This window comes from Strigops habroptila, chromosome 2 (assembly GCF_004027225.2).
Source record: "Strigops habroptila isolate Jane chromosome 2, bStrHab1.2.pri, whole genome shotgun sequence".
NCBI lineage: Eukaryota > Metazoa > Chordata > Aves > Psittaciformes > Psittacidae > Strigops > Strigops habroptila.
The window spans coordinates 35,071,953-35,133,605 of record NC_044278.2 but is presented as its reverse complement, the minus strand read 5'-3'; the positions used below and the strand labels follow the sequence as shown (position 1 = coordinate 35,133,605).

General features: G+C 40.1%; 1 protein-coding gene across 2 annotated transcripts; it reads right to left on the bottom strand.

The window, feature by feature from the left end:
- Positions 1 to 5,360: 5,360 nt before the first annotated feature.
- Positions 5,361 to 59,789, bottom strand: LOC115604123 (amine oxidase [flavin-containing] B-like). Of its 2 annotated transcripts, none has more exons than XM_030476884.1 (16): positions 59,640 to 59,789; positions 41,389 to 41,483; positions 40,251 to 40,388; positions 27,773 to 27,877; positions 26,930 to 27,021; positions 23,940 to 24,081; positions 22,514 to 22,663; positions 21,677 to 21,836; positions 19,706 to 19,802; positions 18,805 to 18,858; positions 14,494 to 14,551; positions 13,323 to 13,420; positions 12,129 to 12,240; positions 10,302 to 10,364; positions 9,724 to 9,884; positions 5,361 to 6,900 (listed from the first exon to the last, which is right to left on the bottom strand). In XM_030476884.1, exons 1-15 carry the CDS (start codon positions 59,683 to 59,685, stop codon positions 9,729 to 9,731), a joined length of 1,566 nt encoding a protein of 521 aa, XP_030332744.1. In that variant the 5' UTR covers positions 59,686 to 59,789; the 3' UTR covers positions 5,361 to 6,900; positions 9,724 to 9,728. The 2 variants fall into 2 exon arrangements, with proteins under 2 accessions (XP_030332744.1, XP_030332745.1); XM_030476885.1 differs by having other exon boundaries at positions 5,361 to 6,861; positions 59,640 to 59,756.
- Between the last annotated feature and the right edge of the window lie 1,864 nt (positions 59,790 to 61,653).

Sequence of the window (61,653 nt, the reverse complement as noted above, 5' to 3'; positions counted from 1 at the left end):
TCTTTGTTATTGAACAGTAACTTTTTCTTTTCCCACTTAGCTCCTGGACTTGGCAAACAATGCTTCAGGCTCCAGTTGCAATTCCTGTTCCGCTTTTTTTTTTTTTTTTTTTGGTAGCGCTTGGCTTCCCAGTTTCTGTTCCTTGCTTCTTCCTCTCTTTGAGTTTTTTTAGCCTCATCTTACATAGTAGAGACAGAACAACCCAGGGCACATAGAAAGAGCAGGGAAAAAAGTTTCCTAAGCAACGGTGCATTACTTATGACAGGAAAGGAAGCTTTAGCAGAGCAGTGCTGGCAGCTTGCTGGGTGCCCAAGGAGGTCAGCGGTGCCTCTCAACTGTCCATCTCCTCTTCCAGGTGTCCCAGGAGATGTGATGTGCCCCAGCCCGTAACTATGAATGAGTCAGAGAGGTGGATGAGTTTTCACTGCCTATGACCTAATGAAGCACAAGACAAGACAGATGTCCTTTGCCACCTCTATCTTCCTGCTGTTACTCTATGAAATGTAACTGTGAGCTCTGCTGCTACTCATGGTACAAGAAGACAGCTTCCACTTGAGATGGGGTTGAAAATGAAGCAAAGGACATAATTACTGCTTGTGTTGGCATTTGGACTTCCATGGTGTCCTAGTTTCAGCTGGGATAGAGTTAATTTTCTTCCTAGTAGCTGGTGCAGTGCTGTGTTTTGGCTTTAGTCTGAGAACAATGCTGATAAAAGACTAATGTTTTAGTTGTTGCTAAGTAATGCTACCCTGACCAAAGACTTTTCAGTCTCTCATGCTCTGCCAGTGAGGAGGGGCACAAGAAGCCAGGAGGGAGCAGAGACAGGACACCTGACCCAAACTAGCCAAAGGAGTTTTCCATACTACAGCACGTCATGCCCAGTATATAAACTGCAGTGAGTTATCTGGAAGGGACCAGTCGGTGCTTGGGTTGGGCTGGGTATTGGCCAGTGGGTGGTGAGCATTGTATTGTGCATCGCTTGTCCTTTTTGGGTTTTATCCCTCCCTCTCTTTTTCCTGTTAGTATTAGTATTATCCTCCCCATCCCACCAGGGGGGAGTAAGCAAGTGGCTGTGTGGTACTTAATTGCCAGCTGGGGTTAAATCACAACACATGGCCAGACGATCCACTTGAAAATTCTTTAAATTATAGCCTGAGCACCATCATTTTCATCAAAAGTTTGGTTAAATTCAGGATGTCCTGCTGAATTACGAAAGGCAGAGCCTAGCATTAAGGGGAGGCTACTGTTAGTAGATGCCAGCTGCAGACAGCTGTGCTGAAGTATGGCCAGCGCAGATCTGCTGCAAAGCAGCATGGCACAGGCTGAAATAAAGGCTGCCATCTTCTGGCTACGTAATAGCAGTATTTTGTCATCCAGCAAACAAAAATGTGACATAAGCTTAACAGTGATTTGCAGAAAGGTCTCAGTGGGTATTGCTGCGCTGGTGCTTACCATTCCCTTCTGGTACCCAAAATATCAAACTCTGGAATGGAAACACGCTAAACGAAAGAGATGCAAGTCCCCAGCTTCAAGCCCCATTTTCACCCATCTCTAAGCTCCAATATGCCACACTGGGGGAAGCAGAGAAAGGCACCCCTGCAGTCTCTGATTTGCGACACCAGCCAGTCCCTGGCAGAAATCAGGACAATGAACTGGCTGCTGCAGTACCCCTCTGTCAATACTGCAAGACTTCCTCTGAAGGGCAGCTGAAGGCTTTTCTGCTGCTTGGCAGCATGAAGGAGCTGGAAGAAAAGTGTGAGCACAGATCCTAAACGCACCTGAACTCTCCTTTTCTCTGAGAAGGGGGTTTCTTTGGGAGCAGTTTGCTTTACAAAGCTAGATAAAGGTATTGGCTCAAATACATAACCTCTGAAAAAGCACTTTTGCTGAACTCCAGTTCATAGAGAAATTACTGGGAAATAACAAAGTTTCTAATTTATACTCTTGTCCCACTTTGGGCTGAATTGGCAAGTGGAGGCTGGAGTAACTTCTTTGCTTGATTTTGACTAAGTGTGAGCATGCATTTCAATTGTTGAAGATAATGACTGCACAGCCTGATGGGACATCTCACAGCCTCAGACCTGAACTAGAAGTTTCCACATCTGAAATTATAATGTAATTTCTGCTAAATGCAACGCTGCTGTGCAAAGTGTTTTCTTACAACTTGGAGCATATGCAAATTGGGAGTGAACAGCCTGAGAGCTGACAAGAATGCCTCAGTGCATTATTAATACGCTTCCTTTTCTCCCCTTCTTCCCATCCAAGCATCAAGTACACTGCTGATTCCCATTAGACAGTGGTGCAGGAATGAATCGAGCCATCTGACAAACCCAATCAGCTAAAGGCTGGTGTTTCTGTTGGATACAGCTTCCTCAAGTGCTTCTTCAATAAGTCTCTGCTGCTGCAGGAAAATAACACTCAAGAAGACTCCCCGCCAAAAGTTACTGCTGGCCTTCAATGACATTACACCCCTGGGCAGGTGAAACTAGTTTGTATTTACTCGACCCTTTCTGGTGCAGGTCAGATGAACAGATCACTTGGATTTGGATGAGACTTTCATCCATCTCCAGGGTTGTGGGGTAGAGGGAGAGAGTCTACAGAGCCTGTAGATGCCAGAGTAAATAGAGCTGGATGGATATTGATTATTTTGTTAGGGCCATTCTGCTAAGGAGGGATTGTAAAAATTGCTAACGGATAATTCCCTGCGCATAAAGCAAAAACCAACCCCGGGTGAAAGCTAATAAACTTTTACTTATAAATTAGAAAAGGTATCTATCTCTCACATTCTGCTGAAACACAGAATGAGACTGTCTTTTACCTACAATGGATGTAAAAACTTAAACCAACTTTGTTTGCTTTTTCAGCAAAGCCAGGAAGAATGGAAAACTGCAGTGAGCCAGCATGGCACTGGGTAAAGACCCAGTGGACAAGACCCTGAGTGTGTGTTTCACAGCTTATCACAGCTATTTATGATTCATTTTTGAGCCTATTCTAGCCTACTTTCAAAATAGCTTATTGCTACTGACTTTACAAATAATGCAAACTAAAATCGAGTTATAAATCCTATTACTGTATTTTTTACAGCTTAACTTGGCACTCAGCTGCTAAATGAAGGCTTTTCTAACAAACACTGCTAATATTCTGATTAGAATATCACATCTTTTTCTTTCCAATGACCAACAAAATCATTGTATATCCTGCTTGCAGAAAGAACAGCTACCTATTAACATGCAATTTATTAACTTGCATCACTTTAGATTCACAGGGCCTGCATTATCTGTGTTTGTATTTCTCCAAAGCTGAATACCCCAAGGAAACATTTAAGTTCCTAATTGCCATCAGCTGTTGGTGGGAGGTAGCAACTGCCTAATTCAGTATCCAAAAAGCATCTGTGCCACCTGCACAGGGCTAATTTAGGACAAATCACCTCTGTACATGTTGCTACCCTTCAGAGCAGCAGCTGGAGGCTGGACAAGGGGCCCTCAGATGTCCAAAAGGCAAAAAGCAACTGTGTTTTGGACCTGAATTGCTCTCTAGGCAGGTATCACATGCTCTTTGAAAACATCTAACCTTGCTATCAATGTCTTTGCAGGACAAGTTGAACACATGCATTAAAGTTCAGTTAATCCCATGTACCTGAAACACATAACTGACATGCTGAAGTTAGAAACCCCATCAATTTAGGTATCCTCCTACACGGAGACCGAGAGTGTCTGTAGGACCGGATGTGTCTGTAGGACTCCTCCAGTCCTGCATGGGCTGAACCATGAGGCTAGGAGATCCTCTCTCCCTGCTCACCAACAGAGGAGGAACAGCCAGACAAGAACTGTCTCAACAATCCTGCTGACAGAAGCACCTCAAACGAGGAAGCAAAAACTTGGGCCTTAATGCATTGGTCTAAATTAATTAAACAGAAAGCCTCCCCTTGTTTCCAGAAGATACCAAACTGTATCTTGGTTCTGTACAATTTGAGACCAGTTTTGCTTTTCAGTCTTGGATGCTTTTTATCTGAGGCAGCTCTACAGGCCCAAGGGGAATTTATCCTGCCTTAAGCCACAAGGCAAAACTCATTAGTCCCTCAAATGTTTCAGGATTTGCTTCAGATCAGTAGATTGGTATAATTATACAAGGTGAGAGGAAAAAATAATCCTCAATTCTCATACTAGAAGTGAGTTTTGTATGGTTTAGCCAAATAATTTGCAAACACATCCAATCCTCTCCTAAACGACGAGTGGGATTTCTAATTGGTTTCTCAGGAAATCATACAACTGTCTTCTATAGATGTTCTACAAAATGCATTTCTGCTGTATTAATCTGTCCAAATTAATTTTCTGTACACTGGACTGCTGGAAAAAATGAAGTGCCCCCTGGCTGACGTAGTATCTGCACACTGAAAGCTTTGTACATAAATAAATACTACTACTATTTCAGTACCTCCTCTGGGATGCCAAAGGATATGTCTGAACAAAGGGTTAAAGAGGTAGTTCAAATCTGACCTAAGGCAGCAATGTTTAAGAGTCATAACCATTTGTGAGCTGCTTTGAGGGCCTGTGAAATGTGTTGCTGGTTCAGATGTTTCTTAGGAAACGGATGCTCTATAGAGCATGCAAAGGATTAGCTGAGGATATTTGCTTTCATGGTATTTGTGCTCCTTTATAATTTGTAAGTAATACTGAAAGTTAAGCCTATACAAAGAGCTTCGCATGCTTTTGACGCGTTTTTCACATGGATGGTTATGCTTTTTCCGGTATTCATAGACTATATTTTTGTGAAACACAGGTCCATTCCCAAGGCTGAATTTGTTCTTGTTACATTCTCTCTCTAGCACTGACACTGAGCTGCTGGATGAAATTAAGCCAGTAATTTTTGTCTGTTTTGTTTTTCATTTTATTTTATGTTTACACCACACAGTATTTGGTACAAGATCTGTTTCTTCCCATTTTCAGCTACAGCCAAATACCACCTGCCCTTGACTCTTATGAGCAGCTATAAAACGTGTCCCTGCCCACACATGTTCTGGTAAACAAGGTGCTGTGAGAGGTATGTTTATGATGGGGACACTTTAAATCCATCTAGAGCAATAAAACGTAATTTTAAGTGTAAGTAAGTCGCTTGTCTACACATTAGGAAGAATTATTATGGGGGAGTTTGTTTGGTTTTGGTGGTTTTGGGTTTTTTTTATTTTGGGGGGTTTGTTTGGTTTGTTTTATCCTTCTCTCCTTCTTTAAAGTGCTGTCTTACATGAGAAAAGCTGAAGATACCTCATGGCTTCAGTATGAAATGCAAAATGTTGTGTTACTAAGTAATAACCATCACAACCAAGTCAAAAGGGGCTTGCACAAAAGAAAAGCCTCAAACAGTAAGTGTGACATGACAATATTTATTGATTCTAATTAAGGTTAAAAAAAGTTCACAGCTGTCAGATAAAAATATCTGCAGTCTATTGAAAAGGGAGCTTAAGAAGGAAACCAAGGGAGACAGTCACCACAGAGGCACTTGAGAAAATGCTACAGTTATAAAAGGCACAAATTCATCACACACACAGCATATATATTCCTGCACAGTGAAGTCACTCTTTTTTTTCCCAAAACACAGAGGCAGGCATCACTGAACACTGACCTGTACATGACCACAGGAGACACGCTACAAGCGGCAGCCTATGACGCCTAAACAACTTGACTGTAGAGATACTTTGAAAGCAAGACTGCTTTGGCCATCACATTTTTATCTCTATTGAACAACAGATTATAAGATCAAGGTGACCATAAAGTCGTGGAGATGGGAGAGATAATGTTAGTTCATTTAAACACAGGTCAGGTTTATTTGTGAGCATTCGCAATCTGCAATTTAAGTGGCTTTGATTCTTGCCTGAAAGCAGAGGCAGATCTGTGGTTATTTCATCCTGGCTTCCTTTTGCATCCAAGTACTTTTGGAGGACATGCAATTTCTTCTTCCTCACAAATATTTTTCTTTCATGTCTCCAAAAAAAAAAAAAAAAAACACCACGCAAAAAAACCGCAGCTTAAAATTTCTGCGCTTTCATAAAGTTTACCTCAGTGAAACAACAGTCCCACCGAAGGGACTCCAGGCCTTGGCTTTCAGTGATGGACAATGCTCAGGCATATACTTAATTGTGATTAATGTCTTTTACAAACATTTACTGTTGTATTTATAGTAGATGTGCTATTTGGAGTCAAAATCGGCATTGAGAAAAAAAACGCAGTAATTAGAGGAAAGACAAGGGGCTGTCTCAGCTCTCTCACCTCCTTGTTATTTTAATTTATACAGTTAGCTTTCAAGCACTTTGGTTAACACAGATTTTCATGCCTCTACCCAACATTCTTTGCAATATACAGTTGCTATCAGAACAGTGTACAAGCAAGTAAACCTCTTTTTTTTTTTCTTTTGTGCAAGCTCTTAGGAGCCTTACAAAATACTAATGATAACACAAATCAGTTCATAAGAGACAATACAATTATTTCCATGGTTGTTCTATAACACATTTTATGAAGCTGGTAAACTGCTGAAATTTTCATGATAGCAGATTTCTCATCAAATATATTAAGAAATTAATAATATATCATGGCTGGTTACCCATTAAACCAGACTTCATTCCTCTCTTCGAAGGGTTGACACAAAGGAATTTTAAAAATGTAAGCCAGTGCTAACACTTCCCTCCACCCATGGGGAAGCATCTTGATTCTCTACCTACATTTGTCAATTTTCTCATCACACTGGCATCCACATACACAAAGTGCCACATATTCCTTTTATGTGGAAGATGTCGAGAAAAAGCAGCATGCCTTCTTTTTAATCCCATGGTGGCAATAAGCTCCACAGCATCATCACAGCAAGACACAGCTGTAAAGACAAAGAGAGCATTCCCAAGGCTTTGGCAATCTGGAAGGAAGAAGACAAAGACTTTTGAGTGTTAATACAGATGCTGCGATTCAGAACTCCCAGCTCCATCAAATTTGGCCAGAAATCTCAGAGAATCCAAATCTGAGATTTTAAGCTGCACCTACTTTTAGTTGCAGCAGAATAACACAAGAAATGTTTTGTGGTTTGGTTTTTTTTTCTATTTTTGTTTCACTTTGAAACTAAGATTAAGAAAGATTTATATAGATTTTATTTCTCATTAAAAGCTTTGGTTACGATTCAGTTCAGTTCTAACTATACTTAACTTCTTTTTTTCCTTGGATTTTCTGCCCTTATGACGCACAACATTGTTTTGTTAGACTGGGAAAAACCTCTGCCAGATTCAGGAGCAAAGAAAAGAAATACACATATCAGATGTGAATAAAACCAATTTATTCTCAATAGTCTCATGGATTTGCTCCCCTTTAGAGCCCTGCAGACTATCTCTAGGGCAGAAGCAGGACTCGAATTCCGAACAGTTTTAGCAGAAAAATCATCTGCAAATGCAGCAGTTCTTTATATGTTAAGTATGTATTCACCGTCTAGCACTTACTTAAGAATATTGGGTCAACACTTTAAAACTATCTTCCCAAATTTAGGTTACTATGTTTATTTCTGGCCCGAGGATTGTCTGAGTTACAAAGGCTCTGAACTTACCCATTCAGCTTTCAGTTCCTAATTCATTTAGTAAATAAATCACAGAGAGAAAGCCATGTAGAAGCACTCTGTGGTAGGCAAATGTCCCAGCCAATTACTGCTCTATGTGATACAATGAGAAAAGCCATATGTACACTGCTGCACTGTTCTTCTGACTCAAAGATCTTTATGTCTAAAAAGTTCCCCTATGCATTTTAAAAGGCTGTTATGTGGATATTCATTTGTGATAAAATCCAAGCTGCTGCTACAAGAAGATTTTTAACTGGCACATCAAGTTAAAAAGAATGAAACCTAAGGACCAGAAACCGATGTGCTGCTAACAAATATTACAGCTTTATAAGTGGTCAGTGGATTTCCATGGGACTATTTGGAGAATGAAGTATCACTCTGCTCAAGCAAGATCAGATGGAGCCCAAGAAGTCTGCCTGAGACTGGCGATACATTTCCTCTACCTTCTGCTCACACTAGTTGCTGAATATATTACTGTACTTCCCTCCATGGCTTTCTACTACAATGTAATATTTTACATATAAATCAGCACTGATTGAAGGGAGAAGTGCAGCAAACAGGCTCAGGAAAATTCCAGACATCTCAGATTTCATGTGCACCCAATCCTGTTCTCAGCTATACTTGTGCACCTGTAAACCGGCAGAAATACCTAGAACAAGGTACTGTCATGTTGACAGGTAGGCGTGTAATGTTTTGGTGGTTGGGGTCCCCCCTTTTCTTTTTTCTATTCTCTTTTTACACTGCTTGAGAGGTACCAAGCTAGGAAGGGCAGAAGCACTTGCATGTGACTATCCTATTCATGGTTCTCTGGTCTCTCTGTCATTTAGATTTTTCATTAGTTACCAAAAGTACAGTCAGTACAACACAGCACAGCAGGCAGAAGTGGAAGTGTTAATCCCATCAATATGGTTGTTAGGAGAGACTGAAGCTCTGAATCAGCTAAGCAGTGTTCGGCATGAAGCAAGTGTTGAGCAACAGCTAAGCTGAAGTTTTTGTCGGACTTTTTTAATACTTACACTGTATTTTCAAGTCCATTGTGCCCTACCAGGCAAGAGACAGCCTCAAGGTGTTCAAAGGGTAAATTTAAGTAGAAAGAAAGGAAGGTGGTAAGAAAAAGATATGTAAAAGAGGGTTTTAATGGAGGTCTTTACAACCTCTTGGGGTAGGCAGAGGTTAATTTGTTCTCTTGCTATCTTGCAGCAACTTAGGGAGCTAAAAAGAGGACCTTGGTGGCAAAGAGATGTCAGACAGGGCAAAAAAGGTTTGAAAGATTGCATGTGTACATTGGCACACTCAGGTCCAACAGCCTGATCTGCCATACTCTTGTACACATCAGCTATTGTCTGGAGCCTGCCAATTTTCTAGGCAGAGGAGATTTAATCCCACACAGGAGTGGACAAGCTCTGATGTTCCAGGCAGTGTGAACAAAGCTGTGGAGCCTGAAATTCAACCACATTACCACAGGCAGTAAAAACATTGTCCTTGAACTCACTGTAGGACAAATATGCTGCCGGAAATGCCAACAATCTATGGCTACACTTCCACAGTTTGGATGGATAAATTTAGCCTCTCTTGTCTGGGTGCTGCCTGGGCTCTGGACATCAGGGTGAAAAACAAAAACACTAAAAAGATCCTTAGCAGCAATTTGCATGAACAAGTTAATTATTCTTTAAGCTCTGGATTTCTTTTCTCACTCTACCACATAGGAAGATAGAAATCCTTTGTTTACAACTAGAAATGGAAGGGCCTGTGAAGAGTTGGAGTTCAGGGTCTGGTTCAAGTATAAGTGTAAAAACAACTGGACGTCTCATCAGAACAGACTTTAGAGAGGTATTTTGTCACTTCTGTTCTGAGATCTGGATAAAAACCTCAAGGTGATAACGCTTGACATGGTGTCCTACAAATTCAACAACCAAAAAGGTATTGCTAGAAGTAGGCCTGAATTCAAGGGATTCTTTTTCAATATGGATCCCTTTCCTTTATCCCTTCCCTTCCCTAGAGAGCCTCTTCTCTCTACTGCCTTCTCCTTTTCCCCAGTTCTGATCTGATTTTGGAGATAGGGAAGTACCTGCCAAAAAAAAAAAAAAAAACCTCTGAAAAAAACCAAAACTGCTCAAGTGTGAGGCTCTGCATTGGCACCTTTTTCAGTTTCGAACTAGAAGTCCCTTTTTATAGGCAAATAACCCAGCTGCAGCCACAGAGGCGAAGGAAGTGGAAAGTCCAATCAGCTTTAGCAGTCCTGGCACAGACGGCAAGTTCCTCTCCCAGAAGGTTGTAGTGATGGGCAAAGCTGGAACATCCTGCAAGGAAAGCATCCATTACCAACATAACATTATTTCCATTGTGAGAGGCAGGGTGTAAATAGAGATTCTTGTGGCAGAAACAGAACTGGATTAAAGCAGTTCGTGTTGTCAAGAAGTACACTCTATCAAAATTTTCTGCTCAGTTAAAAGGAAGAAGAGGAGACACATGGAAAGGTTTCATAGTCTGGTTAAAAAGTGTAGTTCTTTCTAATCTTCTGTTACAGAGTTGTCAAATGGGCGCCCTCTCTGAGTTTCTAGCATGTTCCTGTTTAGGGAAGGGCAGTTTTGCTGAGTAAGGAAAAGTTTATGGTGGCTTTGATACAGTGAAATTAAATAAAAATGGCCAACAAAATTTTACCTCATCAGCAAAAACTGCAGGAAAAAATAATCCATTTCATCTACAGTAAGACTTACAATTGATTCAGGTTCTGGCTTCCAAATTTCACTCTCTGGGATTTTCCTCATAGCAAACAGTATCTGCAAACACATAATATTCTCTAGTAAGTACCATTCATCCTTTGAAAGGGGAAAAGAGCTGGCTTCATTTTTTCTTTTAAAATAGCATAACGAAGAGAACAATTGAGCACATACATCACTGTGTATTCAGATTTTACAAGAAGACTCAATCCTTGTACTACTAATTTCTGGGGAGCCCTGGTATTTAATAAGACACTCCTCCTAGTGGAAATAGAAACAGTAACAGAAAAATCTTACTATGCTTAGTTAGTCCATGCAAGATACTGGAACTCAACTAGTCCCACGGGGAACTAGTATCTAAGAGTTAAGTATACACTCATGGCAAAGTGAGGCATAGAACACAGAATCATAGAATGGCTTGGGTTGGAAGGGACTTTAAAGATCATCTCCAACCTCCCTGCCATGGGCAGGGACACCTTCCACTAGACCAGGTTGCTCAAAGCCCCATCCACCTTGGCCATGCATAAACCAGCTACAGCATGGGCAAGCTATATAACCAGGATTAGCTTGTTTTACAAATTTTACCACGATGTAAGAAGAGGAACAGAATCCTATGAGTGATGACAGACCACCATTTTCATCCAGAGAAGAACAAGACTAAAAAGAAAACCTTCACAGTGGAAAATTAATCATTCAAAGCATCAAAGATACCAGAGATCAGTAGGATAGCAAGGATTATCTGAATGGTAGTTATGGAAGACAGCAAGATTAACTTCTGCAGCAGCAAAATAGAATGGAGGTTTATGAAATACTGATTTTCCTATTCCAGGCACTTGCAGATTTAAGATTTGCCATCTTTTATGATGTGCTTTTATTCCAGACAAGATTCATGGACCTCATCAACTTTTCAATACAGGAGAGCGAGAAACACCTTTGCACCAGATTTTAAACATATTTTCCTTTCACAAGTAACTGAGGAAAGGAAAACATTTTTACTGATCAAGCTCACTTGCCAACTTCTCTGTTGAGGCCTATGGAGGTTCTGCTGTAATGTCCTTACATTAGAGAGGTCTAGAAGCACTACCTTTGGAGGTTTTAAGGGACAGGTTAGGTACCTTCACACCTGGGACAATTGATCCCTGTCTTTTGGGGCAGGGGTATGGGCTAGACAAACTCTCCAGTTCCCTTTCACACTAATTTCTGTTCCAATATTGTAGTTTTTTAGTCACAAGATTCCCTTCACCTCACAAAACAAAGATGAAATTTATTTTGCTGTTCCATAAACTGTAATATTCCTGAGAATACTTGAGGAATTGGCATTTTCTCAGAAGAAAAATATTTAAGTCCTTGTTTAATGACTTTATGTAAGGCTGTCTCAATGGTACGTCACTGTCAACGGTATTGTTGGAAACAATTGAGGAAGGGACTGTCTTGGTGTGCAGAGCTGCACACCAAGAGCTGTTCCTAATGAGGCTAACAGCCATGATATCTCAGCACAGTGACTAACAAAGCGACCATTTTTGGGAAAAAAATGTCTCGGTGAGAATTTGGGAGTGTTCTATTAAAGAAAAGATTTAATCCCTAGAAACAGGAAGGAGTTTGATGAAACAACCAGAACCCTTCTTAAGCATTCCAAATCACTGATTTGCACTCAGGAAAACCTTCATCCTTTTTGAAGTCTGTGCCCTTCGCAAGGATTTGTATCAAGATTTCAGAACACCTGAATATGTCAACATTCAGCTCCCATTTCACCTCCAACCAGAAGATCTTTCATTTTCCATAGGATATTTGACAGTTCCCCATGGTTGATGCTTGCATTTGTACCTCTCTGGCTGCTCTTTCTCCAGCCTGCACAGCCCCCTCCATGTATCCACTCCACTCTGTGGCTGTCTCTGTGCCAGCAAAATAGATCCTGCCAACTGGCTGCCGAATAATCCTGGAGGGGGACAAGCAGTAAGTCATATCAGCCATCATCAGGAAAGATAACTGAAATCCTTGGCTTAATATTAGAATAAAAGCGTTTTAAGTAACAGCAAGTAACTTTGGGTGAGTTGAGCTGGAGGAGGAGTCTGCGTTGCATTTCATTTCTTACAGTAAACACACCAGTGTTCATATTTTCTAAACATTTACACTGCTCATATGTGTAAAGGACATCTAGTTTGAGACTTATTCTATCTCACAATTTTAGCCAGCATCATAACTACCAATGCTAAGCATTAGCGGCACAGTGTAGCATTCTGAAGTACATCCTCACAATATCTAAAGCAACAAGCACATAAAATTTAAAGAATTAATTAAATAAGGTGTTTGTTGGTGGTGGTGGGTTTTTTTACTCTATTTTTGCCAGAATTTGCAATTACTTTAAATACTAAGGCCTCCATATGTTCTTCATTACAACTGCTTTATTACTTTCAGTTCTCTTTAAATTATGCAAACTTATACCTCAAAAGTAGGGCTATATCATCACATTAAAAGCTACGTATCTGAACCCTATAACCAGTCTGACCAGTAAGCCTTTTTCTTTTTGGTAAATCTTATTTTCATGTAAAAACTTATGTCAGAGAGGACTGAATACAATGGCGCACAGATTACTATATTAAGCCTTGACTACTAACGGGAAAGGAACAGTCCAAAGAAGTCACTCATTACTGTGAATGTTGGCAAGAATTAACTGTCAGTATTTACAAAATACCAACTAAAGGTATGCCAGAAATGGTAACACCAATCTCTCATATCCAAAACTAGTTTTGTAAACAGATTGTGAAAGCTTTCTAGCTCTCTTGCTACTCAGCTGTATTCACCAAATAACAGAAGTGAATAAAACCCCTAATGATATTGTACTCATCCATCATAAAGCCCAACTGAGACAAGTGATTATAATACCTATTTAAAATATTCCCCAGTGATCTTAAAGGTATAAAGCAAACAGTGACAGAGGATTTATGATCCTTTCTGAGGATATTTATTAACTTGGTCTTATCTTACTACTCCAAAGCCCACTATAAATAGACACTATACCTTCCATACTGAGTCATTATGCCTGGTGGGAAGTAGGCTGTGTAGCAGCCCCCAGAATACTGCTCTTCACACCAGTTCTTCTCTTCATAATGCACTGGCTGTAAAACAGAGATTAATTCACTCAAGGAAAAGACAAAGTCCTGACGAAGCTAATAAAAGAATTGAGGAGACAGCAGAGAAGAATAGCTTATGATTTGTTGCATGTCAATATCTGACAAGTGGAGCACATGTAACAAATCTTTTAATGCAACATGGATTTGACACAATAAGCCTTAATTTTAGACACTGCTAGCTATTTAAAAAGAAAAAAAGAGCTAATCTGGGCACTATATAACGTAATCCTCTTACTCTGTCAATGTAAATGTATGCTTTGAGCACAAATTTATGCTTTTTACCAAAATTAACCTCTGGTGTACACAGGTATAATACTTGTAATATGTACACTGGATATAAATATATACTGTTAAAAATTACAAGTATGGCATTTGTATGGTTCTACATACAATACCTTTGTGTTTTAAATAATGTAAGCTTGAGATTGGTGCCTACAACATTTAACTTGTGTAAAATTGCCCTTAAAGGATAAATGCCATTGATCACATAAACCAAGCATTCACACAAATCCTATCAGTTATTTATTTTTACCATTACACAGAAGAGAAGGCAAGGGAAAAAAAACCAAAACAAAACAAAATGAAAAAACCCCAAACAAAACCCAACAAAACGAACAAAACCAACTACCCAACTGAAAAAAAAGCCAACACAAAAAGCAAACAACACATGCAGCAATGGATCTTAGCAAGTAGGAAGAGAGAAGAAACACTATGCTCAATACAGACTGAGGGAAAGGCAAGCCTGTCACATCTGAAAACAGTTGAGATGTATGGTGGTAAGCACTGTGAATGCCACCTGTGAAGCTGGACAAGAACATATCTGCCTTTTTTAACTGTTTCATAAGCTCATTCTTATTCTCACCATCAAATACAACCCAAGACACCATAACCTTCTCTCCATTCCTCTACATGGTGCAGCAAGTGCTCCCATAGCAGATACCTTTTCCAAAACACCACGCAGGACTGTTCCAGAGCACTGCTGCATTTGGTTTGATTCTGCCCTTCCCTACCTCAAGGAGTCTGACAACAGACACCATGGTTTAGAGTTTTGTACTTACATGTAAAGCTTCCTCTGATCCCAGAACCTTTGCATAGAGCTCACAAAGCCTTGTCTTCCTGCAAGAGAAAAGCAGCAGAAGACTTCTGTGTGAGGAATGACAAAACAAACCATTTCTAACATGTCCTAGTTTCAAGAGGACAAATATTAATATTGGTTGATCTTGAGTTTTCAGCTTTTTGGGATCTATCCTAATTGACCAGTCTTTGGATGACTAGAAATAACAAACTCAAACTCCTGCGCTGCTTACCAGCTGTAATGCAAGCTGTTCCCTTAAGATACTTCCAAATCCAATCATTATCCAAAGGTCCCCCAGGCTGTCAGGAAAATGAAGTAGTAAGGCATTGCACTTTTCCGTGTTCGCACATAGCCTAACGTATGGTCTGTTCCCACAAAGATGCAGGTATTGATAGACTGATACTCTCAGGGAAGCAGTACTTTTTTTCTGTATCTAGAAAATTTCCTCCTGTTTTAGTTTATGAGTCTACAAACCTATGAATATACTTCATTCTATAGCAAATTCCAAATGCAATTAAGTTTTTCCTACAAGCTTTTGGGTCTTACTGTCTTACTGCACTGCACCAAACACCAAACACAAGAAGATCGAGATGAAATAATAGTTAACAATTATGAGAATCAAACATGCAAACACAATGCTGTAAAGAAGTTTACTTCTGGAAGCAAATCCTGTGCTCCACAGATAGCCATGCTGAGCAGAGAAGTAGAGCAGTCCCAGCTCTGCAACTGTATGGGCTATACTTGCAGCTATGTCAGTATGTGAGGAACCCAGGACACTGCTGGATGAAACAACCTAGCTATACAGGAGGCCAGTTATACTTATGAGCAGCTGAACTCAAAGAATGCTATAGAAAGGGGACGAGGGTCAAAAAAAAAACCAAAACAAAACCCAACCAAACCAGGAAGACCTGAAGGTCCTCCTGTGCAGGTGGGGGCTTGAGCAAGAAGGTAAAGGCTGCTACAGTTCGGGAAGAGCCATGGCCCTGGGATGATTTTACTGCTGGCATGTGTCAAGCCCAGCAGCAGCAGAGTGGAAGGAAGCAGCTCCTTCCTTCTGCCCAGAGGCAGAGGACAAGGGTCAGCCTGCTCCAGAAGCAGAAATGCATGGTGACACAGTGACTGGCTAGGTGGGCTCCGAGAGTTGCAGGATCATATGAACATCCCTCTGCAGTCAGGGGTGACATGAATCCAGCAAAAGCCATAATAAAAGGGAACATTTCCTCCATCTCTCTTAATCTCTGGATAATGACCACCACACCCTGCAGATCACCAGCACTGACCATGCAGTGTCTGAGCAGACTAAAGCCATTTTAACAGCACGAGTTAGCAAAGCCTCTGCTGTGGTCTGCCTACCACCTTTCCCATGTGCCCACCAGCTCCTGCTTTCAAGGCAGGTCAATAACACCACAGGGCTCCACAGGAAACCAGGTTATCACCTTGGGACCCATCTGCTTCTGCTCCTCCCAGCACCACAACAGGGGTGAGATGGATCCCTCTAAGATCTGCCTGTGCCCTGCCCTTTTTCCACACGTGACTTGCAGACCCTCCAGGGAGCCTGGAAATGGCATACCAGAGGCTGGTAGGGATTCTCATGTACAGCCAACTGCAGGACTCCAAGAAGGTGCAAGTGCACCACTGATTGATAAGTACATTGCTAATATAGGTAAAGTTAAAGATAGCCGTGCACAAGAAAAGGTTAAGTTTCAGGTCAAGGGCATCTTCAGACTTTTAAGAAATATCAACCTTGAAAGAAATTATTCATCAGTAAGGTATTACTTAACAGAAAAAAAAGAAAAAGAAAAAACATAAGAAAAGCAAAAAAGAAAAGAAGGAAGAGAAAAAGGAGAAAAGGAAAACAAGAAAAAAAAAAGAAAAGAAGAGAACCCTCCCCAACATCACAGAAAAGCAGTTTCTAAAGGATTGAAGTGTGCCAACAGTAATCTATCACTGAGGACATTCCCCCTAATAAGAACAATCCTTGCAGATGATCTGGTGTCTCTGCAACATCACTGTTTTTTGTCCTAGAACAGTTTAAATAAATACTTATTTATGTATTTATGGTTAATGCTAGCACAGAACACACAGAATACACACTGAGTAAAATCCTTATTTCTTGGCTCCAGGCTCAACTGTGAAATTGACACCAGCACTAGTAAGAAGAATGTTATGCCTGGAGCTACCTAGGTAGGTCCTGTTGAGAGTTACACTGTGCCTGGTGCAGATGCCTGGTGCAGAAGAAATGCACATTCAGACAGACACTCAGCTCTTCTCTAAGTTCTTCTCCTGTTCTCTTATTCCATGGCAGTGTGTGATGCCACCACCTTCATTGCACAGCTGTGAAAGGTAGGGCACAATCTAACCACTGTACTCATTGGCACCTGGCCTGGGAAGACCAGCTGGAAGGCAGCAGTGAGGTTTACTCCTTTCAGTCTGGTTTAGGCTCTAACACATCTTTCATCCCCTCCCAGAACAGCCATGCCCAGCCATGATTCAGGATAGTTGACATGGACTCTACATCCTATTCTTCATATCGAAGGATTACCAAACCCTGTCATCAATGTGATAAAAGGACGGCCCAACTTGTGTTGATAGGTGAGCACAGCATCTCAGCGAGATGCATCCTCTGTAGCATGCCACAAGAAGCCTGTCCTCAGAAGAAATCCCTCCTTTATGAACACCATAGTCCCCATATAAACAACACAAACTGGTTGCACCCTGAGTATATGCTGGGAGCAGGTCCAGGTTGAAGTTCTGCCTTCTCCTGGACCCTGATTTCCACTGAAGGAGAATTGTGCTCACGTGAAGGAGAGGAGCTGCAGTGCAGCCCAGAAGGTTCCTGCTTTGGTTGGCTGTGGCCAAGATTGCATGAGTCAGAGGGGTACCCCTACACCAGGGTACCATCTATCAGGTACTAAACCAAGCATATTTTATAACCATCCTTTACCAAAGCAAAGTCCTTGCTAGTCTGAGGTTTATTCCTCCAAACACAAGAATTTAAAATCCTTTTGTTTAAAACTTGGCTGTAGGCAGCAGCAGAGTCAGATAATTGTGCTAATACTTTTAATGCCTAGGGAAAGCAACCTTTCCTTCATGGTGCCTTACAGTCAGGATAGCACTTAATTTCACAGAAAGAGAAGCCATTCGCAAATACTGCAAATGCTCAGTTGTAACTAGTGCATTGACACACAGAGTAAGACACTATTTGGTGTTTATGATGTGGCTTAAAATGCCAGGCACACTGAATTTCAGAATACTACACTATTTTTATCACTGGTCACTTGTTGGGGGTCTGTCTCAAAACCTGAGTGCTGAAGAAAAGGCTGCCTTGTCCGTTCCTGCCAAAATTAAAAGTGCTCTGTGGTACCAGGCTGCCATTTGAAAACATCAACAGCGATATTAACAGCCCCATTTAGACTCATTATCCACAGGCTGCCAGACTACCTGCAAAGCTAATCTGAGAAGACTACATCTTCTCTAGTTAGACTAGTTATTACTGTAATAATGTTTACTTGGACATGGTATTCCTTGTGGCTTTAAAAATAAATTTCTTTTCTCCATGTCCAAATAAGGCTCTCCTCATATCCACACTCTCTACTTGCAGCTTTAATTTGATCAGATACTGTGAATCAGTGTGATGGAAAAATCTCATTACTTTGTAAATTCCATTTCAGTAATAAACCAAAAAGCACTAGTGTGTGCAGAGATTTGTTTCAAGAAGACAGTAAAAAAGACCTTCATCTGTGTCTGAAGGGCACTTTTTTCCCAAACCGAGGGTGGAGAAATGGAAGCGGCTTTTTGACCCCTTCACAATGCTGAGATCTCATTCATCGCAGCTATAGCAGCCTCAAGGTTGCACTAAGTTACAGATGCTGAAAGGACCCTCTAGGGTGATTAGAAAAGAAATGAAGCACCATGGCCAAACGTGTCCCTTCTGACAAGCTTTCGAAGAATTCAGTGCACTTGCAGGAAGCCAGAGAGGTAGCACTGGAGTGGAAAGAGGCTGGCCCTGGACACTTTCCCACGAGGACAGCAGAGTATCTACACTACTTTCAAATTCAGCAGCTTAGAACAGTTCTTTTGCTAGAGTCACATAAGCAGAGAACACCTGCTGAAAAGTGAGAATCAGAACTTAACCCAAATCCAAGTTAGGTATCTTCTTGCTTAAAGTGATGTCTGCCTACTGTCGCAAGGTTACAGACAACTTCCTTCAAACTGGGGCATTTTATTCCTGCTCTGGTCATTCATAACAAAATTTTGACTCATGTCCACACAGATCTCCAGCGTTTGTACTTACCTTTCTTCTTTTGTGAGACCTGTCAGTCTTCTACACTTCCGAGCAAGAATGAAGCTATAGGAAGACCACAAACAATTTACTTCCATTATGTTACATTTCCTGCATTATTTAAAATGCCAATACCTTATGATGGGATGCTGTGATTCATAGTATTAGCTTTTGGGTCTCTATGCAGATAGGTGGAATGGGTATTTTGGAAAATGTTATATTCTCTGCCTGCTGCTTGCAGGACTCAGTGCGGAAAGAACCACTCTGAGATTCAGGTTAGAATATTTGTATGAGCTGTTTCCCAATGACCTTAATTTTATACAGCAGTGGGAGCAGGCATATAGCAACAAGAGGTGACGCCTGGGCTTGAATTGGAAATTAATGTTTAATAAACTTTCTAAAATTGCTCATACTCTCTGGTTGTTATAAAACATAGAACAAAACAAAATATAATTCTAGAAAACAAATTTTCATTTAAAGAACTGGAAGACTTGGGGAAGGCAAACTATTTGGAAAAAACTTTGCATTTCTGCAATCACCCCTTTTTTTCCTCCTTTCTTTCCTTTTCTCTGACTTTTTACTTTGCCACATAAAAAGACAAAAGACAGTGAGAAAAGGAAGAACAACAGAATTTCTTTTTTTTTTTAATTAGCAATTAAATCAGAGATAACTTTATTTGAAAGAAAAAAAAAATCATAGAACATATTCAACTCACTTCAGAAACTCAACCCTTCAACTATTTTGAAGTATTTCCCTTCAAAAGCAGCAGGTTTCCCCATTTCAATTGTTGCTTCTAAGACAAAATTTAAAAAAAAAATGAACCAAGAACAAACAAACCCTCCACCCACCCCCCCCAAAAAAAAAACAACTCACAAAACAAACAAAAAATCTTGACACTTTCTTTGTCTCTTACCCTATTATGGCAGGAAAGCTGCCATCAGGCTTAGTATCATCAAGTGTTAAACCAATTGCAGCATCCTCATCTTCAATGATCATGGTACCACAATACCCTGTTAAACACAAGGTGGAAAAGAAGTTAGGATCCATGTATCCAAACACAGGAATGAGCTTCCAAGAAGTTGTGAAATACTCAGAACTGGACTAGAAAAAGCCCTAAACAACCTGATCTAATTCACTGTGCTTTGAGCAAGGCATGAGACTAGATGACATCCAGAGGTTCCTCCCAATCTCTATCTGATTCTCTGATTCTAGTACAGGGAGATATGAAGATGAAGGAAAGGAGAACAGAAACAATTTAAAATAGAAGTAATATGACTCCCATCAAATGACAAAGATTAGCACACATCTCAGATCTAAACCTTGTCTTCTAGAGAGGGTCTAGCGCTTGAGTGAGACAGGTGCTTGTTCCTCTCTAGAAGAGAAAGTTTAGGTCTGAGATGTCCTGACAATTAACAAACTCCTTTCAAGCATCTTTAAAACAGAAAGTCAATAAAGGAATCTCCTATTGTTGAATTCGTGATAAAAAATCAAGTTATTCTGCAACCTGGCTAGCAAGGTTGGATAGTCACGCTCAAAGACTTGTGGTCAATGACTCAATATCCAAGTGGACATCAGTGACGAGTGGCGTTCCTCAGGGGTCAGTACTCGGACTAGTGCTGTTTAACATCTTTGTCAGTGACATGGACAGTGGGATTAAGTGCACCATCAGCAAGTTTGCCAATGACATCAAACTGTGAGGTATGGTCGACACTTTGGAGGGTCTGAATGCCATCCAGAGGGACCTTGACAGGCTCCAAAGTCTTGCACCTGGGTCAAGGCAATCCCAAGCACAACTACAGGCCAGGTGGAGAATGGACTGAGAGCAGCCCTGAGAAGGACTTGGGAGTGTTAGTTGATGAGAAGCTTGACACGAGTCAGCAGTGTGCACTTGCAGTGTAATGCAGCCAGTCACTGGGCTGCATTAAAAGGAGCATGGCCAAGTATGTCAAAGGAGGTGATTCTCCCCCTCTACTATGCTCTCATGAGACCCCACCTGGAGTATCACATTCAGCTCATTCAGGCCCCTAACACAAGAAGGATGTGGACCTGCACGAGCGAGTCCAGAGGAGGTCATGAAGATGATCAGAGGGCTGGAGCACCTCTCCTATGAAGACAGGCTGAGAGAGCTGGGCTTGTTCAGCCTGGAGAAGAGAAAGTTCTGGGGAGACCTTAGAGCAGCCTTCCAGTACCTGAAAGGGGCCTACAAGAAATCTGAGAGGGAGTTTTTATAAGAGCAGGTGGTAATAGGACAAGGAGGAATGGCTTTAAACTGCAAGAGGGCAGATTTAGATTAGATATTAGGAAGAAGTTCTTTACTGAGGGTGGTGAGGCACTGGAACAGGTTGCCCAGGGAAGTTGTGGATGCCTCATCCCTGGAAGTGTTCAAGGCCAGGTTGGATGGAGCTTTGAGCAACCTGGTCTAGTGGAAGGTGTCCCTGCCCATGGCAGATGTGAAGACACCTTCAATTAATCTTGCTCAGTGCACCCAGAGGGCAGAATTTTTGCAGGCTGACAACTGATGGGATAAAACCTCTTTCCATCATACATCACTTGTACCTTTATGTTATTGTACAAGTGGGAGAGGCTCATGTCTTAGCCAGGTGGCACTAATGGAAAAGGAAAGGACAACAAAGAACAATGAAGGCAACAAACGACATGCATGAGTTATCCCTTCATGCCTACCTCCTTCTTTTTATTCCCCTATCCCCCTCTTTTCCCAAACAATCTCTCAAGTTTCTCAAACAGGGGAAGGCAAAAATGGCATAGAAGTGTACGAAGTCTCCTTCTAAGGTCCAGCATCCTCTAAACACAAAATCTACCCCTTTACCATATACCCTCTTCCTTCTCTCTGTCACTACTACTCTTTTCAATTAAAATGTAATACCCTTCTTCCTCCAGAAAGTTTCCTTATAGTACACAATGCACTTGATGACTGAGCCCATAGGGATTCGGTTGATGAGCTGGTTTCTCATTGGGGGCAAAGGTGGGTTGAAATGAATCTTCAAACCAAGAGCAGGGGGAATGGCACTGATCACATACTTGCCCTGGAAAAGAAATTATATATAAGCCAAATATATTCTCCACTACTTCATTCTAAGTATATTGCTCTAATGAGATTGGCAGACATCTGGGAAGGCTGCAGGGTGTGTCTTTTGAAGAGAGACCTTGGTGTTTAGGATAAGAATTGCAAAACTGAACCCTCACAAAAACCTGCTTGTTAAATAACAAGCATTATATAGGCATCCATCTGTTTGAATGATGGGCAGGTGCTCTTTCCCCAGCACTTAAAAAAAGCTCACTCTGTTATAAGCATCCACTGGTCTCCCTTCCATCTGGACTCCTCTGTTACAACTTGAAAGCAACACCTGTAATGTCTTTAAGAGAAGACACTGTGTTGATAGACAAGCACAGAAAGTTTATTACTAAGCTACACTTTTGTGTTCACTTTACAATTATCATTTATTTTGGAAGGTGACTGAACACAAAGAAGGGATGCTAGCAAAGGATGAGTTTGAATATACACTTTGCTTTTCAGGCATCACTTTAAAGCTTTATCACTGCTCTTTCTTTGGGATAATCAGAAAGTGCAACTTTCTGTCACAGTCACTTACATCTCTGCTACATTTTTGTGCAGGATTTTGGAGAAGTCAGAAAGGAAAAGCTAAAGGTTTTCCAGCCATCCCAGCATGAACAGTTGCTTAAACGTTAGAGGTTTCATTACCTCATACAATTCATGATCTAAGGTTTCCACTACAACAGTTTCACCCGACTGGTCAATGCGGATGACTGGCTTCCTCAGCTTCACCCGGCCTCCCAGGCGCTCCATTATTTTCTCACTGATTTGGCTAGTCCCTCCAACAAACTTCCTCTCCTGAAACACAGAAAATAACTTGGCAAAGTGGACTCAGCAGAGCAGTGCTTGTGAAGTGTATCAATACAAACATTTTGCTTGGTGTTCAAAACAAACCCTGTTCTGTTGTTATGAGAACGTTTCTGGGAAATTTGGCAGTCTCATCTGGAAAACTTATCAACATCAGTGGATATCTCAGTGAGCTCCTCAAATCCTTCCCATATTTGACCGCCAGCCAAAACTAAATGTATTAGTAACCTCATGAGAAAATCTCTTTTCATGTGGTCTCCAAATGGATTTCACAGACCTGTGTGAATCAGCAAGACTACTCAAAAGCTCTTAAACTTTTAAACCTTTCTCTGAGTTCAGTCTTATCCCTGTAGAGGTCTGTGTACCAGAAATAGGAACCCCAATCGTCATAATAAATAACAAGGTATAAGAAGTGACGTAGCTCACATTAAAATGTCTCCTGCAGTATATAATCTAACCTAATTTAAACCCAAATCACCTTCAACTTCATACAAATACTATTTTATTCAATGTATTTACATTTAAATTATCTATAATTCTTGCTTATCTATGCATATTTATGTATTTTATCATGTTTTAACGTATTTGTATTTTATTATGATTAAATAATTTGCATTTCGAAAAATATGATTTGTCATACAATTAGCAAAATTTGCATTTCTCAAGAAGATCATCAATAGCATCTTTACTTTCTTGACATGTAAAAGCAGCACTAATATACTGGATTTCAAAAAATTTCAGAGCAATATCATATTTAAGCTGGGGTGTTCATTTTTCTCAAACTAATTTTAAAATCTTAACAGTTTGAATCCTTGGAAGCTTGCATCTTTAGGAACCCAGCTCTGGGCTACATTTTCAGTATTAATTTGGAGTGCTCTCCACACTCGTGCAGCTAGCATTGCCATCTCCTTTAAGTGCTTCTGAAGTGGTAAGGCTTGCTTCAGCCTCATGACAGACACAAGCACGAGTAAAACTTCCGTTTTTCAATATGGGTAAGCAAAGTGTGTGTTGTAACCAGAGCTCAAAAGGAAGCCAGAGTCAGGAACAGATATAAACCTACTGATCCTTGGGCCAATGCCATTAGCACAGGAACAGCCTTCAACACTAGCTTCGCAAGATCCAGATTAAAGTGTTAATTAATACAACTAGTTATCAGTGTGTTACTGGCTCGCAATCATGGATATCTCAGTTGGCCCTCTGAATTAAAATATTCAAGCAGAAGAATGAAGTTAAATCAGGGCCTGCAGAAGGTGATGGGTGGCAATACCTGTCCGCCATTGGTCGTTGAGAATATCCTTGTTGTCCCCCCACACTGCTTCACGTACCACAAAAACCAAAGGGCAGAGACCTCATGGGGCTCAGAAGTAACATCCACGTTCACAAATAGAGTTGCAAAACTCTTGGCAGCACTGCAGCAAAGATAATAAAGTATGTTAATTTAAAAACCCAAGAAGAGTAGCAAGATTGCTCTTGAGTAGGGTAGAGACTGTCTTTGGCAACCTCTTTCACTGTAAGTAAAGGACTCCTTAATTTCAGTCAAAGTAGGAAACTATCAATTCCTTTTATGCAATATTTTTCAAGTAACCCTGCAAGAAAAAGAAGTTCATCAAGCATTGCTGTAATCCAGCCAAATTAGGGCTCCAGGAGACATAAGAGCCCATGAAATCTTATGTCAGTTTATGCCACTAATGCAAAGTTAGATTGTCATTCTAGATTCAGGATTAAGGGAAGCAAGCCCTCCTGCCTTCACTGGACTCTAAAACCAGCATGTCTTCCCATTGTTCCTGGCTTACATACAGGATCTGCAGCTGCTTGCACCTGCTGCATGCCTGTCCCTCAAACACACAGCATGGAGATTATCCAACACTTGTCATAAAAAAATTCGGGATATTGTCTAAGCTAATTATCTAAACTCTCTGCATTAGTCAGCATCCCCTTACTGCCTGCTCCTCTGGTGTGCTCAGGGAGGGTGATGCAGCTGGAACATGACAAGGAAAGAAATGTAAATAGGAAGCCATAGTGAAGAAACAGTATATACACATTCATGCAAAAGTCTTGGCAACAAAAAGGGAAGGGATACTTTTGGTTCCTCAACTTAGTATTTTAAATAGCGGTCTGGTAGCCAGTGGTAATGAACACGGAAAGAGAAAACTGGCCTGTCTCTCAAAAACATAGTCCTCTAGTTGGTGCTTTCATAACAGCTCTTCTGAAAAATACTGTATAAACCTACAAAAGATTTTGGGGTGCACCAAGACAGGAGTTAATTAAGTCTTAGGGAAACATTCATCCTGTTAGAAGTAAGTATTTCCTCTGCCTCACTCTCAGGAGGAGTTTAAAGGGACATGGAGAGGACCAAGAAATGCTCGGCTTAACTGCATTGTGATTGACAGGTACTGAGATTCTATAGTTATTTCATATGCAAGGCATCAGGCAATCAGTAACTTCCCAAATAATACAGAATCCACTTTCAGTTGCTGCTTTCTCTTTTCAGTCTTTGAACCTTGACCAAAAAAAAGTGAAAAGCATAGCTCAAATATACTATTTCAAACAGCTGTAGATCTACATAGAAAAAAGGCATATTCTGTTCTTTCTAAAAATATAAAGTCCCACTGAAGTAAAAGGCTGATCCATTTTCTGAAATACGGGTGCATTTTGGTTTCATTCTTTACAGCCAAAAATAATACAGAAAATATTTATCAACTTTTGCCTGTATAAATATACTGTAAAATATGATCAACTTTGAAAGATATTTTGTCTAATGGAAGAATTAGCATATGTATGTATTAATATTACATAAGCAGAAGCTATGAGACGGTGGTTAAATTCTCCTAGTTTCTGCCACCTTCCCCCACTGCTTTTCAACATTGCAGTTCCCCAGTTTCTCCTGGTATTCGACCTAGAAATGGCAGTATGATTTCAACCAAGAGCACGCGGGGTATTTCCAGCATGCAACTGTAGCTAAGAGCAAATCTGTATGGTCTGTTAGATGACAGACAGTAAGTAGCAGAAGATTACTCTTCTGGAACATTACCTTCCAGGGTGGGAAGTTTCTATGGCATGCTACCTAAATCTTGAACACACTGGGCAAATCAAGCTAAGATGCACATATAAAATCTGAAAAGCATCTTGGAATTGAGGGATCCTGACAGTTATGCCAATATTCAGGTAAAATGTCAAGCCATATTCCATCAAAGTTTGAAAAAAATATGATCGCAGTCATGTGAGTTATTGGATATTGAATGACTACCAATGTGTGGCAGTTTGCTAACTTCTATAGTTCCTTACCAAATAAGAGGGTCAGATGGCCAGCAGACGTTTCTATTTGGTTTTACTGAACATGAACTGTGATACAAACAAGAAAGGCTTTCTATATCCTTTCGTGCAATTGTCACCCAAAGCAAAACAACCAGAAGATTAAAAGTTTTTCGATAAGAGCCTTCTGTCCATTAACAATAGTCTTGTTGCTCTCTAGAGGCTAGCTGAGGCCATAAAAAAAAGCCCCTGTCAATGACAGTGTCAGCTTGAATGGGTGCTAGCAGGCTTCTGCACCAAGCTCATGCAGGCTCGGGGCAGCCTTGTGTTGGGTGCTTAGCAATTCTGAAGAGGTGGCTGTAGAAATCAATCTGCCTAACAGCAAGGCAGAATCAATGGATTTTTTTCTTCGGTGTGAAGAAAACCAATCAAACTGTTGTTGAGTGGCAAGTAAAGAAAAACTGCTTTGATGTATACATAAAAACAGGAAGCATTTTCAGTTTCCCTGGGTGGTATATAGTGCAGCAGTTAAATAATAGAATGATGGGTGTTAGAGTGATTTAGTGCTATTTCAAGACAAGTGTCATTTTTTGTAGTACTTTGGTAAAATCAGGTGGTCCAGCACAAAATAAACATGTGTCGTTCCATCAGAAGTTTGATTCAAAACCTGCTGTAGCCAGGGCATTTTTTTCTCTTAAAGGTTAAACACACAGTAAGGAGAGAGAAAGTGCACATAACAGATGAAGGTACTACCCATCTCTTCAGAAGTAACCCTCCCCGAATACATTGTCCTTTTATCTTTATTTTAGTCTAAAATATTGAAATATAACAGAATCGACTGTGTGTGCTGACAGGTAGTGTGGTCCATTATTACAAGATTTTCTCACCTGATTTCTTTAAAATAGCAGTATTCTAGTGGTAGTTATATTGGTTTGCAAAGCAGTAATGTTTATTTGGAGCTGTAAGGTATATAAATATAAGCTATTATATTTCATAGTTTCTTACTTTGTCCAGCAAATTTTATCTATGAAATCTTGCATAGTCATTTTGTCCCATTCTTCTGCACGTGGAGCCTTCCATGGGGCTTCACTGGGAATCTAAGGAGACAGAAAAGAGCATTCATCAGCAAATGAATGAGTGGCGTAAGAAAGACAACAAACATGAAGAATCTCATCTTTACATGGTAATTCACCCTGTAAATTCCTGTTGGGTAGTAGAGCAAACAACAGAGGATTCTTTTAGGTTTTCTGTTGTTTGTTTGCTTAAGATTTTCCTTTTTTTTTTTTTTTTTTTTTTTTTTTTTTTGAGATTGAAGAATAGAAAATAATTTTAAGAGTTAAGACCTTTGCCTAGAAAGGCAAAGTACAGTGCTGGGGAACATCTCACATCTCTCTCAGTCACCTATGCAAGTAACAGCAACCTCTTCCCAAGTCCTGTAGCTCAATGGAAAAAATACACTACTGGTAACAAATTAAAAAGGCCAAGTTGAATTTAAATGTGGAGAAGGGCATACATCTGAGTTGTACAAGCCTCTTAAAATACTACTTAAGCAATCATCAGGCAAAGTGCTAAAAATCACATGCATAAACCCTAATGTTCATATATTGAGTAATATGAAGGTAAGACTGCATCACCATGACCTTCAGAAGAGCTTGCCAGGATGCCATTATACACATGCTCTCAACATCAGTGGGTACCAAAATACATGGGTGATGCTGCTCTTGCCAGCACCAGGTTTGTTCAGGCTAGAGCAGCTTTGCCTGTCTGCATCACAGTCCCATCTTCAATCTGCCCCTCCTGGAGGCAAAGCTGAGCTGAGACAGTCAGCTGCAATTCTTCATACCATACCTCCTTTCCCATTTCATCCATGGTCCTCCACAGGTTGTTGTAGTCCAGGTAGGCCAATGGATTCCACATAGGAGGGAATGGACCTTTAAAGGGGTAAGACTTACCCTACAAAATGAAAACCAAACAAAAACATCATAAAAACTAAATACAAGCATAATCATTGCTTCTGTGTGCGGGAAGCTGCACCAAATGGTTAAGTGTTCACTGGGAAAAAAGCACAAATTTAATCAATACATATAACGCCTTCTGACAGACTGTACAAGAGGAACTGAAACACAGGAGGTTCCTTCTGAATATCAGGAATTGCTTTTTCACTGTGAGGCGACCAAGCACTGGCACAGCTTGCCCAGGAGGTTGTGGAGTCTTCATCCTCGGAGATATTCAAAGAAAGCCTGAACGTGGTCCTGGGCCACCTGCTAGCTCTAGGTAGCCCTGCTTGAGCAGGGTGGGTAGACAAGGTGACCTCCAGAGGTCCTGTCCAACCTCAAACATTTGGTTATCCTGTTATTCTGCATGTGCAACTTAAGTGTGAGAGAAAATTGAATTTAGTCAGTTGTGTGAAGAACTGATACTGCCTTGTATCCTCAAAGCTTTATATCAGGTGCTTCTGGGAAACAAATCTAATACCCTTCAGTGGAATCACTAAGATCAGACAAAAAAAAAAAAAAAAAAAAATAAAATGAGATGGAACAACACTGCTCAACTGAGATGAAAAATTGGCCATTTGTTAATGAAAAAGAGAAAGGTTACATTTTTTTTTCTTTTAAATGTTCACAAAAAGACTGCTGTTAATTGTATTTAGTGTTTTGTTTTGTTTTTATCCCTTTCGAAATCAGACAAAAGCAGCTATGACAAGATTTATTATACACTAAAATCTTAGCTTAGAGACCTCCTGGAAAAAAATAGTTTTGGTTAACCTAAAAATCCCCAGCCCTAGAGAAAATGTAGCACTTACTACGAAAGAGTCATTCTTCCAATCCAACACCCCTGGCCATAAATTCCTGAGACTGATAATGTGGCCAATACAAACATCCTATATCTCCACTACTAGATATTCAGATAGTCTAGCTTAACCAAGAGGTGAAGACAACAGGTAATTTATACAGATATTTTATTTACATAGGATTTCCTTGGCTGACTATATGGATGGTAGCATAACAGCTTTAAAAATTCAGAAAGAAATGCTCATTAGCATTACATGGTTACTCATTTTTTCACAATTCATTCTGGACTCCATAAAGTAGAGAAATAATAAAGGCCATACCGTTTGCTGCAGCTGATTTTCAAAACTTACATATTTAAGGGACTGCATCAGCATGAGTGTCGATTGGTAGAAACACTAAATTTTAATAAACATTTCATGCAGTGCCACATCAACCCATCACTAAAAAAATATTTACACTGGCTTCAAAAGAAATACTACATCAAGATTTAATATTTAGAACCAGGTAAGAACAACATTGTGTCTAGTTGAGAACTATTCAAAGACCACTTACACAAAGAAGCAACAGGCTTGATTTGATTTAGCCTCTTTATTAATAATGGGAAATAAGGGTCATTATTAAAATCTGCAGCTGTTCGCAAGCACCAGGAGAGACAGTAAAAGGGGAACAAAGGGATCTTGAAAGACTTAAAACTTGGTCCAGAAATAACAAAATGAGATATAACCTTGAAAAATGCTGGCTAATAACTAATTCAAAGAGAGAGATACATAAAAGGCAGTAATGCCAAAAATCAAACCTAAGTACAGGAGAAAATTAATTTACAAAATAAAAAACCAAGTCCAACAGGTTAGAGAAAGTGAAGAAGAAACTGTTTTTCACCTAGTCTTTGTATGGACTCAGGACTCTAATGGAATCCTTGTCAGAAACACCAAGGTAATAAATGTTGGGAAGAAAGCAAAGTGTGGGAGGAAAGGATTTAATTTTTTGGTACATACGAAGAATCAGCTGCAAAATAACAATTTCATTTTACAGTGCTTTTGAGGAGATTATGGTTTGTAAGATGCCAAAACATCAAATTTTAAAAAGTTTTCAATCCAAAGTTTTGTCACAGACAGAGTAGATCTCCAGTCACTTCATGAGCCAGAGGCAACAAGATTTAAAACCTAATATTTAGAATGCTGTCATGTCCATTTAGAATGGATATTACAGCACATGTTCACATATACTCCTGAAAAGGGATGGTTGTTTTGTTTTGTTTTTTTCTTTTAGCACGGAACAAAAGTACATTACTACAGCTCTTGTGCTCAACCATATGAAAATACATTAAACTGCAATCAAGAAAACATATCCCTGTAGATGGATATGAACTCAATGAGTTTGTTTCATCAGAAGCATTTGGTCCCAACATGGACATCTGGGTATTATACGGTATCTCTTAAATTGAAATTAATTTGAACTGGAGCACACCTTCATACTCTGATGCCAAAGGGCTATAAAAGAAGAGCAAAACCTCTCAGACTCAGTACCTTCCATCCCAGGTAGTAACATCTGAACCATGTTGGTAATTACCTTTTAGCCTTTCTGGGGCACATTAAAATTCCATAACTAACTATTATGGCAGAAAGAAGTAAGTTTTACCATGCTTTCTTCTTAACACTGCAGACAGCCTTCACTAGTGTAAACACTGTGTAGGTATTCCAAAGACAGAGCATATTAGTTTGGTTTTAAGTACCTGGCATTTCCTAGATTTAGGTTTATGAAACATGTATACTGACGTGCTCAAGAAAACTGGGGCAGCATTGGAATGGGTTATTCCAATTACTGATTTTGTTCTGAGCTTCCTGCTCTGCCAGAGGCAATCCTAACCGAGTTATCCCCTCTGAGTTAACTCACGTCTTACGAATTCCCCATGGTTCTTCCTCGTGAGTGCACTGCTAAAAGACACACAAAACATATCTTTGTTTTAGTATTCTTCTATTTCACTGTGTTTGAACTGCTGAAAGGGAAATCTTGGGTATATCTCTGTGCAGAAATCTGGGGTGACAAGTCTTTTAAAGCACAAGAAAAAACTTCAACCTGGAAAAATAAAAAAAAAAAAAAATCATCAAAGTTAGGAAGTCTCCTGTGAAAATTCTTTGAAGAGGTCCTATGACATTAGCTAAGGCCTGATCCTTATTTCCTACACAAACAAAACTCCACGAGCTGTCAATCAGAATTCTGTTTGAGAAGAAACTGCAAGGCTAGGCTCTACACAGAAACAAAAACAGCAGCACCAAAGAAAGACTACACATAGCTCTTAGTTTCCAACAAACCAAAATATTTCAGCTCTACTTCTGATGAATTTGCACTTTTGCAAACACAACAACCTTTGTGATGCTTAGGCAAATTTGCCTATTTCTATCACATTGATGAAGAACAGCATTCTCCATGCCTCCTGGTGGTTGTATAATCTCTAAAGAAAAACAAGACAGTGAAAAATATGCCCCAAAATGCAGAAAACAGTTCCTTTTCAAATATTTAAATCAGAACAGTATAAAACCAGCCATTATAACCCCCTCTTCTGATTATCTGGCATATTTCAACACCACTACTATAATGCTTAGAAAGATTTCTTAATTTTGTTTACTTTTTCTAGGGCTTACTGGGATTTAATATAGGCATATATTTTTATTAGAAACTGTTTCATGATGCCACTTGCAATGCCTCTAAAAGCAGAACACCAACATCAGCAGTTGGAAGTCTACCGGCTGTTGTATGGGTCACTTGTTGCTTACAAAGGCTGCTGCTGCAGTGTGGTCTAAAGCATAATGAAGAAGCTGAAACTACAGGGAGGAAACTCATGTATCCCAGCTGTCTCAGGAATAAACAAACTGGGAAATAAGAAATCCAGTGTTTGTCACAAATATTACAATTCCCAATAGATTTTCTCATCCATCTGTTTCGCATCAACTGACATTTGACTTTGTTACACTGGACCCATGTAATATAAGTGGTATAGAAATTAACTATCTGCATATATGAGCTCTTTCTCAGGCCAAATAGCTGACATAAGTGGGTTTTTACAGGGAGAAAAAAGCCCCACAGCACTGCAACTTAATCTTAGTAGCCCCTTGAATATCAACCCCAGCACTTCAGAGAGCATAGGGACTGGATCTCACACACGTCCTCCTGTGAGGGTGACAGTGAGTGAATGGTTAGCTCTGCCAGGAAACATCATCAGTATCTCAATGCAGAGTGAGATCTCACAATAAAGTCTGCTTTTACAGGTGCAAGACAACTTCACGGTGCCCTAAACATTATGTAGCCAGGTAGCACCTGAGTGGGATGCAATATGGTGAACTGAAGCCCCTGGTGTCAACGATCCATGCATTTTTTATAGCGTGGTATAAACATCCTATAAATATAGTCAGCTTTCACTGGAAGAAACAAGATGGTGTGGTGCATTCTCTGCATCACTGAATAAGCACAGATATTTGCTCAGCTAAATCATCAGAACATTGGGGTAAGTGATGCTAACTTCACGAAGATGTCAATCTGCATGTTAATTCACAGTTACACAGGTTTACAGACACGTAGTGCCCTCTGGTGATTCACAGCTATGGTACATCACACACACCTTGTTCTCTTAACTTAAAATCCTGGTATTGTCATTATTTAAAGCACAGAAATGGTAAGGCGCAGAACTGTGAGAAGGAAAACAAGAAACAGAGATGCATCACTTCAGGCTGTAACTCTGTAGCTGTCTTTGATACTCAGTTTCTCATCTGCTGCCTTGTGGAAAACTACCCTTTTGGTTTGGTTTGTGGTGGGTGGGGTTTTTAATCCACAACATCTAGCAACATGTGGTTTTGGGACTAAGCCTCCTGACTAATCATAATTTTCAATAAAAGATGGCAATTAACTGGACCAAGCCAAGAGAGGTATATAGGCCTGCTTAGAAAACTGTAATGTTGTCAGGCTTTAAGTTCCCTTCTTTGAGAAACTGTTCAGGAGCTCATACACTCAGCTGGTTACTATACTGACAGATATCCTGTAGGTAAAAAGATATATAGGTTAGAAAATGTAAATGCAGCACAAGAAAATCTGGATAACTAATGGTGCAAAGCTACAATATTAAGACACAACAGAATATCCTCGAGATATCTTTCAATATTTGATGTGAGATCATCAGCTGTGAATGCCAGAGTGTTTTGTGAAGTTTTGTCAGCAAAAATAATTCTATTTTAAGTGTAGCATAGACAGACACATTGGCTTGAAACATACATCCTGAAAAGGAAAGGAACTCGTCGGGAATGACTTGTTTCTGCCATATTGTAGAAATAAAGTCCATCTTCACTCTGATCTATCAGTCATGCAATCCCTTGAATATGTGTCTTAAAAAACGAAGAATGCGAAAACCAACAACACTGACGTGATTTAGAAAGGGAATTGCGGATCTGCTCTGAATTTAAAAGGGAATATAACTACTTGTTCTAATCAGCTAAGAAAATAGTTAACTAAACCTCCTTCCTACAAGAACAGGATGTTTTTTTGTTTTGGTCACTAAAAAGCATTCAGATGTTTTGTGAAGCACATGTTTATAGACACTTTGTTTCTAAATACTTTTCGAAACTAGGCCTGCATGTGCTTTCAACACCTGAATTAAACCTGCCAACAAAGTGGATAAAATCAATAAGAAAACTTTTCAGTATTTCTAGAATTAGTCTTAAAACAAACCTTCTTCCCCTCCCAAACATGAATAAATAAATGAAACAAATGAAATGAAAACAGGAGAAAAAATGGAGTTTCATTTGGGAGAAAGCCATCTAATGAGCATCTGCCCACAGCATAACTAAGCAGACAGGGCACCCAGGCTCTCTCATGACCAAAACACTCTATTTAAAGCAGAAAATAATGTTAGACTCACTTTGTTTGTTCCTGAAATACTCCAGGTTATTAAATTTCTTACCTAAAAAAAATATCAAATCTTACATAAAATGTTAGAGGTGCATGAAACCCAGTATGGTCAGCCAGCTGCTCCTGTACGAAATACACATTTCTCTAATTCTCTTTTTCTGTAGACCTCAATTAGCTTCTCAAGGGAAACAAAAATTGGTTCTTACAATCAGATGCAATTGAAGCTTTTCTCCCAGCAGCCTGAATTAAACAGGCTAGGTGGAAGCACTGCTCCTTTTCCTTATCTCCTAGGGAACAGACCCTGGGGTCTGGGAGAGCTAAGACTGAGAAAGTTTCTTTCCATTCAGATTTAATTAAGAAACGCACACTTTATTTCCAGTTCATTTTTCTTACTACTTTCATCTTCATGCTACCATTAGGTCACAGCTGCCAGTCTTCCAATCAATCTTCTTGATCAACAAACATCCTTTTCAAGACCTTGTTTTACAGTCCCCTTTGACAGAAATAATTTTGCAGATCTACTGTACATAATCTTGCTTCTTTTAAGCTGCTGTAATACAAATACTATCCATCTTTTACTTTAAAAGTTCTAATTATGAATCTCCTTCTTGGAATTACTGCCAGGTGGCTGGCACAAAAAGGGAAAATGGACCTTTATTTACAGGGCAGGTCCAATGACACTGAAACAAAACAAGCCTTTCCTATATTCCTACCAATCACTGCTCTTCATTTACAGCATGGAGGATATCCCTTGTGAGACTCTGGAGGATGCTTTCACCAACCTCAGCCTATTCAATCCTCAGACTTGCTTCTGAGGCTATCAGTGAGTGTGATTAATGACACAGTGTCTTGTGACAGGAATGCCTGCATCCTCGTATCTAGAAAGAGTTAAAATAACATAGGTCTGCATTCCAGTAATGTCTTGTGAAACTACTAAGGCCCAGTAGCAATTTAAGCATCTTTTAATTTACTTGGCTCCCTTTTAAAGACACCAGATGTCCAGTTTCTTAAAGATTCAGATGTATTCTTCTCAGTTCCCCAAGTTCTAGCTTACAAATTGTCAGCAAAAAGGGGAAAAACCAAAATACGTCATGCCATTTCGCCTTGCTTAAATTGATGGCAACCAAGAGTCTCACAGACTTTTTCATTCTCTGACTGCACTCTAATTAGGATACACAAAGAAAAATGAAAGCACTTTTATCTAGTCATTCAAAAATCCATTTAAGCTGTTACGCTCTATACTATAGACTATGCCAGGAGATACTGACCTTAGATTTGCAGAGAAGCAGGTCAAAAGCTTAAATAAATCATATTGTTTAGCTTCAGTGCATATATCACTGATATCACCGAAGAAATACCACTAAATTCTATAATTTTAGACACAGCAGTCGCTTATCCAGCTCCTAATTAAATCCCAATACAACACGACCATCACATTTTTAATTCATGAACAAGACCACAGCAAACTGCATTTTAATAAGCACAATAGTGCTGAAAATGAATGACACCCAAGAGGGCTGTAAAATTTTTTTCTGTGGATCTATAGTAGATCAGTATGTAACCTGGCAAAATTAGTGCAGATTTGTGGACCTAGTTAAAAGTACTGCACGTATAAGACTAAACATTCACCTTCTGTGATGTGCTGCAGGCAGGGTTCACATTAGCATTCTTCCCAGAGATGCCAATTGTATGTACTTGTATGAAAGTGGTGCTAAAAATGAAGGAGGCATGACAGGCATTCAGATACCTCTAGCCAGTGCTGCTGGGAGATGAATGAGTGTGAGGGAACTTCATCCTCCTACAGAGAACTTAATTGAGGTAATGAGATATTGGCAAGTTGCTATCAAGAGCCTGTCTAGTGACTTCGGAGGGAATGCTTCATGTTTCACCCAGCATTTTAACTTGGAAGACCCCTCCTGGATGTGCCAAGTGTGCCTGTTGGAGTTAAGGAAACTAGCCGGACTTATCTCAATTATAACCACATGAGGAATGTTTTGGATGCAACACTATGAACATAGCTGGCTACCTAAACCAGCTGTTGGCACTATCTGCAGTCTGCACTAAGACAGCACAGAGATTAAAAGAAACAAGCATTACTACCACTTTCTAGCAATGATGCTATAATCTAGTGAAATTCCAAGACCGATCATGGCATTATCCCAGAGAAAGTTCTAGTGGAAAAAACATCTGTAGAAAAATTACAAGCAGCATCAATGGCAGTGGGGGGATCTACCATAGACTTATTACTATGTTTTGAGAAACAAGCTTTGTCGGTCGAATGTAGCCAGTGAGAAGTCTTGTTGCCAGTGTATGGTCCCAGTTTTTACGCAAGCTCTCCATCAGTGAAAATGGGATAAGAGGATGTTTAGCTGGCACCACAGCAGGACAAAGAGTAGATCAGCATTTATATGAAGGAATCAAGTTCTAAAAAGATGAAATTGGCAAACCTGTCATACAAACCTGTCATACAAAGAAACATTCATTTACACAGATTTAGGGTAGCAAAGTAGACCAGTTCTGCAGTTATCTTACTTAGCAGAGGAACCTATGTTACATTTGATAAATTTTGGTAAATTTGTGTTTTAAAAGGCAGGAACTTTCCACGGCTATTGGGATGCACAAAAGTGAATTGCAATTTGAATTAATAAAAACAAAAAACCAAACCAAAACAAAAAAAAAAAAAAAAAAATTGATCATTAAACACTCAAAATAATCTACCTGCTTTCATATTTCAACACTTCTTTCCAGGGCCTGTTACATAGCATAGGTAAAAACTACCTAGACTATATGTACTTTGGCTTGTTTTTCTAAGCCAAAAGCTGTCATTTTGGTGACGAAAGCAAACACCACCAGCCAAAATTTGAAACCTACCTATCTAAGGTAGGGTCCTGAATCCTCTCTTGGGCAGCTAAGGAAAAGTTATCTTATTTTAAGAAGTGTTTTACATTTGCCTACCAGTCCAACGGGAATACTGGTATAAGATGATGACTTCTCAGCTAGTTCTGCTTTTGCTTCTTAAATCTGGAATTATGAACCTAACTTCAGTTACGCTACTGAAAAGCAATGGTGTTCAGACAGCAATTTGCCCAAATACTACTTGCAGAGCTATACTAATTTTCTCACTAAGGCTGATGAACCAGTATTTACACAAATGAAAAGAACATACTGATCTCCTTTCAAAGACCATGAAAAAGGCTGCTTAACAAGTGGAGGGAAAGAAAAAAAGTGTAGGGCAAGAAATACAATTTTGAGTTTCTGTGAAGATATCACACACAATATAAGTGAGACCAAAAATCATCTCAGAATAGAACCTGACATTAAAAAAGATTAAAGGGGGAAAAGAAACGCACAACCCAATCAAGTTGGTAAAGCCTAATTAGCAGAGACCCACCCAGAGATCAGCAAAATGCATTCTTTTCATTTGGTAGTATAAAGAAGCTGCATATATTACTTGTATTAAAAAGCCTCTAAAATGAATTTAATTAACTATGAAAGGCTTGATTTTGCCTTTGGGTATATGTAAAAACAACAGCCAATTTTACAAGATGCACTGTGATGCCTGATTATGTAGCAAGAGAAGAATTAAAACCTTTAGGTTTCACTCCTCTCTGGGTTCAGAGAATTTTGTGGTCCAGAATTTAATTATATTTCGCCACAGTCACAAAGCTTGGGTCAGCATGTGAATTCAAACTCACACAGTGGCGACAGACCTTTGCCTATTTTGGAGTCTGGTTTGCAAGCTGTGACTTGAGACTACCACTTAGATTTCAGGGAGCACAAGAGAGCAATGTCCATTTGCAGATAAAGCATAGGCAAGTCCCATGGCTAAAAGTGAGAGACCTGTAAGGAATGTATTACAGATACATGAAATGCAAAAGGCAGAAGATTATTATGTTAAATTGGCCACACAACTATGCATATGTCTGCTACATAGTGCTGTATTTTGACTGTTCTAACTTCAACTATGTTAATTCTCTTCCACAGTTGAAAAAACACAGAAGGAAAAAAAAAAAAAAAAAAAGGAAGATTTAAAATTAATGAAATTAGGAGATTCAAAAGAGGTTCTACTGACTGTGGAATATCTCCTTTTCTTTACCACCTGCATGGTTACCAGGGAGTCCTGCCACACACCTCTCTGCCTCCTCTCTTCAGGAGCTCTACTACAGACAGCTGCATCGGGAGCCTGAGGCTGCAAGCTCTGTCTGAACCCAACCTGCAGGCTCTTTGCACGCCTTAGGAGCACCTCAGCCAGCAGCTGGGATCTCTCTCCTTGGAGACTTTCAGCACTTGACTGGGAATGGCCCCAAGCAACATGATCTAGCTATGAGGTAGACACTGCTCCAAGCCCAGGGTGGAGTAGGAATCTCCAAGGGCAACTTTTTCCATGGCCCTGTGTAAGGCACAGTGCCAATCTCACACATGCCTGCCAGCACTCAGACCAATCCATTTGCCTGTATCAAATTGCTATGGATGCTCCATCCCCCTGGCATATGTAAGGGCATAACTGGTCATCTATGAGCATCTCTTAGTAGGTCTTACCACAGACACATGTGCTAGAGGAAGTTCAAGCCCTCAACCTTCCTCACAGTTACCCTAGGATCTCCTTCACAGATGCAGGCATTAACCTGCATCTGTAGCAAACACCCAGTATCTCCAGACGTGGATGGCCTGAATGCCTCCAGGAGCAGAGTGGTTTCACCTGCCTCTGGATTTCTGGATACAAGTCATATTACTGTATAGGTTCCCTGGACTTGTCCTCTAATGCCTTAGTGTCCCAATTCAAGGCCCTTTATACACCCCACATGCAGGCAAAGCCAAGGCATGCCCCTCCCAGCCTGGGATATGACCCTGAATGCCAGCAAGTCCTATGAGTGCTGGGTAGAGAGGAAAGCTGAGAGCCTTGGCTCCCACCAGCGCTCATCATCCCGGGCTAAAACATATCCACAGATAATGGAAAAAAGCCATGTGCAACCTCTGGCAACTCATGCGATAAGACACGTGTGGTCAAGGGAAGGACAGACTGTCCTTGGCAAGAGCCCAAACTTCTGCGCCATTCTCCATTTTCCTCACTGTAAAAGCCTACTGCAAAACAAAAGACTATTTCAACCAGCATAGTAATACAAGTATTTCCCCACAAGCTGGTTCCTAGGGATCCTAAAAGAAAGTGAGGTCTGGCTTACCAAACAAGCAGCCATGTTTAACTGGCTGCTGACAATAAATCAGGCCCACATGTCAGCCTCATCTTTGGCTTCAGTGACTTCTGACAGCATTTTGGATTGCCCCCATGTTAGGATAGTAAGGTTGTACTGAAAGCTGGTCACACTGACTGGCCGTGTCAATTGTCTTCTACCAGTAAGGTTTTTCCTCATGGCATGACCTCCTATTGCTACTGAGAAGACTCTGAAGGCTAAATAGTGTGAACAAGCAGAAAATCTTGCTTTGAGGATGGTACCAAAGGTATACAAAACAGAACAGTGCGGATGTACCACCAGTTTACCACAGCAGAAGTAATTGTGGACAGTCAGCATAGCAAACCACTTTGAGATCACCTATTTCATAACAATTGAGTGCAAAAAATATTGGAAAACATATGACAGAACATCTTTTCTCTATTGCTATTTTTAAATCTGTCCAGGTTTTCTTTAACCTTTGATCAAATACCAACTACTATCTGGCAAATATTTTACCAGTCATTGCACAATGGCTTTCCATAAACATATAATGAAACTCAATGTTAATTTCCTCAGGACTAACTTAGAAAATTTCCCTTCTGTGGGAGTGCAACACTGCTCTATATCAGGAAAGGAGAAAGGATGCTCTTTTGGAGAAAGTACACTACTAATACTGAGAATACGTGGGCTTTTTAACAGCTCTGCCACAGCTGTCCTGTTTCAGATCATGAACAGATAGTTTAACTCTGCCTCCACAAGACTGATTGCCTCCCATAGCCTTTTGCAATTACTATTACAATATTTTTTCCTACTCTGCATGACGTTCCCCATCAGCAAAACCAGACTTAATCTCTCACGCTTCTTTCAGTCAGGATAGTAATTGTCTGAGAAACTTTCAGCTTGATTGAAGACACTTTCAGGACTTCTGAAAGGGACTTTCAGAAACCTCAGGCAGTATCTTTGAGAGCTGACCTGTACAGAAGAGTCCCAGTTGTACTGTTCATAAACAGTGAATATTTTTGAAAGCTTTTAACTAAGAACTCAGAACTGAACCAAGGCATCAGCAAACAGGAGGTGTCTACTGGGTACACACATGGATGTGCGTGCATATAGTAATCTGTATGAGTTCTTCATTACCAACATAGAGTCATAGAGTCATAGAATAGTTTGGGTTGGAAGGGACCTTCAAAGGTCATCTAGTCCAACCCCCCTGCAATAAGCAGAGACATCTTCACGTAGATCAGGTTGCCCAGAACCACATCCAACTTGGCCTTGAATGTCTCCAGGGATAGCACGTCTACAACCTCTCTGGGCAACCTGTGCCAGTATTTTACCACCCTCATTGTAAAGAATTTTTTCGATGCATTCTTAAATATGTATGCTCCACTGTAGCATGGATGGAAAGCAATAAGAAAGGAGATCACCACAAGTCGCCTGTTTTCAGCAGCATGCTTCAGAGCATCTTACCTTGACATGATGTATCACGTACTCCACTTCATTCACTTTATATGTCTCTATTCCTAACTCTTTAGATAATCGCAGGAGACGATTTTGTGTTGGTCCCACGTAAGCTCCTCCAAGGTCCACATATTTAACTTGCTTATTCTAGTTTATCACGTACAACACACAAGAGGGAAAAATAACGGGGGGAAGGATTAGAAAAAAAAAAAAAGGATAAGCCCTTTGTAAATAGCACACAAGTTAAAAGAGCAATCCAGATAAATTCTTTAAATTAAACACTCCCAGAGGATGTTGGCAAGATTCCTTTCCCCATGGAAAACTTCAATCCTTTGGTAGAGTTCTGGTGTGGCAATAACTGAGAATCTTGGGTAAGGAGTTCATAACCATCTTAGCTGGCCTGTGGTTACATTACAGCCTCAACAAACATGGGAGGAAAGAGTCTGACAGGCAGAGAAAGAAGAACAGGATCAGAGAAATCTGTGCAGTTTCTACTCAGTCAGGCATCACACCAACAACTAGTTCAAAACAGACTGTAGCAGGAAGTAGCACAGGTAAGATTCTCTAATGAGCAGAAAGGAAGGGCATCTCCCAGGTCAAGGTAGGGCAGAAAGTAAAGGAGTTAAGTAAGACATGCTGGTACTAGTTCCCAGCCACCCTTGCCATTCCTCTAGCCTACATGATGTCTCACATTGCTTGTTACAGTTCTGCTGAAGGCTCTTCATGGTGTGGTTGGCCTTAAGGGTGGTTTTTTCATAGAGATTTCTCCAGTGCCTCTCTCTGGCAAATTGTTTTGAAATGTAGCTAATCATGTTCTCTTTCCCAGAGGAAAGAACTGATGACTCAGAGCCTGGAAGTCATAGGCAAGTATTCTGTCCCCATGCCAGTCTGACCATCACGCCAGTCTTTCCCTACTCTTGCTAGTACAACATCAGGAAATCTCCCACCTGCTAGTGCTCTAGAAATTTTCCCTCAAGTAGGTCCTCTAGCCGTAAAGACAAATAAATACATTTATGTACACTACTCATACAGTATAGTATACTATACTATAAACATATATACATACATCATATGTGTATACTACACGTGCATATGATATATACTATATGTATGTATATGTAACATAAATGGGTTTGGAGATAATTACCCTTACGGTGAAAGTTCTTCCACCAACCCTGTCATTGGCTTCCAGTAACACCACATTCAAGCCCGACTCAGTCAGCAGTTTGGCTGCTGAGAGACCTAAAAGATAAAAAGAAAAACAATTAGGCAATACTTCTGCACATGCACTCCATGGCTTTTGTTACTTTACATGTAAACGCACACAAGTATCCCCTCAAAACCTGAATGTTTTATTCAAACTCTTTTCCAGGGGGTGAGATGGAGGTGGAATAACCAAAAAAAGCAAAAAACAAAAAACCCAAAAAAACCCAAACCAAAACAAATCAAACCAAAACAATAATCATGAAATGGAACCAAAGCCACATACTAAAACAGTTTGTGGTCAAATTTTACATGTGCTAAGCACCTTTTACACCACATGCTCAGCTCTTCTCGTTCATAAGACAGCACTTCTTACGACAGTCATCCAGTCAGGTGAGAACTTGGCTGCATTTTTCCTTTTCTAACTTTCTGTTTTCTGACATCGGCACATATGTTTTATAACACACCCCCCCACCCAAAAAAAAAAAAAAAAAAAAAAAAAAGTGAAGTTTTATTAGGACTGTCCTAAATTTCAAAAGTTTTCCTGAAGCTTGTTGTACATGTCTGCTTTCCAGCTCTGAATATTTTGTTGTACATTAGCAAAGTTCCCACACAGTCAGGTCACAGGTTTCTTCTCCTGAAGAGCACATGGTCTGATTCAGAAAAGACGTAATATGCACTTACGTGTGGCAACAAGAAGAAAAAATATGGGTAAGTCTACCTCAAAAATTGTTTCATTCCTCAGCCACTTCATACACTTTTCTCTCCATTTTGCAATTCTTGAAGCTGAGACACCAAGAGAGGGAACATTGGGAATATAGGAGGGAGCATCTCATTTTTGTTCTGATGTCATAAATCCTCATAATTGCAGAGGAAAATATTAGCATTAGGTCCTGCAGCAAGTGTGTCAAGAGACTACTGGAATGAAGGGAACTAGAAAGGGTGCACAATATGGAGGGAATAGAGCATGCAACCTCTCAACTTCTTAAGATCATCCCTGCCTTTTACTCTAACACACAAACTGAGATTTGTATAAACTGAGGTTCTTTCTTTGGCCACATGCGAGTGATTTTCTAGTGGGATGACAGGAGTTATATTCTAGGGAGCTGCATCATCCTCTTGGGCTGATAGGATGTGTTGAATACAGTTCAGCACAAATCAGTCTAGAAGCCACACTCACACATCATAACATAGCTATCCTTTCTGGCTCTCTGCATAGTCACCATCAGAAGCAACCAGTTTCCATTCTGTGTCTTGGTGCATGTAGTTTTTGAGAAGGAGCCGTCCAAGCAGATTGTTTCAAGCACAAGGCAGCCGTGGAAGAAATGGCAAAAGTACTGGCAAGAAAAACAGATGGCCAAAGCTAGCATGGCAGGATTGAATGAAATGATAATGAAGGAAAAATAGCAGCCCTGGATAGAGTTTTAATGAGAGCTACTAAAGGTGATGACCAGGATGTTCTATAGCAGCTAGTGGCTTCGGAGTAGAAGAACCAGGTCCTGTTCCCAGCACTGCAGTGAACCTGCTGCACTGTGCTGGTTAAATCACTTCAGCTCTCATTTTTTTTCGCCATCTGTGAAAAACAGAGACGACAGGTGTACACCTATTTATCTAAAGAATTCCACATTTTCTGAAGAAAAGCAGCAGATGTTTCCATTAAAAGATCAACTGTCCTGATTTTATTTCTAGCTTCAAGGGTTTATTTATCCTGGGTTTTCACATAAGTGTTAGTGAGAAAAACAGTAATGACACTGATAAAGGTCTTTCCATACTTCCTGATTGAGGAAATTACATTACAAAAACATCTGGCTAGATCAATGGCCTTGACTACTCTCACAAATATTTGAAGATATCAAGGAAGAGAAAAACACAGCAAACAGTCATGTTACGAAAACACAGACTATCCCTTCAAACAACCTGCAAAAAGATTGGCTCCTGAAAGAAAATTAAGTAAATATAAACTAAGAAAATTAAGTAAATATAAACTAAATATAAATGTAAACTCCTAAGTAAATATAGCTTACCAGTTAAAGAAAAATAAATAATAATTAAAAAAAAAAAGATTATTTTTAAAAAAGACAAATATTTCATCAGTTGGGAGAGGATCAATAGTAGTTATTAATGAATCACAGAATGAATACGTAATCTGAAAGCTGTTGCAACTGCTGTTTTCCATTGGCTTATCATCCTAACAGGTATTGACTAATCAATTAATAGTATTCAGTTACCAACACTAAGGAATATGAGATTTGACTTTCTTTATTAAAATCTAATGAATAAACATTTCTATACAGCTAGAAACAAAGGCAGTTTATTCCCGGGAGCTGAATAAAGAGAGAAGCTTGTGAAAGGATAACTCTAGACTCAGATGAAATGCAGCCGATGCTCAGTGGTCAGCCCAGATATCATCTCCTTGTTTCCTTATGTACCTTTCATCCGCCTTATTGCATCTACCTACTATTTACTCCCTACTGTTTATTCTGGGGCAGGTGCCACATTCGCCACCCTGTACCCCCACTCCAAAGATTCACAGATGTACCTGTCAGAGATGGATAACAGTTTACTCTTTCCTGATGCAAATACATAAAAATCCAACCAAGTGTTGAGAGGCGGATTAGGTTCATTAATATCTCACTGCCTCATGCCAATTCTCTAGAAGATCAGATCTCTGTTGGCAGTGGGATGTGTCCTTGGATCATGACTCCATAGTAAAAGTTGCAGTCTAGAGGGTTCCCAACCTAAGCACCACCTGACCACTTCTTTTCAAGGGCTGGTGGTCCACCTCCCTCTCTCACCTACATGACAGCTCTGTTCTGGTCCAAAGCTTTCTGGAGAAATTCCGCAGATAATTGCTGACAAAGGTGGGGAATACAGCCAACATCTAGCTCCTCCTCTCCCTCATCACAAACATGTAACTGGAGAAAAAAGTGGATTAAGGGAAGGCAGAGGCCCAATAGGGTCAGATGGCACAGCGACGGATCAGATTATATCTCAAAGCATGCACAGTACAGGATAAGGCAAGACTGTGGTCACAGATACCACATTACAGTGCAATATTGACAGGTGGGAATGTTGCTAGTTTTGGTATCTCACACATTTGGAATCACGGTACTGCCACATCACCCTGTACCTGTTCCCTGGAGCTGGACTCAAGACCCCAAATGGGCTCTTGGTTAAACACTGCCAGAGCACTGAATGCTGTGGAGGGAAACCTTGAGCCAAAGTGGTACAAGGACATATAAGGCACCAGGAACAGTAACAAAAACATATTAAAATGGAAATGAATACTAGCACATGAATATTGGGGCACTAGGTTGTGGTTTGCTTTTCAGAAATGAAACACTGCTGTAAGAAACTCCTACAAATCACTAGCTCTTTTTTGGCAAAAGTCAGACTGGCCTCTCTGTACTTAATACTCCAATTGTCATACACAGAGCATGAAGCCTGTGAAGCAAAGCCTGGAAAAATCTTTCATACATGATCTAAGATCTCCTCTTCAGAGGTTTAACCCTTCACAACTTTCACATTTCAGCACTGCCTCTGGCTTACCTCTCACCCTCTTGTGCATCACTTACCAAAAGATATGTCTTTAATATTGTCCCATTCCTCACAAGTGAGGCAAACAGCCACATTCAAATATAAAGTTCATTCAAAAAACGTGACTGATGCATATTTCCTGCACAATGTTTTGTCACCCAGTGGCACCTTCCCCTCCTCCCCAGGAGCATTTCAACAGATTCAGATCTGAATTCCAATATAGGGTTGCTCAATTGCTTTTGCCACCACTTTGCAGAGGACAGTAATTGGGTCCAGTTTCCACTGTAGGTCAAGTTTCTTCAAGGGGCAACAGAGAGACATATATATATGGGCAGATAATTAATGCAAACAGAGAATCACAGATGATAAGTCTTATTTGAAGCCCCAGACTGAAAATACCATTGTGCTTAGAGGATGTTTAACCAGGCAAGCCTTCATCTGTTACCATGGCAACCCAGTACCCAGCCGCAGCCACTCAGAGATGCTGGTGAGAGATTGCCTCCCCCAGAATTTTATAATGCAAGTTCAAGCCACTAAAATCAGGTTTTCATTGTGCAGCATTCTGCACTCACACAAATCCTACCCAAACGTAATAATTACAATAATGATTTCACCTTCAGTTCCAACTTACTTCTTTCTGTTTGGTATCTCTGTACCTGCTAAACATCCTAAATTGCACCATTTGATTAAACGGCTTTGTTGCAACCTCACTTCCTACCATTAACAGCTTTCTTATTGTAAGAGAACAAACAATTCAGATTTTTAATTTTTTTTTAAGGGAAAAATCTTAAATTTCTGTCCTAAGGCAAAATCCAAACTCACATTTGAATTGACAAATGTGACAAGAGTCAGGTTTTTCATCTGGCTCCCATGTATTATGGGCTACAATGAAGCCCTCCAACCAAACATCTCTGGCTATCTAAAAAAAACATTTTAAAGTAAATTTTTAAAAATCTGATTGAGATTTTGTAACACCAGCCTGATTCTGCTGGAATCAGCAAATTTACTGAGATACCCTTTTAACCTTAACATTTCCACAAAAATTTCTCTAGAAAGGACACAATTGGAAGTTGCATGTCCTATATGTCTCTAAACAATACTTGTGTCTTCTTCCATCTAGGTTTGCTTTTGTTTGCTTGTTTTTTCCATAGAATATTTCTGTCATTCTCTGGATGGCTAGACAACCTGGAATTCCTGAAGTTCCTGATGTAATTTCTCTGTATTATTCATCACTTTATCATGTTCCCCCATATTTATTACCTCCCTTCTAAGAACAAAAGAAAAAATATCTTATATATGTAATCATAAAACCACCTACGAATTCTAAATTCTAATACATGCGGGGAGCAAAGAAAGAGCCTCTAAGCTACTAGCATTCATTTAACATCTTCTAAGATGGCTGTCAAAAAATTGTTTACTTTATAACCTTAAATTTTTTTCTCCCTAACTAAACTTTCATGTTGAACAAGAAGAAAGGCCTCCATCATACTGTATTAACTTGCAGGTCTTACTGCAGAACTTACATGTCTCACACCTCGACTTCCTCAGATGCATGACATTTGCTGGTATTTATTTCTCCTCCTCTATATTTATTTATTTTTACACTAAAGAGATGTTTACAAAGTACTTCCCAGGGGAGTTTTAGTGTTTGTAACAGATGCCAGGCAGTGGGGCTCTGTATACAAACATTGGCTATACATGTAGATTAGAAACATCCAACCCTTGAAAGAGGTACAGAACTGATTTTTACTTTTGTTGTGCCTTCACAACTTGGACAGTCATGTGTGAACAAGCTCTATACTGGCTCGGTTAACTGCTGACAGCATCCTTCTTGATATCATGTGTTCAAGCAGGAGCTAACACCTTGTTTTCCCAGTGTACTTGCAAGAGCAGCAGCTGCACTGCCAGTCATCCTCCAAGCAGCCAGCAATGTCTGCATGAGAAGTGGCTGCTGTACCATACCTTGTAAATAAAGCCAAAACTGACAAGCTTCCTGAGGACTTCTTCCTCGCTCTCAACCTGTTCAGCCACATCTAAATCACTGTCTGCAGAGACATCAGGTAACAGATGCTCCTCTACCCTGAGCAGTGAGCAGAACAGCCTGCAGCACTGGAGTCTGAGCCTGACCACTGTAATGAGTCCAGGACAGTAAACAAACATAGCACAAGGCTCAACAGGAAGATCTGTCACAAAATGAACCCTGGAAATGGCATATACTTAGCCTACAGAACAAGCACAGTCCTCTGCCCTGGGGTTAATGGAGAAATTGTGGCATGTAAAAATGTTTCACAAGACTGATAGCAAGAAAAGGAAACATACCATAATTCATTATACACAAACAACTAAGGGTTACATTCAGGGTCACTAAGGTAAATGAAATCAAGTATTTCTTAACATAAGCATTCAAAAATATTAGTCGAACCGCCTTTGCCCGTGGACTTTTAACATCTTGAAGCTATTATCTTAGAAATCGTGAAATTCTTCTTGATCTTAGTCTCATTTTGACCAGAGGGATCAGGAATTTAATTTCTTAATGAAAGTGATGAGTCTCACAAAAATCACAAAACCTGAAGCAGCTGAAATGTTAAAAAACCCCAGCAAATCTGTCTAAAACCACAAAAAGTTACAGAAGCTGGTATTGCTGGGGGATCATGTGAAACAACTTCCCTCACTATTAGATGTCTTCATACAGCAACCCTTACCTACCACCTCTGATGCTTAGAAATACATGCAAAATGCATACAGCAAATAAATGAGCTTGGCCAAACTGCTGCACTGTACCTAGAGAAACAAAACCCATCTGTCTTGACACTGCAGAACTTTTGAGGAAAACCCCTTTGTTAGTGGTCAACACAGTTGCATTGTTTGACCCCGAGAAATGGGAAGAAATAAAGAGGAATATGCCCCAAGCAGTTGAGGTAAATTGTGGGGGAAGCAGAAAAAACACTCCTTTAACCAGGAATATTTTCTGGATAAGTTTCTAGCATCTAAAAAATAGATAAGCTAATGAAAGAATCCTGGTTGATGTTGCTTATGCCAAATAACTTTAAAATTCAAATAAAAACCCTCCTTGTTTATAGGCAGTGTTCTCTGAACTCCTTTTAAGAGATATCACAAAACCATCTAGTTAGTTCGATGCCATTAGTGTAATACAGTTTGCATTCTGTTGCGATACTGAGGGGATGAAGGGCAGAACCAAAGAAAAGGCATGTTACTATCTCGCAGCTAAGCAGCTATTTTGCACTGGTGGCTTTTCTTCTTCAAGTCTTACACGGTTTCTTTATTGAATTACTGTGTTAGAAACCGCAATTTAATAGCATTGGTTTTGTTTGTGTTGCTCTAATGAACACAATCCAATTACTGCTCTGCCACCGAGAGATTGAACCTGGCACTGGTCACCTTTACCTCTGTCACTCATCATTAGCCAGCTAAGATGTTTTAATTGAAATAATGGCTTAAGACAATAATGCCTGTAAGGCATTATAGATAAAGATTGTAAGCAAAATAAAAACTAAAACAACAACAAAAAAGCAAAATCAACATTTGCTCGGGGTCTGAGTTAAGATGGTATAGGCATTTTTTGTAACTTTCTTCACATTATGGAAAGGTCAAGGGATTTTGCTCTGGAGAACAATACCATCCCTTTATAAATTGAAGGGACATGCTCAGAGTTATAATGGGAGCACTACAACAGAGATAGCTAATTGCACAGTGCCTGAAACTCCGTTCACATCAGGCTGGCACACTGCTATCAAAAATGGAGAACATGAACAATAGTTAATATTCCTGCTTCGTTGCTTTCTTAGTCCTGTGCAAAACAAGGTACACAGCATCAAGACTGCTCCAAGAGTTGTCTAGGTGACAACACTCTTTAAAAGCAAAGGACTACAAGAACAAGATAGTGCAAACCAACAATACCTTTTATTAACTTAGCCCTTCACCTACAGCCATATGCTTTCAGAGTGAAGGTAAGCTTTTAATTTCTATAATTTGGGCCACCGTTACAAAGGTACTTTAGATATCTGACTCAATCTCATGAAAGAAAGACAAAAATATTGTTCAGAACCTAAAAACATGGTAGAGCTGGGTCTCTAAATTGTCACTCTTGGTTATTCTCACTGTCTTACTTTCATGTGCTGAACAGTACAGCAAAAGGTATCAAAGCAACTCTTTTTTGATGCAAGTTTTGACCATGGAGGAAAAGACTCTCTCTTCCTAAGCTGTACCACCGAGTAGCAATGAATGCAAACTATCACTCACCTACAACATTAGAGAACTTAAAAAATTATAAAATAGTAAAATTAGTTTCAGAAGCTCCAAGGATCAAAAGAAGGCATATCAATCTGCCTATCTGCTTAAATGTACATTTATTTACAGTATTTGTACAAAGGACAGAACATTTCTGCCTAGGATATGGTACTCCATGAGCAAATATGATTTATTTCTGTTAGTATTTCATTGCCTAGCCAAGGCAAGGCAATGCATTTTTTTGTCTGAGTGCTGGTTCTGTAACCTTGTCACCGAGATCAGTATGAGCATCTCCATGAGTTAAGTGACTCTACACGAGCATAAACTCAAGTTCCATCTTTCTGTGTGTGATCTCTTCTCTCTGGCAGTGCTCCTAGATGATTCATCCACAGTGCAAGGAGCAGTATTTATTAAGCAGAATTCTTAAAACCGACATTACAAACAAAGTCTACATTTGTCCCAGGCATCACACCCAGTTAAGTGATACAGAGCCTAGCCAGTTATAAGTGAGACCACCAAAGGGGTGGTGCCTTAAACTCAAGCCCTGCCAAGCATGGCATGAAGACAGCTTCCTGCGTTTGGATGGAAACCCAGCACCTTCAGTGTGTTGGCACCCAGGACCAAGTGCTGTATCCACAGTAGTTCTGCCCTTGCCCAGGACTTCCCTTTAGTTTCCATTGCATTTTTACATTTGAAGTGTCCAATGAAACTTTAGATTGACAAAACTGGGCACACCAGCATTTCAAAGGATGAGTATTTCTAGTATCAATCATTTACTCTGTATTTTGTTCATTTTAAGGACTTGTCACATCTTACACATAGAGCGGTACACCCATTCAGTGCCCACCTCACATTTCGACCAGAAGCCTGTTTCTAGGCTCCAGTCAGGTTTAAAAAGAAAACCTGACAAATCAAACCAAACCAACCAAACAAACCCCACAGAAACCCCGACAACACATTCTGCATGTCCTTTGTTATGGCTCCATGATATATTGATGAGTTAAAGTTAATTGCATTATTATAATTCTAATCTCTACTCCAAAATTATCTCACACTTCTAATCTCAGCGCCTCCTTTGCTTATCATCCCTTTCTGCTATTTACAACCTAGGCTGCCTCTAAGTATGACAGAGGGAAGAAACAAAGGAGATACAGAGAACTGAAAGACAAGGTAGCACTACAACAAACATACCGTAGCATTGGAACAAACAAAGCTTAGCACACTGAGCTGGCTGAGACATTATAGGGGTAGTTTACTAAAAGCATCCTTTTAGGGATTACTATTATGAAGAGATACACAAATAAATAAAAAGCCAGCCTGAAGAAAAGTTTTGCCTTCCATACACAGCAGTGTGGGAAAAAAAGGCCAAGCTATATCTGGAAAATTTTGCAAAATTATGCAACAGTTGCCTCAGAAGAGAAATGCTCATCTGTTTTGCTAAATCTTGCATGTTCTCGAGCAAAAAAAATTTTTTTGATTATTTTGAGACCCCTGAGGAAAGTAAATGCTCAAAATACATGATCAAATAGCAGACATGAACTTAAAAAAATAAACAGACTATCATTCTCATATCTTGACATTGCAGAGTAACACGTAATTTCCCAGATTTCTCAGTATCTGGCAACTCACAGGCATCCATCTAGAGAAGGTCACTTCTCATGGCAGCTAGCAAAGCCCTCAGCAGAGCCACCATGTTGCCATTCCATGTGTATCCATTTTGTTCCATGTTTTCCTTGATCTTCAGCTAACTATTTTCACCCAGTTACACCTAATAATTAGGGATTTATACTGAGCCTATCTCGGTGTCACTTTCAAATACCTACCAAGCCATGTCCCAGTGACTCTCTGGAAATTCCTATCTTCATCATAGCACACATATACAAGGTAAGTGTACACACACATGCACACACAGGCTAGACACTACCAGCGTGTAAAGCTTACAAGGATTTGTGAACATTTTATCTATTTGAACAACTGAAAAATGAAGATGAATGTTACCACTTCCCAGCATCCTGTATAATCACTTTTCATGTCAGCCAGCTCTTTGCTGATATCCCAGAAAGACCACTTCATCTCTTGATAGCCAGCTCAGGATGAACTATTCTCTGGCTGAGATACCAAAGGCTGAGAACACAGGTGTCATCCAGAGAAGCCCAAAAGGGAACAACTAAATAAGAAGATTTTCAAGTGAGTGTCTTCCCTCCATCTCTAGGTGCAGGCAGGGGAAGCTTAAGCCAAACAGCTCACAAAAAGGTTAGTGTAAGGAAAGAAAAAATAGTACTGTTAGGTTTCTACCATTCTGATAAAATGCAGGCGAAAAAGAAAAAAGGTGAGGAAAAGCGAAATATCTAAAGTGTAAAATAAAGCAATTTACACTCTTTCCTCATTTGTGCTCACTATTTAGCATAACTCACTGATTCAGACCCTGGCTAAACTAGCCTTATAAAAAAATAACTCATATTGGAACAAAAGAGGTGTCTTGCTCCAGTATTTAATATGTTCAAACACAGATCTATCACTCAAGCAAACAGGATGCAAGTTTATATGCAAGCTATCCAGGTAATCATGATGCACAGTATGAAGCGGCTGTTTGCTCAGCTGTTGCCATGTGCAGTCAACCAAATAGACTGCATTAAATGCTTCACATATGAATTATACCATCAAATTAAAGACCAGCTGGCTGGGAGGCAGGAGGCTACAAAGGCACCTTTCCTCCACCCCCTCCCCCATACACCCAGCTGAGTTATATGGTAGCTACTGAAAAATGTGAAGAAGTTGAATAGTACAAAGTAGTATTTGCAAGATGAACAGGTTTCAAATAACCTAAGCCTCGTAACTGCAAGATGCCAGAAGCTCAAACAAATCACAGCCAAATGAATCACAGCCAGACTCTTCAGTGTTAAGCCAGTGATAAAAATTAGCACATCTAGGATGTATTTTGCCATTTACACCAGTTATCAGAAGTAGCTCACTAGGTCTCAAACTCTCTGGAGTGGACTACCCTGTCTTCTGGTCATAGTAACAGTTTGTGGAGCAAACAGTTTCTATGAGACTCCACACTGACATTACTAGTAAACAAGCTGTTCAAACAAAAAACTGTCAAGACAGAAAAGGTTGTGCTAGATACAAGTGCATGGGTGGGTTATTTAAAATTATGTTAGAAATTAATGGTTTAAATACCAACGTGCTGTCATGCACTCTCATTGACCACTGAAATCAGCAAAAAAACTTTAAATGAGGATCATGCAACACTACAAAATCATAAACCTTGGATGCAAATCAGTCCATAAGGAAATGAAGCCAGTCAATTAGATGAACAATCATATTTTTTTAAACCATCTCACAAGGCAGCAGGAAGCTTTATATCTGACTTAAGTTTACAATGATGAAACAGCTTATCAGCCCAGAAGGAAAATCGTGTTAAGTTCAAAAATGGCTACATAAAAATTAAACTATTGAAACTGTAATGAGATTAATGGAATTTCCTCAAGGATTGAAGTCCAGCTGAAGTTCTGGAGTCCTCAGCACAGGAAAGACATGGACCTGTTGGAGCAAGTACAGAGGAGGGCCACAAAAATGACCAGAGGGAAGGAACACCTCTTCTATAAGAACAGGCTGAAAGAGTCCAGGTTGTTCAGTCTGGAGAAGAGAAGGCTCTAGGGAGACCTTAGAGCAGCCTTCCATTATGTAAAGGGAACTTTACGTACTGGAAGATGAGGACAAATATTTAGCGGGGCATGTTATGTTTTGACAAGGGATAATGGTTTTAAACTAAAAGAGGGTAGATTTAGGCTTAATATAAAGAAGAAATTCTTTACAATGAGGATGGTGACACACTAGCACAGGTTGCCGAGAGAAGTGGTAGATGCCTCCTCCCTGGAAGCATTCAAGGTCAGGCTAGACAGGGCTCCAAGCGACCTGATCTAGTTGAACATGTCCCTGCTCATTACAAAGGAATTGGACTATATGATCTTTAAAGGTGCCATCCAACCCAAACTATTCTATGATTCTATGCCTGATGACTGATTTAAGAAACATAAGTGACAGCTCTAAGAGCATCAAGACACATTCTCTGTAAAGGAAACTAAAGGAAAGTCTTCAATCCACTATGGCATTGCTCAGCACATTATTATAACCATGGTAAACTTCACCATTGTATCAGCGCACTCTGTGCAGTAGCTGCTACAGAACTGAGATAAAGCACAAATGCAAGCCACTCCTGTTCTGGGAAAGGGTGGTGAGAATATGGCTTTTTATCTTCAAATAACAGAATTACTTAGCCACAGTTGTCCCTTGTGGTACAGCGAATGAAACTGTGCCAGTGGGAAATATGCCAACACGACCCAGATTGCTTACATACAGAACAGTAACTTCTGAAGAAGAAAAGCTTTCTCAATTGACTAAATTATGCATAAGACCTAATTCATTGTCATTAACTGCTGTGTGAGATACGTAAATATAAAACAAACTCTCTGCTAGTTTATGATACTACAAGCAGTGCTGGAAGTTTAGCTCTGGGACTATCAGGGCTGTGTAAGGCAGCCTGAGCAGCATGGGCTACTTACGCAGTACAAACATGCCTGCTTAGCTTTTTGCCACAGTTCTCCACCTTCTGATAAGACTGCCTCCACTCCTCAGTTGCCCTTAAGTCCTCATGTACTCCTGAGATCCTGTTGGACAGCCTGAATTCTCCCAGGATGAAGCCAGAGCAGTGGGCTGCTCCTCACAGCCTCTGGACTGTGGTCACCAGCATTTGACCCAGACTTGTATCACTGCGGCAACTGACATCTTGCTATTTGCTGGATACTGACACTCCGGTCACTTGCTACAGCGGGGGAACCATGCTGAATCATGTGCCTTTAAAATTACCCCATCCTTGATGCTGCCAAGGAGTAAAATGAGCAAATAAAAATTCACAAGTACACACAATGTGATCTTTTGGCAATCTTGATGTTACAAGAATATTAAAGAAAGGAAAAAAGTAGGCAAGAAGATGTAGAGGATGAAGACACAGGATGCAGGTGCTCATCTGTGGTCAGGATGACCAAGTAAACTATTTTGAACGGTATCTTCACGAAAAAAGAGCACAGAATTGAAATGCTTACTCTTTCCATGTTACTACCTTTGATCTGCAAAACTAAAAGTACCCCAAGACAGAAAATATGCAGTGTCTGAGTTAGCAAATAGTGCAGAAGGGCAGAACCGCTGAGTGTAACAGTTCTACTTTGAATACTCAGTATCCCTACTATATTCATGAAAGGGGCTTTGTTTCAGACAAGCTCTTGCATGGTCCTACAGGCTCATAAGGTGAGCTCCTAGAGCATGTCTTACCTTCCAGTCTCATACAAAAAGTTATCCAATGCATATGCTCTGAGCCTGCTCTTTGGTGCACACCACAGAGAAGTAAGTAGGGTCAAACAGATTTACTTAAGGTACACACTTGATCTGAACCAATATATTAATACAGATGAATACCTACCACCATATGCAGCGTGATTAGGTTCTAGTCAAGTGCTAGTCTAGACTGAAAAATCTAACAAACTAAAAGCACCACTGCAGGTGGTTGTCCAAGTAAACAATGCACTGAACTTCCTTACAAAGAATGTTCAGCCTCTCCTGCGTTTAATCTTGTTTGTAAAAAAGAAAATAAAAAATAAAATATGCAATTCAGCAGTACAGGATAGAACCCTGTGGACTTTGCAGTTTGTAACCCCGACATCAGCTTCTACACACAAACTTGGATTCTCCATCAGTTATTTCCATAACACTAAAGAATCCCTTGCCCAAAGTTTTGGCACCCTAACTTACCTTTTCTGCACTTTCCAGGGTGGTTTTCACATTTTGTTGAACAGACTGAATGAACTTTCTCTAATACCACCCTTTCGTAATGATTAAATAAGCTAATGTAAAAGCTTTCCTTAATGATGCATTGCTCTGAGCCTTGGGAGATGAGATGGCTCCTGCAGGTAGACTCAAAAGCTTCTTATCGAATTAACTTTCAGACCAATTAGGAGTGAATCACAATCATTGAATCAGTCAGTGAACTACAAGCACTGTCCCTGCTGCCTAGGCTACCAAAATATTTCAAACCATTATGCAGCTGCTTTCTGTTCTGTTTACTGTGAATTGCCAAGTGGTTTTGCGAAATATCTAGAAGTCAAATAGCAGGCTCCACCTAATTGCCTCAGACTCCTTTGGAGTAGCCATGAGAGTAGTTGATACAAAAGGACGAATTCCCTGATGGCAGATACAGATGACCAAGAATGTGAATTAAGAGCTTCATCATGTCAACTGACAGGGACATGGATTCCCTTTGCTGGCATGCATCCCAGAGAGGTTGGTATTGCTTGTGAGGGTCATAGTCCTCCCACAGATGGACTCCATTTCATCACACACAGCTATTTCATTCATGCCATGTTTTGTTTTGGTCTGGGGTTTTTTCCTCTCCAAATGGGCATCTAGTGTAGGACTCCAAAAACAGTGTCTTGTTTGGCAAACTATCTTTTCAAATTAGGAGTACTATGACACTATAAATTACTATTAGAGAGCAAAAAGAAACAAGTAACTAGTGGAGATTGTGTGTCTCATGTATACTTTTCTTACAACAACTCCTAGTTTTGTTTTGAAAAATAATTTTGCCCTCAATTTCAGTCTATTCTAAAACAGATGGAACATCTTCAGATAACAGCCCCCAGAGCACCTGATCTGCTTTGGGTTTTTGTTTTGTTTTGTTTCTTTTAGAGTAATTTGAAACTGGCTGACAGATGCAGTGAGAGCTGCTGTAATTACACATAGTATTAGATCACCATATAAATAGAAAGCAAGGCTTAAGAAGAAGAGTACAGAGCACAGTGGTGTCTCAATAATGCAAGAACAGGTATCTAAATATTTTAAAATCCTAAGATAAAATATTTCTATTGAAATGTTAAAGTAGGTTTTGGTTTACCATAATTAAGAAAAGGCTTCACCTTCAGATTAAGGAAAAAAAAAATAAGAAATCAATTAACCTCACTTTGATTGTAAAATCTGTGCACCAGGAATTTAAGAGCAGCATTTTCTCAAGTAAGAGTGGTGGTCAGCATTAGGATAAAATCTGATAACTTGTTTAAAAACAAAACAAGGAAACAGGTTCCCATAGCAAAAGCAGGGACCAGAAGGCACTTTTGAAAACAGGTGGAGGAAGTTTTTAAATGAAACTTCTGAACAAATTCCAAAATTTGATTTTAAGAAAGTTTCTGTCATCGGTGTCTCAATTAAGAAGATAAGCAAGTTTGACCCATAACCTCATAGTTCTCTCACAGTCGCTTCCACCCCTTGCTTGAGGAGCAAACAGAAGAACCTGTCACGATGCAAGTTCCGGCTCTATGAGGACATTTTATATTTCTGATCTAAACATTCTTTAATAGCAGGCACGCCACACAGTGTTTTCATACATACATTGTTAAGTTAGGAAATTTTTCTTTTAAAGTATTCCTTTTTAATCTACACTTTTCACAAAAATTTCAAGGACTTCAGTAGATGTTTTAGCCATAAAACAGAATCTACTCCTTAGTAAATCTTCCTTGTTCCTCAAAGGTTATCATCTGTTGAGATGACTTGAGATCTTCAGAGAAGCCACAGACCTTTTCTTTTTAGACTTCAAAGAAATTAATGAAGACTAATTTAGAGGAGATTTTCATTACATAACACTTAAATTAGCCAGTTCTTTAATTTTATTCTTTGCTTTTCAACAAACCTGCAATAAAGGACACTGAAAATGATTCAGCAAAGGAAGTGGTATCTTCAGATAAAACATCGGCCCCTTCAGAGGAGAACAGTGATTCTCAGGGTTGTGAAGGTCTCTACACTGCTATTCCATTATCAGGTTCTTTTACTCTTTAAATTTTAGACCCTACTAATTAAATCTGGGTAAAAAGATGGGCAGAACTGCTGCCAAAGAGAGTAAAAGCACTGCAAAGGGACAGCTTGCATTAACCTATAAGAAATAGGTGAGTGACATCTCTGCAACATGTTTGCTCACATCAACACAGCAACTCTTTACTTATTTTGCAATTACCTGCTTTGCTTTTGTCTGTAGCAGATAACTCAAGCACACCTGAATGCTACGAGCACTTTCTGCTGTTTTACAGCTGTGCACTGACTCATGCCTTCCTCACCTAAAGGCAGTAGTCATAGAGTCTCAGTTGGCTGCACCTCAGGAGGCTCAAAACCAGTGACTTTCTGAAGAAATGCACATCAAATCTGGAGCAACAACAAACCTGGTCTCTGAGGAGTGACACATTTTAAAAATCATATACTTTATTCTCCAGTGGACAGAAGAAATCTCTGCAGCAGTTTCACACATCAGCAGGAGTTATCAATCTAAGCAAGGATATTCAAAACTACAGCTTCAACACCTGGCTGCAAGGTCAATGATATACAGAGAAACATGGGGGCAGAAGACAGAGGTGAATCAGGAGCAGTACACAGTAGTGAAAGGAAAGTGACTGAAGAGAGCTGCTTAGTCATTAGCAGTTTTTGTGTGCATAATTTTCCAGTCTCTGTGGCCTCTCCCGACTTTCTCCAGACAGGAGAAAAGTTGCTACTGCATGAAACCAGAGTGCTTTGGTGAGGATTTGGTGTAAAAGGAAGTAAATAGAAAACTGGTTCCCTACACACCCCCTGCCACTTGCTGCTGTTCGCAGGTAGCAAAAGTGAAGTGCATGATTTAACACAGTATAGCACTGCTTCTCTGCTCCAACTGCTCCTTTGGAAAAACATGTGGGCTGTGCAGATCTGCCATGAAAATATTCCCATGGCAACCATGAAAGATAAGGGTATGTTAAAAGCTGTTACACTAACTCCTTCACTCCAACTCATTCAATAGAGGGAAGGTAGCACTACTGCTGTATAGAAACACGCCACTGGAAGTGTTTTCACTAAGAAAGCATGACTAGATAGTTACCACTGGTTAATTTTTGTACTTGACTTCCACTGCAAAACACAGCACAAATTAAAAGTTAGCCATAACAGAATCAACTGTGCTTCATAGAAAAGTGATCGTTAATTTTTGCTAATTGCATAAACATACTTGAATTCAATAATTATTCAGCAGTTTGTTATTAGAGAATCATCCTTAGGAAATAACGCTAATGATTTTCTTCACTGCATTTTGTATCTTATTTGAATTGCACGCTGCACACTTTAATATAATGGTTAAACAGACATTTAGAATTATATATAAGTAGTGAAAATTAAAAGCCATGTAAAAAAAAGGATTAACAAAATCATGTTTTGTCACACATCTTGAGTAATTTGTTTGCAGTTTGGCAAGAGATGTTACTTGGATCTGTGGCCGTATGCATACTCATTATAGAATCATAGTATCATTTAGTTGGAAAAGACCTTTCAGATGCACTGAGGAGATTAACATACAGCACAGGAGTTATCACACTACATACCTTCCAACACTAAAAAAAACCAAAAGACAACTGTTTAACATGTCAAAGGCAAAAAAAAAAAAAAAAAAAAATCTATTGCACATAGACAATTTATTCGGCACATGTATCTTAGAACAAAACATGAGAGAGATTCACTCCAGCCAGACACAGAGGTGTTCTAGCCAGGATTAGGTTAAGAACAGCAGATTGCCACTCAGTGCAAGACACCTTCCAGACCTGCTGTCCATATATTCTATATATGAGAACCATAAAAAATAATCGATAAATAATAAATTAAAAATAAACATATTATTAAATTAATAAAATATCTAAATTATAATAAAATAATAAAATCATAATGCAATAATATGGTAAAAATAACATACAAATTCCAAAAATAATAAGATTAAAAAATTATATTAAGAAATAATTAAACAATGAAACAACGGTAACAAAATCATAAAAATAAACCAAGAAATAAGATTAAAATAAATAAAAATCGATAAATTGAAAATTAATAAAAATAAAAAATTGAAAATTTATAAAATAAAAATTATTTACTTTAATAAGAAATAATAAATTAAGAATAAAGTAAAAATTAATAACATTAAGCCTTGTTTAAATAAAAATTAATAAAATTAATACTAATTGACATCAGATGAAGTGTAAGAAAATCAAAACCAATACAATACTGCCTGCTCCATGTGGCATTCAACCCCCGTTACGGGGACTCCACTCCGCCAGCTTTACGAGCCGGTCGGGACGCGCTCGCACCTTTCGCTCAGGCCGAGAAGGAGGATGAGGGAAGCGACAGCGCAGCTTCTCCCCCGCCACACCGGTACCGCCGCCTCCCCCGGCCGGGCGGGCAGGCCGACGGCTCTGCGGGGCGCAGGCACTCAGGCACACTGCGCCCCGGCTGCTGCCGCCACCCCGCCCGGGCTCGGAACCCAAGGGGCTGACAGCACCTCCCGCCCCGTGCCGCCGGACCCACCTGAGATGCCGCCCCCGACCACGACCACATCGTATTTCTGAGCCATGTCACTGCGCTGGACACCGGCCGCTCACTCCCTCCCTCCCGCAGCTCCAACCCGACTCTGGCGTCCCCCCGCGGACACCGCCCCGCCCCGCCCCGCCTCGCCCCGCCTCGGCTGTGGGCGCCGCCTCACGCCGCCCGTGCGAGGGCCGAGGGCTGGCGGCGACGCGCACCGGCAACTGTGCGTCGGGGGCGACAAGGGCTCCTGCTGAGGGAGGGGCCGTCGACCCTCCTCGCATCGGCCTCACTGACCCACAGCGAGAGCCGTGCTGTTGCTATTTTCTCTCCTACCTCCCAGGGGGTTTGGGAAGGGAGCGTGCCCATGGCTGAGGAGCACAGCCCCCGGTTGAGGAGCGCAGCCGCGAGGCGCAGCAGCCGAGCGCTCGCTGCCCTCCACTTCCCCAAAGCCACGGAAATATTGGAGTCTACTTCTGTACCCTTTGCAGCCACCCCGGGGCTGCCAGAGAGGACGTGTGGCTGGTGAGGCTGGCGGTATGGACTCTGGAAAGACCAATTAGTGGTTTCCTTGAGAGCCCCTCAAAATGAGCAGCACCTTGTGCTAGCCACAGTTTATGCTGTGTGCCGGTGGCATGTGTCAGTGCTCCAGATCGGCATCCGCACTGAGTGGTCTGCCGAGACCGCCAAGAGGCTCATCACGAGGGAAAAGGACTGGCTCATCCAGAAGCAACAGTGTCATCAAATTAACCTGGAGCCTTTAGGCTGGTCCCCTGCACACCCATCTTTCTCCAAGCTGTGTGCCAATTGACAGATGAAGTCCAGCCTTTAGGATGAAAGCCCCAAAACCTGAAGAACTAGCAAAATAAACCCCATGATTACAGCATAAGGGGAAGTTTGGGTTAAAGAAAAGATTGAAACAAACAAACAAACAACAAAATCCAAAACCTAGAGAAAGAGCAATAGCTGGCTGAAACTACTTTATCACAGTTCTCAATATCTGAAGTACGAAATTTTCATTTGATTCACCTGATATCTTTGTTACTTTGTGACTATCAGATTAATAACTTCAGCAGTGATACCCAGCAAACAAATTCCCCCACTATGATGACTATTTTCTGGGATGGCTGGGAAAAGGCATGCCAGAGGTGCAAGGGATGCCACAGTGCCGGGGATTGAGCCATCATCTGGAGGGCTGGGTCATCTCTTGGAATACACAAGGAAATTCATTACAAGGCAAGGGACATGTGGTACTGCTTCTTTTTATATGCTTATCAGAATGCTACATTTATATTTCTGAAGTTCAGGCTGGTTGCTGGTAAGAGGAGACATCAGGGTAAATAAAGGGAGAAGGAAAAGGAGTGAAAGAGGAAGAGGAGAGGGCAGTGGCCCTAATTTATTTGCCTCTTGTCTGTGCAAATGTTTTTCATTCCCTTTTAATTTTCTGAAGGTGAGAAATCAACCAATATACTTCAGAACTTGAACTGGATTTCTTTCTGAGGATACTAGTCCTAAGAAGTAGTTAACTAGTACATATATTCACTTTGATGGGGGTCAGCAATAAGTGGCATTGCCATACCTAATATGTTTAATGTCTAGGTATTTTGTTGCATATGAGATTTGAGTCTCATTTCATCCCTGTAGTTATGAATATTGTAACTGTGATTAGGTGCTGTAACTGGAACTGCAATTCCAGATTATTTTAGACATTCAATTCTATTTTGCACTGGTGAAGTCTGCTTTGAGCAAACTGATCATTTGCTTTAAAAAAATATGAAAATTTGGGAGGGGAAAAAAAAGTATTGCTCCTTACCCCAATTTGCTCTGTTGCTCTCGTTGCTTATCCAAGGTCTGTTCTCTGGATCTTTGTCCGGCTGCAAATATCTTTGTACTTTCAGATGTAATCTCTTTCTTGTTAAGGCCATATATGTATCAACATCCTACAAAAGAAAGTATCTACAAAAGAGAATATCTACATTTTTGCTTTTATTATTGCATTTCTACTTAGAAGATATGT

What these genes read in the sequence shown, in the direction of transcription:
- LOC115604123 (XM_030476884.1), bottom strand. Translation starts at nt 59,685, where the DNA reads ATGGCTCAGAAATACGATGTGGTCGTGGTCGGGGGCGGCATCTCAG. An exon ending in AGCTTTCCTGCCATAATAGG is followed by an intron (nt 18,859 to 19,705) that starts GTAAGAGACAAA and finishes GTCTTCCTATAG; the next exon opens with CTTCATTCTTGCTCGGAAGT. An exon ending in ATAATGACTCAGTATGGAAG is followed by an intron (nt 12,241 to 13,322) that starts GTATAGTGTCTA and finishes GTCCCCCTCCAG; the next exon opens with GATTATTCGGCAGCCAGTTG.